General features: G+C 39.0%; 1 protein-coding gene across 1 annotated transcript; it reads right to left on the bottom strand.

Annotated features, from left to right (window-relative positions):
• Window positions 1-24,042: 24,042 nt before the first annotated feature.
• amacr (alpha-methylacyl-CoA racemase) lies at window positions 24,043-43,893 on the bottom strand. The gene is made up of 6 exons (XM_057818068.1): window positions 43,748-43,893; window positions 40,740-40,996; window positions 40,412-40,555; window positions 35,183-35,343; window positions 26,555-26,741; window positions 24,043-26,179 (listed from the first exon to the last, which is right to left on the bottom strand). The coding sequence occupies exons 2-6, from the start codon at window positions 40,984-40,986 to the stop codon at window positions 25,770-25,772; spliced, it is 1,149 nt and encodes a 382-aa protein (XP_057674051.1). The 5' UTR covers window positions 40,987-40,996; window positions 43,748-43,893; the 3' UTR covers window positions 24,043-25,769.
• Between the last annotated feature and the right edge of the window lie 21,800 nt (window positions 43,894-65,693).

Below are 65,693 nucleotides of genomic sequence, written 5' to 3' on the forward strand. Positions count from 1 at the left end.
GCTATGATCTTGCCAGAGAAGCTTACTAGCTGTACGATAAGGGCACAAATGTGTCAATCATCGTTAAACTTGCAGGCTAGTCATAAGTGTGCTTTGGCAACTCATTGTGTAAGTGAGAGGCTGTTCTCAGCCGCGTGAGCATCAAAGCGTGAGTGGATTTGAGTGGACTCATTCAATGAAGCATTTAACAAAGACAAGCATTTTTCTACGTTATTCTTGTTTCAAGTAATTCACATAATGAAGGCAGTATGTTAGGACAGTATCATGTTTGGAACTTTTGTCAAAATAAAAAAAACTTGGATAGGTATTGGATCGGGACTCAATAACGGCAGATTCTTAAAATCGGGTGACCGGAACTCGTGTGAAAATATGCGATCGGGACATCCCTAAAGTTAACTGTATCACACCCCGTTGTTTTACAGACCTAACAAAAGACACAATACAGGTAATCCCCGGGTTACAACAGACTCGACTTACGCGATTTCGACTTTACGATGCCTGCCTTTTATTGTTTTTTTTTCGGAAGTTACTGTTGTCCAGGCTAAGAGGATGTGGATTTTGCCACCTAAGCATCAACGTGGCTCTTGGAATCTTGTCAGTCGTGTTATCAGTTGGATATCGGGCGTTCTCCTGTGTTCCTTGTGTTAGGACAGACCGTCTCGCCATTTGTTGTGGACTGTCCTTGAGAACTGATTGCGAGACTTGGTGGTGCAGACGTGGGCTTATCAGTATCAATTTTGCTCAGTTAGTTGTATGACGCACCTGCTGGGCTTCCGTAGTAAGAAGGCGTTTATCTTTTATGCCCTATATTCTGCTTATTTTCATTAAACTATGGTATAAGTGCTATTTATTTTATATTGGGTGTGTTGGAGTAATACAAACAGTCATACAGTGAATACGAGAAACGGTAATATTTCCTGATTGATTATATTAAGTGTGTTAGAGTAATGCAAAGTTAGACGGTGCCTACGAGAAAAGGCACTATCTCCTTCACAATTGTGGTCGAATACTTGAGCGAGTTTATGTGATTGTTTTGATGGTGTGCGGACGCTAACTAATACATGCTAATCGTTTGTTATTGCTGTATCAATAGCTACAGTGGTTCACATCCTATTTACATGATAGGGATTTCTTTGTGTCAATCAGAAACCATCAGTCAGAATGAACCAAATTCAAGTGTGGAGTCCCTCAAGGGTCAATTCTTGGACCACTCTTATTTAACATCTATATGCCTCCCTTAGCTCAGATAATGGAACAGTATGACATCTCCTATCACGCCTATGCAGATGACACACAACTGTACATTTCTGTGTCCCCACATGATTATAGTCCCTTAGTCTCCCTGAGTAAATGCATTCATCAAATCAATGAATGGATGTGCCAGAATTCTCTCCAGTTAAATGTGGAGAAGACAGAGGTGATCATTTTTGGGCCAAAAAAGGAAAGGTCAAAGATTAGCAGGCGACTTAGCACAATGTCACTTACAGCTACAAATCAAGTCAGAACCCTTGGCGTAGTTATTGACTCAGACCTAAAATTTGATAGCCACATAAAGTCCGTCACTAAATCTGCTTATTACCACCTAAAAAATATAACCAGAATTAAGGGGCTTCTGACTCAACAAGACATGGAAAAACTTATGCATGCATTTTCAGCAGATTGGACTATTGCAACGGTATATTTACGGGTCTTGATAAAAAATCAGTCAGGTAGCTGCAGCTAGTACAGAATGCTGCAGCCAGAGTCCTTACAAATACAAGGAAGCTGGACCACATTACACCGGTTCTGAAATCGCTACACTGGCTTCCAGTGAGTCAAAGGATAGACTATAAAATACTATTGCTCGTCTACAAAACACTTAATGGCCTTGGACCAAAATACATGCTTGATTTGTTAGATTCCTATGAGACATCTAGACCCCTAAGGTCGTCTGGAACCGGTCTCCTGCATGTTCCAAGAACAAGAACCAAGCAGGGTGAGGCTGCATTTAGTTATTATGCTCCTCACCTCTGGAACAAGTTACCTGAACGTCTGAAGTATGCTCAAACTGTTAGCTCTTTTAAGTCAGGGCTAAAGACGCTTTTGTTTAGCACTGCATATCCATAACTGTCTATATATTTCAATCTACTTGCTTTCTATTCCTCTTGTGCTTATGTCCATTGCTGATTTCAATTATTATTAGTAGTAGTAGTAGTTTTTGTTTTATTTTTATTTATTTATTTTTATTCTATTTGTGATTAAATGCAATTTTTATGTATAATTTTATTTCCGATTTTGATTGTCTTGGTTTTTACGTTGTATTTATTTAAAAGTGATTTTTATGATCTTCATGTGATGTAAAAAACTTTGAATTGCCTTGTGTTGAATTGTGCTATATAAATAAATTAGCCTTGCCTTGCCTTATAAACGCAAATTTGAAATGTTATTGAAGATGAGACTGATTTAATTTCCTTTTAATTTAACTTTCATTCTGCAAGTGTTGATGTCATGAGCAGCTGAATAAAGTCAGCCAACCACACAAACGTCTGACATCGTCATTTCGGAGCTTAGTTCATTGTCTAGCTAGGACTCTAGGTAGCTCCAATGTCTTGTCGAGGACTGTACAATGATGTATCATACATGGTTTTGGATAGTTTTTTTTTTTTTTTGAGGGTGTTTTGAGGTATTTAAAGTGTTAATTCCGAGTTACAGTTACATCACCAACGCCGGAACTCGTTCATAAACCAGGGACTACCTGTATAACAATTCAACAACATGCATGACTTCAGGGTACTATAACTGAACTAAGGGTTTTGTGATTGACAGTTCAACCCTGAAGCGTCAATTTTTATTATTTTTCTACTACAGTCATTTGTGATAAGATTATCACGTAAATATATATTATAAAATCCTATCCGTTGTCATAATTATACCATTATCTGATCAGTGGTGCAATTTGAGGTGAATAACTCAATAATGCTATCAACAATTAGCGCTGGCATTTCAATCAATCCCCGCTCCCCCGCTGTCAAATATGTTGTTTACAATTAACTAGTAATGCTAGATAAAGCTTTCAAATTTGCAGTCAGCTCATGGCCATTGGGGCACAAAAGAAGCATTCAAACAAACCTTCTCAGCTAAACACTATACCTCAGCTTCATGCAGAGAATTTACTTTTCTTACCACAGATGCCTCTGGAATATAGAATAAGCTTATGATGGTAGGAAGAGGAAGAGGTCAAAAACTAAGCAAGGGAATGTTAAAAATCAACTAAATACATTTCCAAGAATATTTTGTATATATCGGCCTTCTGCTAGGTTGTGAAATGAGTGGCTTCTGTAAAAATTTGTTTTTACTACTAACTTTAACAACAAATACAAAATTATTACGTTCTCTAAATGTATGTAATAAAAACAATAGATAAAAAAATATCTTTTTTTTTTTTTTTTTTTTTTGGTATACAGTGCCTTGCAAAAGTATTCGGCCCCCTTGAATCTTGCAACCTTTCGCCACATTTCAGGCTTCAAACATAAAGATATGAAATTTAATTTTTTTTGTCAAGAATCAACAACAAGTGGGACACAATCGTGAAGTGGAACAACATTTATTGGATAATTTAAACTTTTTTAACAAATAAAAAACTGAAAAGTGGGGCGTGCAATATTATTCGGCCCCTTTACTTTCAGTGCAGCAAACTCACTCCAGAAGTTCAGTGAGGATCTCTGAATGATCCAATGTTGTCCTAAATGACCGATGATGATAAATAGAATCCACCTGTGTGTAATCAAGTCTCCGTATAAACGCACCTGCTCTGTGATAGTCTCAGGGTTCTGTTTAAAGTGCAGAGAGCATTATGAAAACCAAGGAACACACCAGGCAGGTCCGAGATACTGTTGTGGAAAAGTTTAAAACCGGATTTGGATACAAAAAGATTTCCCAAGCTTTAAACATCTCAAGGAGCACTGTGCAAGCCATCATATTGAAATGGAAGGAGCATCAGACCACTGCAAATCTACCAAGACCCGGCCGTCCTTCCAAACTTTCTTCTCAAACAAGGAGAAAACTGATCAGAGATGCAGCCAAGAGGCCCATGATCACTCTAGATGAACTGCAGAGATCTACAGCTGAGGTGGGAGAGTCTGTCCATAGGACAACAATCAGTCGTACACTGCACAAATCTGGCCTTTATGGAAGAGTGGCAAGAAGAAAGCCATTTCTCAAAGATATCCATAAAAAGTCTCGTTTAAAGTTTGCCACAAGCCACCTGGGAGACACACCAAACATGTGGAAGAAGGTGCTCTGGTCAGATGAAACCAAAATTGAACTTTTTAGCCACAATGCAAAACGATATGTTTGGCGTAAAAGCAACACAGCTCATCACCCTGAACACACCATCCCCACTGTCAAACATGGTGGTGGCAGCATCATGGTTTGGGCCTGCTTTTCTTCAGCAGGGACAGGGAAGATGGTTAAAATTGACGAGAAGATGGATGCAGCCAAATACAGGAACATTCTGGAAGAAAACCTGTTGGTATCTGCACAAGACCTGAGACTGGGACGGAGATTTATCTTCCAACAGGACAATGATCCAAAACATAAAGCCAAATCTACAATGGAATGGTTCAAAAATAAACGTATCCAGGTGTTAGAATGGCCAAGTCAAAGTCCAGACCTGAATCCAATCGAGAATCTGTGGAAAGAGCTGAAGACTGCTGTTCACAAACACTCTCCATCCAACCTCACTGAGCTCGAGCTGTTTTGCAAGGAAGAATGGGCAAGAATGTCAGTTTCTCGATGTGCAAAACTGATAGAAACATACCCCAAGCGACTTGCAGCTGTAATTGGAGCAAAAGGTGGCGCTACAAAGTATTAACGCAAGGGGGCCGAATAATATTGCACGCCCCACTTTTCAGTTTTTTATTTGTTAAAAAAGTTTAAATTATCCAATAAATTTTGTTCCACTTCACGATTGTGTGCCACTTGTTGTTGATTCTTGACAAAAAATTAAAATTTTATATCTTTATGTTTGAAGCCTGAAATGTGGCGAAAGGTTGCAAGGTTCAAGGGGGCCGAATACTTTTGCAAGGCACTGTAGCTATCACATTACCTTTGCAGATGAGCTTGAGCTTATCCCTGCTGAATTTTGAGTGAAGGCAATATACACTCTGTCCTACCAGACTAAATAGAATACATTATTCTAACAGAATTATTGGATCACAACAGCCATTGGGATATATAATCATATAAATTAACATAAACACTCAAACACAGGACATGCATGAGTGATAAAGCCAATTTAACATCACATATATTCAAACAGCCTTATTGGCCTGAATTTGCGACAAAGACATGAGCATGAAATAGATTTTCTGTTCAAAATGATTTGCTCTAATGACAAATTCGCCTAAATAAAGAAATCTCCATGGAAATACTACGATAAGATGACTAGACTGTTATCCTATCGCGCTTAAAAAGCGAAGGGCTTGAATGGAGACACCCTTGATACTGGGTGACATTAAAGCATCAAGCCTTTCTGTCATTTTTTCGGGTATGCTTATATTACTTTACTGATTTTACATCTCCACATCCAATTGAATTACCTTGCATGTGTGAAAACATGCTGCAGTAATGCATTGCCTTTTGAGAGCAAAATAATGTGAGGCGAATTCGGTGACGCGCATACTATACCGGCCTTAGTAAGGCGATATAGTGCTCAATCTCTAGATCACGGTGGCCTAATTAATGAGAGAGGAAAAGTGGCAAGTAAAGTAGCTCTCGGGTTTGTGACCAGTGGAACACATGAATAGAACAGCCAAGGCTTTAAAATTTTCTTATTTGAAGATTTTAAAAGCCCTGATGAAAAGGCTAACATTATTTCATAGAAACAAGCTGCCTATAGTATATACTGTATCTCAAAAGGGACAGACAACATCTGGTATACTGTACATGACCATGTGAAAGATGGTTGTATTTATGCATAGAAGTACATATGCCTAATGCTGTTATGTGTACGTCATTGGCTAAATATGCGCTACATCGAGCGCAACTTTTGTTCAGAATAAGCTTCTTATCACTGGGTAGGATGCGGCTTGCTTTTTATTCATTCGTGCGACTTTACAGTTCTTTAAACGGTGTGGAAGGCTGGGTTTATCCCGCCCATTGGACGCTTTAGGTCTCTGGGGGTCTTTGGGCAGTGGGCGAGGCTGTGCCAGGCCGCACTCTCTGGTTCTCTGCATGATTGGATGATCTGTTGTGAGGCTGAATGCCTTTTTGATTGACAGGGGAATGTGCGAATCAGTGACTTTGTTGTATTGAAGGATTTATAAATTTTCATTCCGATGTTCTGAGTTGAACCAGAGACTTTCATATTCATCCTAGCGACACTTGCTCTGTTAAAAACTGGTCTTTTTTTCTATTGTAGCTGCTTGTATTTGGAGACTTGACTTCTAGCACAGTAGTTTCTTTCCCTTCTGAGCAAAGGTTGCGTCTGAGGCCCTCCACGGGGACAACGCACTCATAGGCTGACACACCTTGAGCTTCCCCTCATTGAAAGCCCAGCATCCGCCACTGGTATGCAAAAGGAGAATTTCATAGAACCTGATAAAAAGACAAAGTGATGTAAAGACAGTGATATGAACAGTGTTGGGAATAACGCCGTTATAAATAACGCCGTTACATAACAGCGTTATTTTTTTCAGTTACGGGGTAATCTAACTAGTGTTGTTCTGATCATGTTTTTTTGCTCCCGATCCGATCCCGATCGTTTTAGTTTGAGTATCTGCCAATCTCGACATTTCCCGATCCGATTGCTTTTTTTTTTTTTGCTCCCGATTCAATTCCAATCATTCCTGATAATTTTTCCCGATCATATACATTTTGGCAATGCATTAAGAAAAAAATGAATAAAACTCGGACGAATATATACATTCAACATACAGTACATAAAACCCATTGGCAGTGTATCAAATACTTGTTCTCCCCACTGTACGTACTGTATTTGTTTATTATGACAATAAATCCTCAAGATGGCGTTTACATTATTAACATTCTTTCTGTGAAAGGGATCCACGGATAGAAAGACTTGTAATTCTTAAATGATGTGACTTTGTATATTGTGACTAAATATTGCCATCTAGTGTCTTTGCTGAGCTTTCAGTAAATGAAACTGTAGCCATTTAACTTCTGCCCAAATGCATGATGGGAAGTGCAACCATGACTGTGCATCATGGTACCAATTGATATATCTTCTCTGCGTTGGGAACTAACATAGGGTGTTAAGAAAAAGATCAACTACTACCTTGCTTCCTCACATTGCTTTCCACGATTATTCTTATCGTTGGGAGAGGGATTGTAATGCTTTAGCCATATAAAAAAAGGCTCCAAAGGCTGCCAAAATTCACTCTACTCATTTTACACTGCCTTTTTGCTCTATATACTATATGGGTAAAATGGCGCCATTATAGATTGAACGCGACAATGCGTGAGTGGGTCATGCAGCGCATGCGTTAATTGCGTTAAATATTGTAACGTGATAAATGTAAAAAATATTAAATCTCGCCCCTACCTTAAGCTTAAACTAAAGACTCTGGAAGAGTGTAACACATTATGTCTGTAGCGTTAAATACAATTAGAAAACGATTTAATTAAAAAAATATATATATATTAAAAAAAGGCATGTCCGATATTTTTTTGCCGATTCCGATACTTTGAAAATGACCTGATCGGACATGCCGATCGATCGGGACATCTCTAAATCTAACTAATTATTTTTTTCCGCCGTTACAACGCCGTTACCGTTACTGATGGTCAAAAGCGGTGCAATACTTACTTTGAATAAATTGAAGAAAGTACCAGCCGTAGCGAGTCTACTCTGCTCTGTTTATTTGTCATCCAAGACTTGGGGTGCGTTCAGGTTCATGGCAATGAAAATAGTAAACACACATAGCCTACCTTTGCAAGAACGATGGAGTTGCCGTTTGATACGGTCATAATGTGCAGGTCCTGCACCCATCCGCAGCAAAACTGTTCGTAGCTTTGTAGCGATTTGTAATTTCGGAATTGTTGATGAGTTTAGTAACATACACCAAACAATAAATACAGCAGAATGTCCATTTCGCGTAATTGTGGAAGCCCGTCGACATCTTTACTCCATTTGTCTTCGGCTTGCTCGAAATGGTCAACATTGTTCACATCCTTAAGTTTGATCACATATCTGTTCTTCGCCTTAGTAACGAGTTTGTCTCTTTATCGAACTGACAAGTTAAAGTTTAATGTCCCACGAGCCAGACCTGCTTCCAATATGGCTGCGTTGTTTTCAAATCTCACGTGATCCCCCATTCTATGACGTAAACGCTCGAGCCTAATAGCGTACGTACTTCAGAGCCGGTGTTTTCACACACAAACCGGAACAGCGCGTGCGGCAAACACACACACGCAAAACAGATGCAGGGGGATATGATGGCAGAGCATTCAGAGGAAAAGATGTCCTTTACGAGGTGGAGATATAAACACTATTTCAAGTTGGTCAAAATTAAAGGAAAGAACGTGCATGTAAAGTGTAATTTACAGTGCCTTGCAAAAGTATTCGGCCCCCTTGAACCTTGCAACCTTTCGCCACATTTCAGGCTTCAAACATAAAGATATAAAATTTTAATTTTTTGTCAAGAATCAACAACAAGTGGCACACAATCGTGAAGTGGAACAAAATTTATTGGATAATTTAAACTTTTTTAACAAATAAAAAACTGAAAAGTGGGGCGTGCAATATTATTCGGCCCCCTTGCGTTAATACTTTGTAGCGCCACCTTTTGCTCCAATTACAGCTGCAAGTCGCTTGGGGTATGTTTCTATCAGTTTTGCACATCGAGAGACTGACATTCTTGCCCATTCTTCCTTGCAAAACAGCTCGAGCTCAGTGAGGTTGGATGGAGAGTGTTTGTGAACAGCAGTCTTCAGCTCTTTCCACAGATTCTCGATTGGATTCAGGTCTGGACTTTGACTTGGCCATTCTAACACCTGGATACGCTTATTTTTGAACCATTCCATTGTAGATTTGGCTTTATGTTTTGGATCATTGTCCTGTTGGAAGATAAATCTCCGTCCCAGTCTCAGGTCTTGTGCAGATACCAACAGGTTTTCTTCCAGAATGTTCCTGTATTTGGCTGCATCCATCTTCCTGTCAATTTTAACCATCTTCCCTGTCCCTGCTGAAGAAAAGCAGGCCCAAACCATGATGCTGCCACCACCATGTTTGACAGTGGGGATGCTGTGTTCAGGGTGATGAGCTGTGTTGCTTTTACGCCAAACATATCGTTTTGCATTGTGGCCAAAAAGTTCAATTTTGGTTTCATCTGACCAGAGCACCTTCTTCCACATGTTTGGTGTGTCTCCCAGGTGGCTTGTGGCAAACTTTAAATGAGACTTTTTATGGATATCTTTGAGAAATGGCTTTCTTCTTGCCACTCTTCCATAAAGGCCAGATTTGTGCAGTGTACGACTGATTGTTGTCCTATGGACAGACTCTCCCACCTCAGCTGTAGATCTCTGCAGTTCATCCAGAGTGATCATGGGCTTCTTGGCTGCATCTCTGATCAGTTTTCTCCTTGTTTGAGAAGAAAGTTTGGAAGGACGGCCGGGTCTTGGTAGATTTGCAGTGGTCTGATGCTCCTTCCATTTCAATATGATGGCTTGCACAGTGCTCCTTGAGATGTTTAAAGCTTGGGAAATCTTTTTGTATCCAAATCTGGCTTTAAACTTCTCCACAACAGTATCTCGGACCTGCCTGGTGTGTTCCTTGGTTTTCATAATGCTCTCTGCACTTTAAACAGAACCCTGAGACTATCACAGAGCAGGTGCATTTATACGGAGACTTGATTACACACAGGTGGATTCTATTTATCATCATCGGTCATTTAGGACAACATTGGATCATTCAGAGATCCTCACTGAACTTCTAAACTGAGTTTGCTGCACTGAAAGTAAAGGGGCCGAATAATATTGCACGCCCCACTTTTCAGTTTTTTATTTGTTAAAAGAGTTTAAATTATCCAATAAATATTGTTCCACTTCACGATTGTGTCCCACATGTTGTTGATTCTTGACAAAAAAATTAAATTTCATATCTTTATGTTTGAAGCCTGAAATGTGGCGAAAGGTTGCAAGATTCAAGGGGGCCGAATACTTTTGCAAGGCACTGTATGTCCCTGGGCAAAGTTTTTGTCGACATTTGTGGTAAGCAATTCAAATCTGTTAATCAGGATAAATCTGTTGCTGGTGAGGTGCAATAAATATTACAAGGTTCTATAACACAACTACCTGTCTGTTCTTCTCTATTCAACTGACTCGAATACTGCTCAGAAAATTTCAAATTCTTTGACGTACAACGACTTATTTTTAAAGTAACGGAAATAGTTACTTTCCTTGGTAACCAGTTACTTTTACTATAGAGTAATTCAGTTACTATCTCAGTGACTTTTTGGAAAAAGTAGTGAGTAACTATAACTAATTACTTTTTTAAAGTAACGTGCCCAACACTGGACACAAAGGTGCATGGAAAAATGGGTATTACTGACATTACAAGGAAGGGGGGGCAAAGTGGGATACTCTCATTTGAGTGCTAAAATAGTACCGTCATATAGTATATCTGCCCACGTCTTTACCTGGAAATAGCCTTGTATGTACATTGGCATGAAGAAGCATTTGAACCTTTTGGAAATTCTCACATTTCTGCATAAAATCACCATCAAATGTTACCTGATCTTTGTCAAAATCACACAGATGTAAAAAGAGTGTCTGCTTTAACCAAAACCACCCAAACATTTATAGGTTTTAATATTTTAGCGAGGACAGCGTGCAAACAGTGACAGAAGGGGGGAAAATAAGTAAGTGAACCTTTTGCCTAAGAAGACTTAGAGAGTAATTGAAACCAATTTTTACCAGACAATTTAAGTCAGGTGTGTGCCCAATCACTGATGAGTGGTTTAAAGCTGCCCTGCCCACTATAAAACATACACCTAGTAAGAATCGTCTTGATGAGAAGCATTGTCTGATGTGCATCATGGCTCGGTCAAAAGAGCTGTCTGAAGACCTGTGATTAGGGATTGTTGATTTGTATAAAGCTGGGAAAGGATACAAACCCACCTCTAACAGTCAGAGAAGTTTGGCACTGTTGCTTCTCTCCCAAGGAGTGTCTGTCCACCAAAGATGCTCTCTGCCAGAAAATGATTGCAATTACAAATGCTTTGGTAGTAATATCTTCATTTATTTTGCTTCAAATGAAAAACACAAAAGAGAATGAAAAAAAAAAAAAATCATTATCATTTAACACAAAACTCCAAAAATGGGCCAGACAAAAGTATTGGCATCCTCAGCCTAATACTTGGTAGCACAACCTTTAGACAAAAATAACTGCCAACAACTGCTTCCTGTATCCATCAATGAGTTTGTTACAATGCTCTGCTGGAATTTTAGACCATTCTTCTTTGGCCAACTGCTCCAGGTCTCTGAGATTTGAAAGTTGCCTTCTCCAAACTGCCATTTTCAGATCTCCCCATGGGTGTTCTATGGGATTCAGGTCTGGACTCATTGCTGGCCACTTCAGAAGTCACCAGTGCTTTCTGTCAAACCATTTTCTAGTGCTTTTGAAGTGTGTTTTGGGTCATTGTCCAGCTGGAAGACCCATGACCTCTGAAGGAGGCCCAGCTTTCTCACACTTTGCCCTACATTATGCTGCAAAATTTGTTGGTAGTCTTCAGACTTCACAATGCCATGTACTCGGTCAAGCAGTCCAGTGCCAGAGGCAGCAAAGCAACCCCAAAACATCAGGAAACCTCTGTTCTTTTCTTTGAAGCCCCCCCCCCTGTAAACTCTCTGTTGATGCTTTTTTTCTAAAAAGCTGTACTTTTGTCTCATCCGACCAGAGAAGAACGTTTTTGGCTTTCTCAGCTAAGTTTTGGCAAACTCCAGCCTAGCTTGTTAATGTCTCTGGGTCAGAAGTGGGGTCTTTCCTGGGTATCCTACCATCGAGTCCCTTTGAATCAGATGCTGACGGATAGTACGGGTTGACACTGTTGTACCCTCGGACTGCAGGACAGCTTGAACTTGTTTAGATGTTAGTCGAGGTTCTTTATCCACCATCCGAACAATCTTTCGTTGAAATCTCTCGGCAACTTTTCTTTTCCGTCCACATCTAAGGAGGTTAGCCACAGTGCCATGGGCTTTACACTTATTGATGACATTGCACACGATAGACACAGGAACGTTCAAGTCTTTGGAGATGGACTTGCAGCCTTGAGATTGCCCATGCTTCCTCACAATTTTGCTTCTCAAGTCCTCAGACAGTTCTTTGGTTTTCTTTCTTTTCTCCATGCTCAATGTGGTACACATAAGGACACATAAGGACACAGGATAGAGACTGAGTCAACTTTAATCCATTTTAACTGGCTGCATGTGTGATTTGGTTATTACCACAGCCTGTTATGTTCCACAGGTAAGGAACAGGTGCTGTTAATTACTCAAATTAGAGAGGCATCACATCATCATGAGCATCATGACTTTTCAATTGGTGCCAATACTTTTGTCCGGCCCATTTTTGGCGTTTAATGATTTAATTTTTTTCCATTCTCTTTTGTTTTTTTTTTTTTCATTGCAAGCAAAATAAATGAAGATATTACTACCAAAGCATTTGTAATTGCAATCATTTTCTGGGAGAAAATGACCATTATCAATATACTCAATATACGCCAATACTTTTGGCTACTAATTTATGGGGAATTGCCATGGGTCCCTTTGCAGATTTGCCATTAGTTGAACCATTTTTTCCGTGCTTTGCAAAACATTTGACATTTATCACTGTCTGTTAATCGATTTGAATGATTGGCATGCCCATAGTACGTACCGTTTTCGCACTCTGTCATAAATAAAATTAGCAATTCATGTGTGTCCTTTGATTGTAGAGAGCATACAGAGAAGCTATTCCACTGCTTGGATGTGGTCAACATATATCGATAGATCACTTTGGGTATGTTATGTTCTATCTCTGTGGCGATCAATCATCGCATTTACAAAGAGGTGATATTGATTGAAGTTATTCACTTTAGAACATACAAGACAATTTAGCACCTGCATGTGTCAACTTTCAATGTCAACTTTGCGATGTAAAGTACTTTGAATTACCTTGTGTTAAACGGTGCTATATACAAAGAAATATGCCTTGCCTTATTGTTGCATCAAACATACTGTTTAAATTGTACATTTTTTCTGTTTTAAGGATGATTTTTGTGTTGGCATAGGCCTACTGGAGAAAATGGGACCCAAGTATCATATCATTTGTTAATGTAAAAAAAAAAAAAATCAACTTATGGTTGAGTGAATCAATTGCGATTCTACATTACTAATACTAATACTATCAGCGGTAAAAGTTTTAAGACTTTTTTTTCTCCTGCCGTATGCTTTCATTTAACAAGCTTGTTTTTTTTCCCTTTATTTGTTGCTCCCGAAAAAGAGGGGTGTCGCTGCAGATTGCTCTTGTCAGTCCTACAGAGAGACACTGGGAAGAACTACGTAGAATAAATAAATGAATAATAAGTATCGGTGGAAACTAGGAGTGTAACGGTACATGTATTTGTATTGAACCGTTTCGGTACAGGGTGCTCGGTTCGGAACGGAGGCGTACCGAATGACTTTCTGACGTAATCTAGTGCTGTCAAATTTAGCGCGTTAACAGGCGGTAATTAATTTTTTGAGTTAATCACGTTAAAATATTTGAAGCATTTAACGCAAGCGCGAAATGACCCGCTCATTCATCCCATAATCCCACTGTTACGTCCCACGGACGGCTCGCTAAGGGCGTAACATAAATCGAGCCACACACACACAACTTGCAAGTGGACACAAATATATTCACACAAGTCGAACTCGCAATGAACAAAATATACAAAATGTGGAAGAAGCTAGCTTCAGCGTAAGCCAAGGCCAAAACAACAAACAAAATGAAACTACACTTAAACCCCACTCGCTCAGTAAACCCTGATCGTAAAAAAGAAATAACAAAAAGACTGTTGTTTACGCCTACTGCTGCGGTGATCATATTTACAGAGGTGAACAAAAATGATCCAATAACGTATGAACACAAAAGACCTCACCGAAAAAGCGGAAGTGTAACAAAGTAGCGATCAAATGCACAGGTGAATGAATTGCGAGCAAACAGCTGGCGAGGAGAGGAGGTATGTACGCGGCACGTATGCTGTCAAATGCGAACTCTCAGAGTGTTGAAAGCGGTTAGTTTTTGAAGTTGGCACCCTTTCTCGGTTGGCCCATCAGCTGCGGCGACGTCGTCTTCCCGTCCGGTGTCAATCAGATTACGTCACATTGGGAGGGGAGGCAGCCAGCTGGCGGATGCGACGATCAGCTGACTGACAGTCTCAAAAAAGATAACAACTAAACGGCCAGGGCCGTCGCACCACTCAGAAGTGCGGTGAGCAGCGTGGGTAACGGTTAAATGTAAACATGGAAGAAAAGCAGGTTGGCCCACTGGGTGGGGAATTCAAATTAAAAAAATATATAGATGGAACAACTCTCTGAAAATCTAAATAAGTTGGTTTGCCTCAGCAACTGGCTAGAGCAGACATGTCCAAAGTCCGGCCCGGGGTCAAATTTCATCCGGCCCCCAGCCTCTGTCATAAAATCAATAACGTCTGGCCCGCACACAGACTTAATAAATTGGTCAGCAGTACTGCTACCAGCATATGAAGTAGCTGACACACTAAATGCTGCTCCTCATTTACCCACTAAAAGACAGCAGCACTCTAAGCAACATTACCTTGTGTGAACCTTTACTCCCAATTTTCTAAAATGGCGACAATCAACAACAACAAAAGAAAGTTGACTGCGACGGCCGACGCTTCAAGGATAGGTGGAATTGGACTATTTCTACACTAAGGGACCGTTTACATGGTGACTCTCCGAGAATACGAAAAATTTCAAATTTTCATCGATATAGGCCCGCTCCATTCGAACAATGTCGAAATTCCGTATGAAAACGATGTAGTATTCATGCCAGGCCCTAGGGGGCAGTGCAGATTTACAAGGCGACAGTGAATGATGCACTTTGACCCCAACAAGCTCCTCAGCCCGGAAAAAAATATATCCGCCCACTTGAAGAAATGGCATTTTTCTTTTGTTCAAAAAGGCACAAAAATGGAAACAATCAACATATTTAATTTAAAAATATTATTAAAACAGTATATTAAAGCAGACATTCCACCATATTTGCTGTTTTTAATGTTTAGTAGCACCGCTGCGCACGCCCAATGCGACGTGTACGAGTGTTGACATTATTGGCGCGGTCTCGCACCGCACGAGCTTTTGATATTCATGCGGAGCAAGCCCCCCTCAATCCCCTGCAATTGAATTCTTCCACTTTGGAGGCAGGATTCAGAATTTTTCGTCTTCACCTTACATCTTCGTCGACACCATATGCACGCGAGGTGATTCCGCTACTCAGTCATTGCGTCTTTGTGTCGCAGAGTCGTCATGTAAACTGCCCCTAAAATACACAACAACTGTGTCTGCCTAATTTGCAAAGAGAAAGTCGCTGTTTTTAAAGAGTTCAATCTGAGGGGATATTATCAAACAAGACACGCTGACAAGATTACAGGGAAGATACGTAGCGAGAAATTGAACCAACTTGAAGCTAGCTTAATTTTACAGCAGTAGTATTTCCAAGAGCCCAAGAGTCGAAAGAGAACGCCACAAAGGGTAGTCGCGAGATTGTTGAAATTATTAATAAAAAAAATAATAATAAAGCAAATGTAACACACAGAATGGCTTGCTAAAATTTGCTTAAATATATTGTTCTACGTAAAGGACGTCAGCCAAGGTCGGCCCCCCACATTTTGACCACACCAAATCAGGCCCCCTTTGCAAAACGTTTGGAAACCCCTGAGCTAGAAGATGAGTAGAGAAGAGGGCCACATTTATGTGTACACTACACACACTTTGCACACATTATAAATAATACTTTTTTTGTTACTGTTCTAAGGCTCTGTTGTGTGTTTGTTTTTCCAGAGAAAAAGAAAATGTCTTCAACAGAAGGAATGTTAATGTCATCTTGTGAATTTATTGTTATAATCAACAAATACGGTACTTATGTAGAGTATGTCGAATGTATATATCCGTCTTGTGTCTTATCTTTCCATTCCAAAAATAATTTACAGTAAAATATGGCATATTTTAGAGATGGTTTGAATTGCGATTAATTCATTTTTAAGCTGTGATTAACTCGATTAAAAATTGTAATCGTTTGACAGCCCTAAATGTAACCCTTACTTTTCGAGGCTGTGGTCATGAAGTAAATATGAGAAACTTCCCATCAAAATCTCTTTATTTTCCAAAATTTCACACTAGTTGTGCATGGATTTCCAGTTCAAAAAGGAAAAGACAAAATGTGATGAAAAGCGGGACTGACATCCAACACCCACACAAATAAATAAAAGAATAATCATAATAATAAAATAAAATGAAAACAAAACAAAAACAAACAAAAAAACCCCCAAGAAACAAAAAGAAAACCAACAAAAATAAACCATTAAATTAATCCCCGTCACTGCCAGTGAACTTCGTGACCATTGAACATTGAGTTTTACTAATAGTTTTGGATAATAAATATCAATACACTAAAGAAAAGAGTTGCCAGATTGTGGAATGCCAAGGGCTTAAGAGGCCTGACAAATGTTTAAAAATGGTCCCCAGGCACGTAAGAATCTACCATTAGAATAATGGAGAGAATATCTGATCTTTTCAATTTTCAAGCATGTCATTAAGGCCGTCAGCCATTCGGTATGTGTGGGAGGGAGGGGGTCCACCCACCTTAGAAGGACCGACCTACGAGCTAGGAGGGAGGCAAACGCTAGAGTGCGGCGCTGTTCAGAAGATAGTCTTGAGTCCTCTGTAACTCCAAATAAGCCAATAAGGGGGTTCGGTTCCACCCTCACTGTTAAAATCTGTGAGAGGGAATGAAAAATCTCTGTCCAGAATTTGCCAAGTTTAGGACAAGTCCAAAACATATGAAAGAGTGAGCCGTCTGAGATATTGCATTTGGTACAAAGTGGGCTAATGTCAGGATAAAAAGTGGCCAGTTTGGTTTTGGAGATGTGAGCTCTGTGGACCACTTTGAATTGGATTAAATTATGACGAGCACACAGAGATGAGGAGTTGACTCGTTTTAAGATGGATAACCATGTTTCCTCAGAAAAGGGGGTACCAAGGTCTTCCTCCCATTCTGCCCTGACTCTATCCATAGATGCAGTCTTCAGGGCCAACATCATGCTACAAAAAACAGAGACATACCTCCTCTGGTTTGGATTTGTGGAAAGAACTATGTCAACAATAGTCTTGTCAGAGCTTAGCGTGGTGGGTAAGTTAGAAAGTATAAAATGTCGAATTTGTAGATAACGGAAAAAATTTGACTGTGGAAGTGCAAATTTGTTGCGTAATTGTTGAAATGTTGCCAAATTATTACCAATAAATAAATCTTTAAAGTGTTCTATTCCCCTCTGACTCCACTCTTTGAAGGCGGGGTCATTGAGTGAAGGTTTGAAAAAATGATTATGTAATATTGGGCTTGATGGTGAGAAGTCATGTAAAGCGAAAAACTTTCGGAACTGAGACCAGATCCTCACTGAGTGTTTGACTACTGGATTCTTTAAAGATCTGGTTGAGAGTGGAAGAGAGGAGCCAATCAGTGCAGCCAGGGATACATTGTCCGCTGATCTCATCTCCATTGCCACCCAGTCAGGAGGATCTGGGCGATTATGAAAGTGAGACCAGAATGTGAGACACCGCAGGTTGGCCGCCCAATAATAAAAACGGAAATTAGGCAAAGCGAGACCACCGGCAGCCCTCGTCTTTTGTAGGTGAGTTTTATTAAGACGAGCCCTTTTTCCTTTCCAGATATAAGAAGAGATAATCGAATCCAGATGATCGAAAAAGGTTTTGGGAATAAAAATTGGTAATGCCTGAAATAAGTACAAGAATTTTGGTAAAATGGTCATTTTAATGGAATTTATTCGCCCAATGAGGGACATAGAGAGTGGTGACCATTGTGTAAGTGTTTGTTTGATTTGAGTTACCAAATTTAAAAAGTTCTCTTTAAAAAGGTCTTTGTGCTTCCGGGTCATCGTGATGCCTAAGTAGGAAACTTTGAGAGTTTCAATTTTAAATGGAAAATTAGTGAAGCCTGAAGCAGATATAATATTGCCAATTGGAAACAGTTCACTTTTTTCAAAGTTTATTTTATACCCAGATAGTTGACTGAAGTTATTAAGTAGTGATAGAGCCGAATGGAGAGAAGTGATCGGGTTTGAGACAAGGAGCATAAGGTCGTCTGCATACATCGAGACCTTATGTTCAATGCCGCCTCTCCATATACCCGTGATGTCATCGCGGCTACGGATGGCGATGGCGAGAGGTTCAATAACCAGGTCAAATAGCATGGGGCTGAGAGGACACCCCTGGCGGGTACCACGCTGCAGTCTGAATGGATTAGACAACTGGGAGTTGGTTCGGATAGAGGCTGTAGGATGAGAATATAGCAGTTTAATCCACGCTATGAAATTTGGCCCAAAACCGAATTTCTCCAGCACTGCCCACAGGTAGACCCACTCCACGCGATCAAATGCCTTTTCAGCATCAATAGAGACTATACATTCAGGCGTGTCATCAGGAGTAGAATAGATAATATTTAATAGTCGACGTATATTGGAGAATGAGTGCCTACCCTTTATAAAACCAGTTTGGTCCTCAGATATGATAGTCGGAAGGATGTTTTCTAGTCTGCGAGCGAGAACTTTAGCTAGAATTTTTGCATCAGTGTTAATAAGCGAAATGGGCCTATAGGAGGCGCAATGTGTGTGATCTTTGCCTGTTTTGGCGATTAGGGTAATACAGGCTTCAGAAAATGTTTTAGGAAGGGAGCCTTGCCTAAATGATTCGCAGAGCACAGAACAAAGTTGTGGAGACAAAAGTAAAGAGAACTTTTTAAAGAACTCAGATGGGAAACCATCGGGGCCTGGACTGCTGCCTGACTGCATTGAAGAGATAGCTGAAGCTATTTCAGCCTGTGTTATGGGCTCATCAAGTCTCTTACCATGGTCTGGTTGGAGTTTGGGAACATTGAGACTGTTTAGAAAGCTGTATATGGCATTCGGATCGGGAGGAGATTCTGAGGAATAGAGATTTGAATAGAAGTCCCTGAAAGCATCATTAATTTGAGTACGGTCCCTGGTGATTTCACCATTTTGTGTATGAATTTTAATTATGTCTTGTTTCGCAGAGGAACCCCTCAGCTGGTTTGCAAGCAGTTTGTCGGCTTTGTCTCCGTGGGCATAAAATGTGGCTTTATTTTTTAGGAGCAAATATTCTACTGAATGGGTGGTAAGTAGGTCAAATTTAGTTTGGAGCTGTAAACGTTCTTTATAAAGATTTTGATTTTTAGTTAGCGCATATTGTTTGTCAATTTCCCCAATTTGATGAGCTAGATCTGAACGCTCTTTGTTAGCTTTACTTTTCATTTGAGCCGTGTAAGATATAATTTGTCCCCTGAGGTAGGCCTTAAGGGCATCCCATACAATCAAACTGGAGATCTCGGGGGATATGTTAGTGGATAAGAAAAAGGTTATTTCATTTTTTATAAACTCTACAAATTTGTCATCCGACAGAAGAGTGGAATTAAAGCGCCACTGTCTGCTCCTTCGGGGGAGATTTGGGAGGGAGATGGCCATGGAGACAGGCGCGTGGTCTGAAATGACAATACTATGGTAATCACAGGAGCGGATAAGGGGCAGGAGTCTATGGTCAAGTAAAAAATAGTCTATGCGTGAATATGTATGGTGGACATGTGAAAAAAAGGAATATTCCTTTTCCTGAGGATGTAGAGAGCGCCACACATCACAAACACCATACTGTATGAGGAAGGCCTGAATGAGATTGGCTGATTTACTCAGCATGCCGGGGTTGGTGGAGGACCGGTCTAAGAGTGGATCCAGCCAGCAGTTCAAATCACCTCCGAAGACGAGAGAGTGTGTATTTAAGTCTGGAAGTAATGAAAATAGGCGCTCAAAAAAGGTTGGTTCGTCCACATTGGGGGCATAAACATTAACGAGGACCACCATTGTGTTGTATAATTTCCCAGTCACAATAACGTACCGGCCAAATTTATCAGAAGTCACATTATGAGGCTCAAAGGTGATATTTGGAGAGATTAAAATTGAAACTCCTCTGGCCTTGGCCTGAAAGGAGAAGTGGAATGCCCCTCCCCCCCAACCCGTCAGGAGACGCCTGCTGTCTGAGCTGCGAATGTGTGTTTCTTGCAGAAAAGCAATATCTGCTTTGAGCTGTTTTAAATGTGAAAAAATCTTTCTCCTCTTCACTGGGTGGTTCAGGCCCCTGACATTCCAACTGACAAAGTTCACACAACTATCCACAAGCAATAGAAAAAGTGAAGAATGTGAAATTAACTAAATGGCAGGTCAAAGAAAAATAGATATATGTATGTACATTTGATTCCCCAGCTGGTGGCAGTGACCACCTCCCCATCCCTCCCAAGAAAGCTGCCAAAAAAAAGAGCAGCAAGCTCTTAAACCCAAACATAACTTTAAATCTTCCTGTCTCAACAAAGTTAATCCTCCGGTATTGAACATTGGAATAGTAAAAATAAAACATCCCTTTAGACAACATTGGAATGTCAATCAGTCCTGAAAGACTTGTCAGATTATATTTAAATTAAATTGAATTAAATACGGAACCAATTTAAAAAAGAACAACTGAGTGTAAATCAGTGCACACTGACATGTCTACAGTCTTAAAGTTTCAAATGAGCTGGCTCCACGATAGCTGTCACTCCGAATGCAAACGTAAAAAGAAAAAAAACGGATATATGTATGGCGCACGCACCCACACACATACAGGATTATTATTATTATTTATTTATTATTTTATTATTGTTATATATATTTTTTATAAAATAAGAAGAGTTACGGTAAGCGCGCTCCAAGCGTGTTCTGCATGGCTCAGCCGCGGTGCTGTAATAAAGTGGCTCTCATCCAGACATGTTGAAGAAGGTGTTTATGAATTCTCACGTAATTTGGGAAGGCCGTCGATGTACTTCTGTGCCTCCTCCACTGAGCTGATCCATTTCCTGGCTCCCCCAGCCAGCGTGAGCCGTAGTCGGGCTGGGTACAGCAGCGCGGGCTTCAGACCCCGCTTGTACAACTCCGCCATGACGTCTCGATACTCCGTGCGCTTGTTGGCCACATCGGGACTGTAATCCTCCACCACTCGGATCTTGTGGCCGCGGTAGTTGAGCATCCCTCTCCGACGCGACTCCCTGATGAGCAGGTCCTTGGTCTGGTAGCGGTGGAGACGGACGATCACCGGCCGCGGTCGCTGTCCGGGAGCCGGTTTAGCCGCTAGAGTTCGGTGGGCTCTGTCGATGTCGGGCTTGGAAGGCAGCGTCTCAGAGCCGAAAACCTCCAGCAGCAGGTCCGCAAAAAACTCGGAGGGGCGGCCGCTCTCGATGGACTCAGGGATCCCCAGGATACGGATGTTTTGCCGGCGGCTTCGTCCCTCCAAGTCAGTTACTTTTGCCTTCAACTTGGCGTTGTCGATGCTCAGCGCGGCACACCTATCCTCAAGGTCGTTAACTCGCTGGCTCAGGTCGTCCGCGGCGAGTTCCAGTGAGGACACACGTTGGTCGTGGTCATCCACAGTCTGTCTCAGCGTGTCGAGCTTTGAGTCCAGTTGGTTGAAAGAGCTTTTGAACTCAGCCGCGATTTCCTCGCGGTGTTGTTCAAGTAGCGTCGAGATCGCGTCAAATGTTAAGCTAGGGTTAGCTTCTTCTCTCCTGCTCGATTTACTGCCTTTGGAAGACATTGGAAAGTTGATTTTGCCGTTTAGAGCGATGTCAAGCAAAATAAACGAATGACTTAAGTTCGAATGAGCAGAGTCGAGGGCGATGTTGTTAATGAAAGGGTAAATTAACCGGAGAGCACGTGCTGCGCAGCTACTCCATCTATCTCCGGAACCCGGAACTCCGGAAATATGAGAAACTTGAATCTGTGTAGTGTTGCAACTGTTCAATTTTGCACATCAGATATTTGTTTAAAGAAAAAGTCTGAGCCAATGTTATTCATTTTTATTTTGTTTTTCAAAATATCTACATATCAGAATATTGTGTTTTCTATTTTTGAGCAGAATTCTAGCTTTGTATAGGCTAATGTTCCTATTGTTGAAAGCACAAAATTGTGTAATAAACAACTAGCACATTTATATTTTGCATTGTTTTCTTACTGTACCGAAAATGAACCGAACTGTGACCTCAAAACCGAGGTACGTACCGAACCGAGATTTTTGTGTACCGTTACACCCCTAGAAACGCTACACAAGCTCTTTATTAGGCTTGTTAACACTTGTGTATGTAAATCTTATGTTAGTAGATTGTTCTTATTTTTTTATTATTTTATATTACATATACACATATATATATATATATATATATAAATATTATAATGTATTTATTTTGTATATTTTATATATTATTATTATTATATTATTATATATATATATATATTTTTTTTTTTTTTTTTTTAAACACGGGGTTTTGATAGTTGCCGTCATATTTTCGGGATCAAAGCACCGTATGCCGGAACGCCATTGCAGCCCCAAATGTCATGCCAGAACACCGTTCCGGCCCACTTTCACCCCTAACTATTCAGGGGCGCCTCCAGAAATTTTTCATAGGGGTGGCCAGATGGGGCCACTTAAAATCTTGGGGTGGCCAAAACTAAAAGCCATAATTTCAGGTTTTCATTATTTTATCGCAGTAAAAAGGTCAGGGGAAAACTATCAGAAAGCCTTAAGGACACGGCTACTGATATACTTTGTTGTATTGTGTAATATTTGATGTTACTAATGATTTAATTTGCATAGTCCATAACTGTCCAGTCAACATTTTGAGTTCCACAACAATTTTGTTTTATTGTGTTATGTATATATTAGGCATAAGGTGTACATTTAACTAGGGCTGTCAAACGATTAAAATTTTTAATCGAGTTAATCACAGCTTAAAAATTAATCGTAATTAATCGCAATTCAAACCATCTCTAAAATATGCCATATTTTTCTGTAAATTATTGTTGGAATGGAAAGATAAGACGGATATATAAATTCAACATACTGTACATTCGTATTGTATTTGTTTATTATAACAATAAATCCACAAGATGGCATTAACATTATTAACATTCTTTCTGTGAAAGGGATCCACGGATAGAAAAACTTGTAATTCCTAAAGGATAAATGTGAGTTTGTATATTGTGACTAAATATTGCCATCTAGTGTATTTGTTGAGATTTCAGTAAATGATACTGTAGCCACTTAACTGTTCTGCCCAAATGCATGATGGGAAGTAGTGCAACCATGATGGGTGTGTGGTGGCTGCAAATGCTTTATCTTCTCTACGCTGGGTACACTACAGGGTGATAAAACAAAGATAAACTCCTGTCATTCTTCCCCACATTGCTTCCTACAATATTTATAGTTACTGTGGGAGAGATGACAAAGCTTTTGCCAATTAAAAGCATGGCCCCAATGAATGGTTGATTCTACTCCATTCTGCCTCATATCTCTATATATATAAGTAAAACGGCGCCATTATAGGCTGTTTGCGGCAATGCGTGAATGAGTCGTACCGCAAATGCGTTAATTGCGATAAATATTTTCACGAGATTAATTTTTAAAAAATAATTACTGCCCGTTAACACGATAAATTTGACATCCCTACATTTAACAAAAAAATAAATGCATTCATTTGGGATGAAATGTATAACTGGTGCTACAACAATCTAACGATATATTGGCAAGCGGGGTGGCCAGTGGGGTGGCCAACCAATTTATAGGGGTGGCCGTGCCCACCCCTGGCCATCCCCTGGTGGCACTACTGTAACTATTACTTCAAATTGGAAGGTAATCAACAATCCACTCAACATAGTTGAAAGACTTCACATTAGGTTTGTTTAAAATAGACCTTTATTAAAACGTTACATTTTACTTCTAAAACATTTAACTTTGTTAATGCTATTTTTTATTTATTTACCGTATTGGCCTGAATATAAGACGGTGTTTTTTGCATTGAAATAAGATTGAAAAAGAGGGGGTCGTTTTATATTCGCAGTCTAGACATTATACCCATTCACGACGCTAGATATCATCGAAGCGACGTTCTGTTATGACAGATCTCAGCTACTCTCCCCGTTCACGTCGCTAGATGGCACCAGATATCATTGAAGCGATGTTTTGTCACGACAGATCTCAGCTACTAGTTTGCATTATTTTATTGCAATGTTTTACCTTATTCAGATTTGTTTCAAGACTACAGTTACAGTTCGACTTCACTTTAATGGTTAATGCAGCTATTGCAATTTTGTTTTATCACAATAGATTGGTTTATTTACACTTCAAAAACCAGAGGCCATTCATTTACGAATGTGATTGCAGTTTAGTTTACATATATAAATGTTCAGATATTAAGATTTGAATGAGGCAAAATAAAATGTTTTTTCTCTGAAATATATTGTCATAACCATTTGTTTCAAATGTACTGTAATTATTTTCTGTATAAAAATTAATTTACTGTTCAAAAAGTCTTTTTTCAAACTTGAGTCTTGAAAAAGAGGGGGTCGTCTTATAATCAGGGCCGTCTTATATTCGGGCCAATACGGTATTTATGGATCATTGTCTTGCTGGAAAAAATCTTCTCCCAAGCTGTATTTCTGTTAGACATTCTTTACAGGCCTTCCAGGTCCAGCTACTGAGAAACATCCCCACAGCATGAGGCTTCCACCATGCTTCAAAATGTTTGTTTGGCTAAAACCAAACACTGCACATCACTGAAAACGCACCATCCCCACTGTGAAGCATGGTGATACCTACAAGAATGACTTTTGAGTACGAGCTATTGAGTAGTAGGAAGTTTGAAAATAACTACGAGTTATTGTGTTATGAGCAGAGGGTGAGAGAGGTGGGTGGAAGGGAGGAGGTTGGTTTTGAGGAAAGCAGAGTTTGGTGCTATTCACATAGCAGTGAAAGTGGATGTTGTATTTATGGAATCAAGGGGAGAATGTAGATGATAAAGAGGAGTGGCCCGAACAGGGAACGATTTGGATTGGTGTGGGCCAAATTTAACAAATTGTATGCGGCCTGACAAGTAGGGCGGTAAACCAAGCGTGGGGTGTGTGGGTGCAACCAATTGGAGAAAGTTGGCCAAGAACAAGAGTGTGAGAAAGGTAGCTGTAAGGTCTAAAAGAACAAGAATTGAGAGTAAACCAGAATCAGAAGCTACAAGGAGGTCGTTAGTAAGTTTAAGTAATGCAAAGGGGGCGGAAATCTGATTGAAACTGCTTGTAAATAATATTGGTGATAAGGTGGTTTATGGAGTTGAGAAACAACTGACTTTTCAAGAATTTTGGAAATTAAGGATAGATTGGAGGTGAGCTGGAGATTATTGAAGTTGGTGGGATCAAAGCCAGGTTTCCTGAGAATGGGTGTGATGATAGCAGTTTTTACATTGGTGCATTCAATTTTGCCTTAAATTGCTTTATTACGTGATGAAAAATCCAGTGCACACAGTCTTCATCATTGCATTATGACATTATTAATTATTATGTCTGGTCCTCATTATGAGGTTAGAGTTCAACTGTATTGACTATTCCTTTCACCAAATAAAAGAAAAGTATCCCTTACAGTTTTGCCTTTGTGGTGTTACACTCCACAACACCCGCAGTGAGCATCTTTTCAATTTCTGAAGATTTGTACCCATACTCTTTCAGGATCTCCACAGTGTGTTCTCCGATAAGCGGACCAGGGTCAACGCAAGCCTCTGCGGGGGTCCGGGAGAGGAGTGGAGCAGGCCGTGGGCTTTCCTCCCCATTGGAGTCCTTCACGAAAGATGCCCTCTCGTTGTTGTGCGGATGGGAACTCACTTGGTCGAATGACAACACAGGCGTCACGCAGGCGTCCGTCCCGTCGAAAATCTGAGACCAGTCCGCCTGTGTCTTTGAAGCAAAGCGTTCAGAGAAGAGCCGCCGGAGTTCTGGCCAGTCTGAAAAGCTCATCTGAGGTGGTAACTGGTTCTCATCCAATTCTAAACCTAAAGGGATTAAAATATTTTTGTAAATTATGGTTAAAAATAGTATAATACAACTGGTAAAATACGCTTTTGAAAGGAGATGTGTAAAATACATTACTGCAGTAAATATTAAAGAGGGATACTGAGCACAAAACAAATTTGGAAAAAAACAAAAAAAGGGTGGAATTTTACAGTAATTAAAAAAAAAAAATCATTACAGGATAACCTTTCTGGAAAAGTTGGATTGTAGACCTTTTCAATGTTTAGTTGTAGTGTGCCGAAGTGTAGCTGAACAGGAAAGTTCAGCACAATAAAAGTTCCCCCATGAAGGTCATTCTCTTAAGTGCCTTTCTGTAAGAGCACAGCTAATAGAATTATAAAAAAAAAAAAAACAACCTCTCAACAGTTGCTTGTAGAATTGCGGCTCAATGGCGCCCACGGCCACGTGTCTGTCGTCGGCTGTCCGGTACGTGTTGTAGAAAGGAGCCCCACTGTCCAACATGTTCTCCCCACGTGGACGATCCCATAAGCCGATGCTGCGAGATTTCCACACAAACGAGCCCACATAGGCAGCTCCTTCCACCTGGATGCAGCAATTGTAAAGGCACGTGTTATGTTTCAAGGCTAATTTGACACGTGCTCGCTCCACAATGCACTGGGCAGTCCAAATATTTTGTTCCTGGGATTCCAGTCGGGTTAATTAAAGACTGGGACATCGGTGGAATGCTCATCTTTCTGGCTTGAAGCACTGCCGCAATGGCTATATGGATTTAGATGTAAAATTCAGTGAGCAAGCTGTGCTGTAATTTCAGACTTTCAGTTCTATGAAGATCCAAGTCATGTAAATGGTGCAAGATTAAAAAAAAAAAACAAGAATATTCATGTACAGTGGGGAGAAGAAGTATTTGATACACCTCCGATTTTGCTGGTTTTCCCACTTGCAAAGCATGTAGAGGTCTGTAATTAGTATCATAAGTTCTCTCCAACTGTGAGGGACGGAATCTAATACAAAAAAACAGAAAATCACGTTGTATGATTTTTAAATAATAAATTTGCATTTAATTGGATGAAATAAGTATTTCATACATCACAAAAATCGAACTTAATATTTGGTACAGAAACCTTTGTTTGCTATTACAGATACCAAACATTTCCTGTAGTCCTTGACAAGGTTTGCATACACTGCAGCAGGGATTTTGGCCCACTCCTCCATGCAGATCTTCTCCAAAGCCTTCAGGTTGGGCAACACGGACTTTCAGCTCCCTCCATAGATTTTCTATCGGGTTCAGATCTGGTGACTGGCTAGGCCACTCCAGGACCTTAAGCTGCTTCTTACGGAACCACTCTTTAGTTGCCTTGGCTGTGTGCTTTGGATCGTTGTCATGCTGGAAGACTCAGCCACAACCCATCTTCAGGGCTCTCACTGAAGGAAGGAGGTTGTCAGCCAAGATCTGGTGATACATTGCCCCATCCATCCTCCCCTCAAAACGGTGCAGTTGTCCTGTACCCTTGGCAGAGAAGCAGCCCCAAAAAATGATGTTTCCTCCTCCATGTTTCACGGTTGGGATGGTGTTCTTGGGGTTATACTCATCCTTCTTTTTCCTCCAAACACGACGAGCCGAGTTTAGACCAAAAAGTTCAATTTTGGTCTCATCCGACCACATGACCTTCTCCCATTGCTCCTCTGGATCATCCAGATGGTCAGTGGCAAACTTCAGATGTGTCTGGACATGCACTGGCTTCAGCAGCGGGACCTTGCGTGCGCTGTAGGATTTTAATCCATGAATGCGTAATGTGTTTCCGATGGTTTTCTTCGAGACTGTGGTTCCAGCTCTCTTCAGGTCATTGACCAGGTCCTGCCGTGTAGTTCTGGGCTGATCCCTCACCTTCCTCATGATCAGTGATGCCCCACGAGGTGAGATCTTGCATGGAGCCCCAAAACGAGGCGGATTGACCGTCAACTTGGGCTTCTTCCATTTTCTAATAATCCCTCCAACAGTTGTTACCTTCTCACCAAGCTGCTTGCTTATTTTCCTGTAGCCCATCCCAGCCTTGTGCAGGTCTATTATTTTATCCCTGATGTCCTTACACAGCTCTTTGGTCTTGGCCAATGTGGAGAGGTTGGAGTTTGTTTGTTTGAGCATGTGAACAGGTGTATTTTATACAGGTAACAAGTTCAAACAGGTGCAGTTACTTCCGGTAATGAGTGGAGAAAAGGAGGGGTTCTTAAAAAAGAACTAAGAGCCGAAATATTTACTAGTTGGTAATGTATCAAATACTTATTTCATGCAGTTAAATACAAATTTATTATTTAAAAATTATACAATGTGATTTTCTGGATTTTTGTATTAGATTCCGTCCCTCACAGTTGAAGAGAACTTATGATACAAATTACAGACATCTACATGGCTTGCAAGTGGGAAAACCAGCAAAATCGTCAGTGTATCAAATACTTGTTATCCCCACTGTATATGTGTCTCCCAAATCTTAAGCCATCATAAGTAATGAAACAATTGCCTGCCATTAGAGCTAGTTGTCTTGTAATAATTGACACAACTTTTTATTTCCCCCTTAAACTGTACTTTTATACTAGGGCTGGGCATTGAGGCAAAAAAAAAAAAAAAAAATCGTTTTTTTTTTTTTTTTTTTCTTGTATTATCTGATCTTTATTCTTTTCACAATGTTTTACAGAGAAGTTTCCTGAGTGAAACATGGGCGGCGCCACCTTTGACATTTTCTGCCACGGACGTCCGGTTTAGACAGAACAACATGGAGTGCGGCTGAAGTAAGCAGAGTGTAAACAAAGTTAAACTGAAAAATCAAACCAGAAGAACCCACGAAATCTCCAAAAGTGGATTCAGCACGACACAGTTGAGGCTCCCGGACGTTATGTGCTGCGCGTGGTTGTGTGAACTCCTGGAAGCGCCTATATACAGTATATGGTTGGAAGTGGAATATTTTGATCACCGACCAGCTACAGAGCGCCAGTGTGGGCGTACCCCGCCATACGCCTTAAATCGAAACTAACAGCAGACAACAAATTAAGGATGTGGCTCGCTTCTTTAAACTTAAAAGATCCAACCAAAAGATGTTTGTTCTTATCACTTCGTTGATCATTTGAGGACAAAATTCTAACAATCTGTACAGCCTGTGTTAACATGAGGTGTAGAATGGATACCACCTAAGTGACCAAAAATGAGGCAAAATTACAAATAATATGAAAGTTGCCGAATGCAGAAGTGCTGCAACGGATTTTGTTGTTAAAATACAGTGTCACAACCCCTGAAGGGAAAAGCCGAAAGAATAAAAGCGTTATTACTGCAAATATTTTAGTATTTACATTCTGAATGTGTGCTAATTGTGTTATGGCCTAAAATGCAACAAGATACCACCAAAGACCTGGATAATATTAAAGAACTACTGATGTCCAGGAAGTATTGCTGAATGGCGTACCGCACACATGCTATTTTTAGACCGTGACGTCGCTTCGTAAAGCGGAAGTAAAGCAGAAGTGGGACATTATCGACCCGCCCTCGCATAGAAACCATGTTAATTCTGCTACTTTTCTCCGGTAATCTTTCAAAAACGAAAATGCCGATCACACATTGCTTTTTTGGAACTTGTAGAAATGACTCTAGATATTACGACTTATGAAGGATGTTTTCTTCATACGTTTCCCGAAACCAAAAACTCGGAGGAAAAAATCTGAAGAATGAATCAACTTGCGCGGACTTTTAACGGCAGCTGGTGAATCCATTCACATTTCATATGCAGTAAAAGTTTTGTTGGGTTGGCATGGTCTTAACTTATTTTTTAGCGTGACGTTGTGCCGCGCTTCTTCTGTCTGACAATGAATGACCTGAAAAGAATTAAAACGGTATCGGACTGCCAGTTACCTTTACTGTTGTAAAAAAAAAAAAACAAAAAAAACTTTAGTAAGGGGGAAGTGTAAATAAATTATAGAATTAAGATCAATGAAAAAATTAAAACTGTTCATTGGCTGTGACTGAGTAGCATTTGCGATCGCTCCACAAAACTAACAATATAAATTAGCCCCAAGAACGGTAGGAGACGTAGGACAACCAGAGGATACAATATATAAGAAAGACACGGCTGGCGGTAAAGGATAGCTTGTTGAATCAAGAGAATGTCATTGTCAGTCGCATAAGAAAAAGGTGCCGATAAAAAAAGCTAAGCCTTTGCTTGGGTCGGCTCGTTTATTTCGTCTTTTTCAGCCCTCAACACTCAAGCCATCTCTTTAACTGAATATTTTTATGTTCTTCCACATCTTTGCCAGTGAATTTGGCACCAGGCACATCATTTTCGGAGAGAATTGGTAGGTTTAGCTCTGTAAACATCTCCTCCGTACACGATTTCCATTCATTCACTATTGGGAACAAGCTCCCGTTTGTCCCCCACTTAGCAACAGTTGCTAATGTCATCGATATTAATGAGCAGAAGTGACGTGTTGCTTGCAGTTCGCCATTGACAGAGTATATCAGGGAGGAGTTAAAATTTAGCTGTAGTGCATGATGGTGTGTATCTGTGAATGTGCATGTGAAAGTTTGTTTTTTTTTGTTTTTTTTTAATATTATTTTGTGCCTGGCGATTGGATGGCAACCACTTCAGGTCGTACAAGCCCCGCCCCCCCCCCCCCCCCCCCCCATACACACTCATGAACATAAGCAGTGCAGACAGGAAATAAAAATTATTCATATTTTTGAGTCATGTGAGTCACACTTTTGGACAAAGTTTAGACAGATGTAATTGTGTATGAAGGTAAGGTGAACACAGACAGTTGGTGCCGTAAAGCCTGCTTTGTTGCCAGTCGTTCGCAAACAGCTAATGAATGAATAAATTTTGTAGGATGAATTTCAAATGATTTTGGGATCATAGTTTCGCTACTTCAGGTTTCAAACTTCACACAATCAGTCCATCGCAGGATTTATTTCTAATAAAAAAAGAAAAATACAGATGAGCTGTCATGAGCCGATAGCGTAGTCTCCCTCCCGCCCTCTCCCTGCTCTTTGTTCATCAGGCAGTACACTGGAGTTGCTTATTAAAGTTAACAATGATTGACAGATATTTAGGTTTGACCTTGCCGGACACAGAAACTTCAAAGTGCCGCATGCGTCAATCATTGTTTAACTTGTTAAACAGTTGCTGTGGCAACTCATTATGTGTCAGTGAGCGGATTTGAGTGGACTCACTCAATGAAGCATTTAATAAAGCCAAACATTTTTGTACTTCATTCTTGTGTAAAAATAATTCAGTGGGTGGTTTTATATGTAACCCTTTCCAATGCTAAATATGAATAAATACATTGAACACACAAAAAAAAAAAAAAAAAAAAAAAAAAAAAAAAAAAAACAATTGGGGGGTGGAGAGTGCGCTACTTCGCAGTTTTTCACTTATCGCGGCGGGTTCTGGTCCCCATTAACTGCGAAAAACAAGAGATCACTGTATTGACATTAAGATGTTTGAGTGTTGATCATTAAGCTTTATTATTACCTATTGTTTTTGTTTTTAATCCGTTGCAAGGATCCATTGTTATCTGTTAACTGCATAGGATTTATTTGTGGTCATGGATGAAAAAGAAACCACACAGCAAACAACATTAGATTAATTCAATTAAAAGGACCTTTGTAAAAGGGGGAAGAATTAAAAAAAAAAAATCAATTTAGTGAAAAAGGCTACATTAAATTTTAATTTGTGATGTCACTCGCTTTTTGGCTTGTTTATTGAAAAATGTTGAAATGCCTCTAGTCTACTGATCGCAGTCTGATGGGCAAAAATAGGCAAAGCTCCTAAAGAAATAAGTCAAGTAGAAGAGATGTGGAGCACTCACTTGTTTGACACTTGACAGGGCTGATGTATGCTCCTTAAGTGCAGTGACAACGGCTGAATTGAATGCGATGTTAGGGCTTTTAAATTACTAGGTGCAATGACAAAGGTAGCCACTCAGGCAGAACTATTTTTTTTCTTTCAACAAACACTTTGCTGCTTTCCTTTCAGGGAGTAAAATTGGCATGCCATAGAAAAACAACATTACACTATATGACTAACCTGTCTCACTAACAAAAAAAAAAAAAAAAAGAAATGTAATACAAAACCAAATAATTTCAACCAGTGCCCTGTAGAAAAACAATGCCCTCTCGAAAGGCTTATGTGGTGTGTCGAGGTAAATATTCCATTTGTGACATTTGAAAGTGTGCTGTTGGGAAACGACTCGAATGTGCTTGCATTTCTGTGAATGGTGAATCAGTTTTAGGGCCCGACTATTCACATGATCTAAAATGCCACCATACAGGCAAAAATAAAGCACAATTATTTGCTACGCACTGTCGCAGGTATTCACCCCCTAATTTGATACCTGTTGTAGTACTATGACCGACCAATGAAATGTAAACTGACACTAGGCTGAAAAAAATAAGTTTTCAGGAAACTGAACAATTTTTAGCAAGCTTTCTGAATGACCATTGTTTCATTTTTTATCACATGTAAAGTCCACAGCCTAGTTCAACTTTGTGTTAACCACACACACATGCATTTGCCTTTGAACATGACTAGTGAACAGGTTGCACATTTAGGATAATGATTAAGTCATTTGCAATACTGTGGCCTTTGAAAATGAAACTGTGGATGTGCTCATTGCAAAAGGTATATATAGAAAAATTGATTTACACTAGGGCTGTCAAACGATTAAAATTTTTGATCGAGTTAATTACAGCTTGAAAATTAATTAATCGCAATTAATCGCAATTCAAACCATCTATAAAATATGCCATATTTTTCTGTAAACTATAGTTGGAATGGAAAGATAAGACACAAGACGGATATATACATTCAACATACGGTACATAAGTACTGTATTTGTTTATTATAACAATAAATCAACAAGATGGCATTAACATTATTAACATTCTCTTAAAGCGATCCATGGATAGAAAGACTTGTAGTTCTTAAAAGATAAATGTTAGTACAAGTTATACAAATTTTATATTAAAACCGCTCTTAATGTTTTCATTTTATTAAAATTTGTAAAATTTTCAATCAAAAAATAAACTAGTAGCTCGCCATTGTTGATGTCAATAATTACACCATGCTCACTCATTGCGCTTAAACCCATAAAATCATTTGGACCCTATCGCCAGCAGAGGGCGCCAAACACCAAAAAACAAGTAAGAAGCGGACATTACACTGCTGCAATTTTAATCTGTTTGAGCGGGGCACGTGCGTTAATTGAGTCAAATATTTTAACGTGAATAATTTTAAAAAATAATTAACGCCCGTTAACGCGATAATTTTGACAGCCCTTAATTTACACATTTGTAAATAAATCCAAACAATCTCAAATAACAAACAATAATTTTACCCAACAACCCCATTTTAACGTTAGCCAGGATGAACTGCAAATTCTTACAATTTGGAGCTCACTTTTGCACGAAAACAAAAGTAAGACAAAGTAGCTTTTAGTCCATCACAAATCAATAGTTTTCATGCAGCTGCACTTTTATTTTTGTCCAGATTAAAGCTTAGATGTTGCACAAGGTTGTTTTGCCGTTTGAAGTGAACTACCATCCAATCCATCACTATTTTTGAAATAGGTTGGTGACTTTCTGATTAACTCATTTGCTCCCTAAAACGTATAAATACGTTCTATTTTTAATTGCTTCAGTGTCCCAAAAACGTATTTATACGTCTTTTGCGTTTTTTTTTTTTCACAATCGGCATCTATAGGTTCCCATGGATCTCAGATAGAATGCACAAAGCTCAAAACCCATTTTAAAGCAATAAAACAGTAGCGCATTTGGTAAGACCCGCAACCCTATTCAACGGCAACCAATGGCCAAGCCGCAAAGCTGGGGAGAGGGCTGAAGACGACCGAATGGATGACAGGCAGCGGACGACCGAGCAGAACAACCGGGACCACTAGATGCCGTACAGTCCGTGCTGCTCGCGAGCAGAGCCCGCAGAGACTCAAAAAAATTCATCTTTTTTAAACAGGCGGCGATGAGGGAAAAGTTTAACCCGCTTTCGCGGGCAACACAACTTCTTCTTTCAGTTAGTTATGTCTAAATAAATTGTTACTTTGCTATCAAAATCTCTATTCGTCTTGTTTCTGTTTTTTTGTAAAAGGAAAACATTATTCAGATGTTTGGGATGTAACTAAAGCAAAAAATAGCTGTGTTAAAGTCCAAGTTATGTTTGAAATGTATGCGTTCACAAAAAGCTCAATTTCTCAGTTTTTTTCATCAGAAATTGGAAAAATGCTCAAACTAAGCTATTTTCTAATGCTGATTTCTAAAGAATGGAAAAAGATATGAACTTACTTTTTTTCTGCTGAAAGAAGAGAGTCTACTCTTTCTTTTGGTGGGTTCCATGTTTATATAGCAAAGAACAGAATTTTCTGTGGGCCTTGCAAAATCAGTCAAAATCCAGTAAAACGGCCGGGAGCAAAGGGCCTTGCTCCAGTGAAAATGGTTGGAAGTGAATGAGTTAAGGATGTCCAGGACATTCTAAATCTTTTAGTTAGAAAAAGTTTTCATTTGCTTTTAAGAAAGCTGCTGTCAGGCCCCTCCTGAAGTGAAATAATTATGATGCCACAAGAGCTGCCTTTGCCTTTTTAAATGAAATTAAAGAGACCTGTTGGTTTGGACCTGTTAGAAATGACTTTCTGAATAATAATTTGCTAAAAACACTTCAAATGAGCGAGCTTCTCCATCGCTAGATGGTGGCAAAGGACATCCCTTATCCCACTCTCAATTTTAGGCATGAGTAAATTGGGCAACAAGCTCAGTAACAGACGAAATTGGATATATACATTACGGTACACATAAAAATTATTTTAAAGATATTAGATTAAACCCTTGACAAAATACTGCAGTCTCATTTGCTAAATTATCCACTGCACACAGAGAGTGCAGCCCTACTCCCAGTGTTGCACAAATTATAGTTTTTAAATAGTACATTCCAACAGATGAATTTGGAGCCCCAAACGGACTACGAGTCACTCTTGCTCACCATGCTAGTGTCGATGATCTGTCCCTTCCCAGATTTTGTCCGCTCCAGCAACGCCAGCACAATACCAAGGGCGCAGGTGAGCCCGCCGCCCGCAAAGTCTGCTAAGAGATTCAGCGGCGCGTATGGCTTCTCTCCGCTGCGACCCAGACGGGATAAAAGCCCTGTGAGCAGCCAAAAAACACACACAATGGGAATGCAAAAATAAATACTGTGTGAAGCAAGGTGTCACACACAAGAGATTTCTGATCACAAATACCCCCAACCCCAAAATCCCTCCAAACAGGGCTTATTTCTACATCTCAGGGCACTAATGTAGCTGCCAATAAAACACAATAAAATATTTTACTTACAATGAAAACTGTACGAAATGATAAAACAATATATTCGATGAAGATCTAAATAAACTATAATCCCTTTTTACCAACAATGACGACAGCGAAGTGTCACCATGCAGTGTTTTCACGATAAGTGAAATGTCATGGAGGGATTTAAAAAAAAAAATTTTTTAACGCACATAGTTAATTATGTTGTATGGGTAACATAACCTCATATGTTGCTCACACAACAAAATTAACTATTTATATTTAAAAAAAAAAAAAACAACAATGCTGCGAGCTACCCACACTAGCGTTGCGATCAACGTAATGGCCAAACTGCATTTGGCTGGCTTGCGTTTGATACTTAGAGTTAACAATGATTGACAGGTTTGTAGCTTTGATATTGCCAGAGAATCTTTGGGGCTCAACGATCAACGTCCAGCTTGTTACACACTAGCTGTAGTGTGCTGTGGCAACTCATTGTGTAAGTGAGAGGCTGTTCTTAGCAGCATAAGCGTCAAAGCGTGAGTGGATTTGAGTGGACTCCCTCAATGAAGAATTTAATAAAGACAAACATTTCTCTACATTAATCTTGTTTTAAAATAATTCACACATAGACTTCATAATGATATTGACGTGTCAGATTCCACCTTCACTGCGCCACGCCTTCAGGTAGGGAGCCATCCCACAATCCTTTTCAGTTGTTCGCAGTCTGTCGCAGCGACACATGCAGCGATCAAACACCGGATTTAGGTTGAAAAAGTACGAAAGCTCTACCGGGTACAAACAGGAAGGATTGTCTCAGGAGTGATTTGTTCGAGGATTCAAGGTAATTATTATATTTTCCGTTTTTCACAAGAATTTTCAACGTAAAAAGCTCTTTGTTGTAAGGCTGCCGCCACATTGTCTAACAGACCAGCATCGTACTTCGACATATTTACGTAAAATGAATGCCAACTCCACGTTTTTTTTTTATGCTCTTAACCAAGAATCGAAATTGTTTTAGTCCATATATATTTAAGAATTCAGGGATTTAAGCATTGATACACACGAATTTTCACCGGAAAAGCTCTGTTTACATAAGGCAGCCGCGACATTCACTAACAGACCAGCAACGTATTTCGACATATTTACGCAAAATAAATGCTAACTGCACGTTTTGTTTTTTGTTTTGTTTTTGTGCTTCTAACCAAGAATTGAGACGGTTTTGCATCCATATCTATAAAGAACTCCGGTATTTAAGCATTTATTCACAAGAATTTTCAACGAAAATATCTCTGTGTCTGTGATTCCACTCGGTCAGCTTTGACGGCCACGCCAACAATGCAGGCCCACTACTAATTGGCCCCACGCCTCGTCAAAATCATTAGGAAGTCTATGAATTCACGTTAGTAAGGTGTATGGTGGGGCAGTAACATCTTTGGAACCTTTGTTCAAACAATCGGATCGGGACTCTGTTTCGGAAGATTCTTAAGGTGACTATTCAGGTGCAAAAAGTTGCGATCGGGACATCCCTCTGTTTTCTATAATAAAAGTAGCTCATTATAATCCCTCAAAATATAATTTAATTTACACAACGTCTCCCACCTTCAGTCACCAGCTTGCATCTTAAGCAATCTCTCTAAACTCAACCTTTGTCTCACACTCCGATTTTAGAACCCAAAGCCTTGCAGATAAGCTACAACCTCAGAGCAAGAAAAAAACAAATGAGACACGTGTTGATACGACTGCAACTATAGTAAACCCACCCTTGTTACGTAGTTTGAAATAACAAGTCCAATTGCATCCTTGCTCAGCGCCTCTTTGTCCTTCTCCTCAGGAGTCTCACTGAATACAGTATTAGCAAAGAGTCTTGAAAGAAGTTGAATATAACCACACGGTTCCCGATCAATATACCATTGTTCACTTCTGATGCACTGTAAGAGACCAATTTTTTTCATTGAAATGAATGGAAATTCTTTTCATCAATGCAAGCCCCTAAAGCACAAAACCATTGTTACAGTTTGAAGGCCTGTCAAGTCGCCACTCAAGTAGTTTTTGTTTATCTTCCTCTTGTGGAGGCAAACTTTGAAGTCCTAATTTTCCCCACATTCATGAACCAATCGTCTTGAAACATGTTAGTAATAGCTATATGTGAATTTATTTGTATCTTGCTGATTATTTAATTGCAAACTTGTTGCAGAACGTTAAAAGTTAGCCTGTAGAGGGCATACATGCTCTTCATCAAGACCTTCAGCCTGTAGTGTGCTATTGCACACTCATGCTTGTTTACTTATGTGTACAATGAACAAAACTAGCACTTATTGTTTTGTATAAAAACTGAACAAAACACAAGAATGTGACTACAGAAAACCGTGCAAATTTGTGGACAGTAATGTAAACTGTTGTGTGTACTTATCAGGCATGAAAATGGGTCAGGGGTTAAAAAGGTGAGAAGGATGTGGAGGAGATATGTTCCTGTAGGGCTGTCCCAAACGACTAATTTTCTCCCGATTAGTCAGCCGACTCTTTTAACAATTACAGGGATTCCCCTATATTCAACAGATTGTGGCGCACCGCCACACTAAAATGAAAGCCGCCACGCCTGGCAAATGAGATGTATTTTATTTATTTATTTAAATTAAAAAAATTTTTTTAAGGCCGCTTCAAACTAGCGGCAGCCGAGTGGGAGGAGTTCAGCGGACACCTATTCATTGTGTATTGTAGCCTAATGTTCAAAACTATGCAGGCCCCCCCTTAAGAGACGCAAGGGGAACGAGTAGGAAGAATGGGAGAACGAGCGAGATAGCGAGAGATAGCGGTCGCATGTTGTAGCAGCCCGCTGTTATTTTGTTATTGTTTTTCTTTATTATTGTTACCACAATAAAGTGGGTAAGCAAATACAGACTTCTCTCCTTCTTGCCCATATCCGGGGCATTACAATAATTTGGATCGGACTTTTCGGCGAAAGTGAGCGGTGGACGGCCGTCTAGGACGGAAAGCAAACTTTGACTAACTTGCGCTGAGAGACTGCGGAGAGGCGGGGCCCAAAATAAAGCCTTGCTCTATTTTCAGAGCGTTGGTCACAGTAAACGATTTATCAGTTCAAGCAGAGTAAAATGATACATATTCACGGTACAAGAACGTCGTTTCTGTGTCCATCGATTGGTAAGAAAAGGCTGTTTGTACGAGTGACGTGTGGGCGCTCCCGTCAGGGGGGACATTTCACGTGGAGTGGCTATTTTTCGGCACAACACCGGCGCGTCAACTTCAGACAATTACGGCTGACGAAACTTTGATAAATGCGCCCCCCCCCCACCCAAATTTCGCGAGCTCTGGGACACTCGAAAAATGACTCTCATACTTCTCCTTGCTAAGTTAATGGTACCTCGACGTGCCTTTGTGTGGAAATTTAGTTTACGAACAACGGGGGAAAAACTATTCACCTTCTCACCGAATCAAGTAAAACTCTTTACACGGCTATTAGAATTCCCCCAGTGCTCTAAATGGGTCAGTTGACAGAAGGACTGTTATTGTTGTGGTAATGTAGTACTTATGAGGGTCAAATAAAAGGAAAAAGGAAGACTACGACGGTGGTCTGCAACCCGCGGCTCTCGGGCCGCATGCGGCTCTTTAGCGATGCTTCGGAGCTTTTTTTTTTTTTTTTTAAATGGAAAAAGATGGGGGAGGGAAATATATTTTTTTGTTTTAATAGGATTTCTAGGAGGACAAACATGACACAAACATTCTTTCAATTCATTAATATTGTAATGAAGTTAAACTTGTGGTGGCATAGTACAACAGAGTAGTCACGTGGTGCGTCATTCTCTATAGGATCCACTGCAGGGATAACAAACATTTAATCATGAAGGCTAATTACGTATTTCTATAGTAGGCTAATATAGCTAGTATCGATAATTATAAGGCTTGTAAAAGGCTTTTAATTTTTTGTGGCTCCAGACATACTGTATCAGTTTTTTTTGTGTTTTTTTGGGGGTCAAATATGGCTCTTTCAACAGTTTGGGTTGCCAACCCTGAGTCACTACGAGATGTAAGTCGTACTATTGCCACGAGAAAAAAAGTCGCATTAGTACATCGGGTAACGTAGCTGTAATCAGCTACGCATTTTACATACATGTACTGTAGCTGAGAGGTACAACATTAGCCTGGCTAATGAAATATTTCAAATATATCTTTGTTATGGTTCTTCTTGGGGGAAAAAATGAAGGAAAAAAAATTCGCTGTGGCACGACATGGTGAGGCTGTCCGACTCCGATGCAGCCCACCACCACAGCTTCAAAAAATCCTAGGGGAAACACTGAATTAGTCGACTTTTTACTAATTTAGCAATGAAATTTTTGTTGATGCTTATTCATTCACAAAAACAGTTACATTCTTTATTAAAGTACAAATAAACATGTAAATATCAATAATTAATCACACATAAACAATGAGGTCTAACGTTGATAGCATTTACTAGTGCAAACGAATGCAATGTAAACAGATTCAGAACACTGACTTCGCCTTTCTAACATTATTTTTACATTTAACATTTAAAACAATTAAAAAACATATATATAGCATTATTATTATAGTATACTACGATATAAAATAGTATTGTAAGAATTATAATATTCATTGCCAATCGTATTTTTCAAAAAGGGTGTCATTTTAAAGCTATTTAAAATCTGAATTCTGTAGTATTATAGTATTTACATATCATAGTATTAATTCTGAATAATGGGGGATTAACTCCAGAAATCATTATTTATATGAATGTGACCTCCTTTTATTTTGAAATTTTCACCGGAAGTATGTTCGCTAAATTTTCCTCCTCGGATCTACACAATTCACGTAGGTCACCCCTTTTGACTTAAAAACGGCGAATTTCGCCGAAAGGTGAGTGATTTTCATGCCTGACTTATGTTTATACCTGACATAGCCAGGTAGTTGATGTCATGTCCGGCTGCCGTGGAGTACATTCCGCTTTGTCCGTATCCTGTCAGGCGTGCGTACACTAGACCAGGATTTTCCTTTAACAGCTCCTCAGGACCAAGACCGAATTTTTCCATCACACCTGAGAGACCAAGAAAGTTGTTTTTTACTTTTACTTCAATCACAGTCTTTCATCACTAAATTGTCACAATTAGTTGTGCCAATGAATGTGTGTGTGAATGTAAAAACAAATGTAAAGTGCTTTGTGACACCTATCTGAGCAAGGCGTTACTCCACGTCATTAGTATATATTTCCTAGGCCACACCTTTGCGGTAGGGCTCCAGGACAACATCCGACTGGACGCAGAGGTTCCGAAGTACGGCGACGCCCTCAGAAGTCTTTAGGTTGATTGCCACTGAGCGTTTGCCACGGGCCTGCGTGTCCATAGAGACTCCGGCCTTGGTGCGGTCTACACGGATCACCTTTGCGCCAAAGTCAGCCAGGATCATCCCGCAAAATGGCGCCGGCGCCAAGCCCGCCAGTTCCACCACTCGTATGCCGTTCAATGCCATAATGAAAACACTAAAAAATAAAAATGCATTATTCTGTTAAACTTTTAATGATAATTCTGAGTGGTCTGTAAAAGCAAAAAAAAAAAAAAAATTAACTGGGGAGTCTCAATGTAATCTTGTGATGCAGCGATGTTATTGCTAGCCAGTTGACAAGATGCACTGCACCATGATGCCTAATAGGTTCTGTAAGAAAATTATTAATGGTCCAAACGTTCCATAGTTGCAAGTGCATTTGGTATTAGCCTCAAGTTTGAACCCCCATTACTCAGGGTTCTCAAATTTTGAGGGTGGAGGGGAATATTTTTTATTTCTAAGGACCCCTTCACAAATTAATACCAATTAAAATGATCTTGTAATAAAAAAATAATTATTTGTTCTTCCAATATACATATAGTAGCAATTATGTGCACCCATACCTGTCAAGTTGTACGGTTTCGGCGTAATTTGTACAAGTGAGCACTGATTTTTAAATGTGTACGCCGTACATTCAAAATAGGGCTGCAGCTATCGATTATTTTAGTAGTTGATTAATCGATGAACTAGTTAGTTCAAATAATCGAGTAATCGGATAAGGAACATAAAAAAATTAAAATACCTGTGCAGAGTCTCAAACGGTATAAAAAATAAATAAGGATCTAAGAGCAATTGGCGAACTTACATAGCAAAAGTCAGCTAGCTCAAATGCTATAAAATGCCAACGTTATTATTATTATTATTTTTTACAATGCTCTTAACAAATGGTTCAGACACATATTCCCACAAAAAAACGGCTAAATATACCTGTAAACTACATTACGAAAAAACATTAGTTCAAACAAAAACTTACTGTAGGTTATGTTGTTCTTAATAGGGAGCATCTGGATTCGGCCATGTGAAATGAGGCAGACTAGAGTGTGGTGTATCCACCCAAATCAATAAAACAAATGCAAACACTTTCAAAACAAACCATTACAACACCACTTTAATTAAACGAATCGTCGAAGGAGCAAAGTTTAATTCAAATCTTTTTTTCTAATCGAATATTGGAGTTAATCGATTAATCATTGCAGCACTAGTTCAAAATCTTTACGTTTTTCGTGCATTACGTTTTTTTTTTCTCGTTTTTTTGCCACGGTTTCGGCAACGAGACAATGTGCGTTACGACGCTGGTTGAATGACGCGAGAAAAGTCAGAGACATGGAGAGTGAAGAGTGTTTGTTGTGACACTGTAGCAAACGCAATCTTATGCTAGGTGGCTCCAATATTTCCTGACTGAAGCCGACAGCCTACAATCTACGCCAAGATATGACATGCATATAGAACTACATGCGAAATGACAGACTCGGCGGCGTTAGTAAACAGCCGCCATTTTAAAGCAGTAGACTTCTCAGAAAGGCTCTGTTGTAGTTAACCTTCCTAGCTAACCCAAGTAACTTTTTATCTAAAATACTCCTAAATCGGCAAAATCTTGACTTGAATCTATCTTTAAATGATGAAACAGTTTTAAAACTTTCACATGTCAAAAGTAGACAGAAGGGAACGAATGCAAAAACGGGATCAATTTGAACAACTTTAACAATTGATTCTCAACATTAAATGACTTCCAAACATAGCAAAGGTTACCGTGTTTTTTTTTTGTTTTTTTTTTGAAAAAATGAAAGAAAAAAAAAAACATGAAAAGTAACACCAGTGACTTTGCCAAGTAACTAATTGCTCTTACATTCAGGTAACTGAGTTACTAAGTCAATCACTTTTGGGGAGAAGTAATTTATAACTGTAATTAATTACTTATTAAAAGAAAGATTAACACTGGTCATAAAGAGGAAGTCTGCAGAATGAAAAGTGACGAAAGCGGAGATTTTATTCAGCCAATTTGCTGCTGAACAAAATTTGCCTGCAACTATTGCTGATCACTTCTCAGGATTAGCAAAAGAAATGTTCCCTGACTCAACTAATTTTATCAATTGACCTTTTTAATTTATAATTGGACACACTAACGAACTACCTTCAAGTCAAACTGAATTGCGAGCTGAAGTGCAGCCATCAAAAGACTTGATAGAAATTTCCAAAAGTGCTACATACACTAAGTTATAACAAAAGTCAAATTTTAGTAATCATGATGAAGCTGAAAATATTGATTGTTCTTTGATTGCACCAGGTTACATGTTACAATATTACCAATAAATTCATATTATTTTAAAAAATTGAGTTTTATTTTTGTTTTACATTGCACTCTATACACATTGTTGTAAGATTAGTCACCATTTGTAAGAGAATACGTCACTATTTGTAAGATCGCCAACGGCCTCGGGTTGACAGGTATGTGCAACCTTAAATGGCGTGGAATTTATTATTATTATTTTAAATTTAAATACAATTGACGTTATCAGACTTACCTAAATTCGACAGCTGATTACTCAAGTTTTAGAAAGGGTAGAAAGTAAACAAACTTTTCCTTGTAACTCGAATTACCACTATATCCTCTGAAAGAGAAGGTGTCCGGGTTACCTTGAACGCACCACAACTAAAAACAAAGCTACAGTACTGTAGCTTGTTTCACCATGCACCCCCCGAGTAAATAAGTAGACTATTGCAACAAAGTTAGTAGTTGGAAACATATGCAAAAAAGTAGAACAAAGTCCATTGTAACGCGCTAAGTTTATCTACAACAGGCAACTTTAACCGACATTCAACTAAGTCGACAAACAACTCTATCGCTTATCCGACATTTCGTGGCTTTTATTATATGAAAAATAAAAGTGAAGTGTTTAGTTAAGCTCACCTCTACTTTTTTTGCCAGGTGATCTTAGCTGTCAAGAGCAGTAGCAGAATGTGTGGCTGCCTATTGAGATGCGCACGCAGTTGGTATGGATCACGTGACTTGAAATCACATCATCATTGACCGAGCAGTCAGTCACATGATCAAATCAGGTCTCAAAACATACACGCGAAAGTTATTGTATTGTTGTCCAAACCAACAATAAACTTTCATATTTGGTGATTAATTGTGAAAGTTTAATAAATAAACAAACTGAATGACAGTCTCCCCCTCGCTGTGCAACAACGGCCTACGCTGCAAATAAAATAAACACATAACCATTGCACATTGCCATTTTCTGCCTCAAAGCCTTCTGGGAATTAGAGTCTTAGACTGCGGTGACAGTTGCGTTTCCTTTTCAGATTTTCCCCTTTCCCTTTCAGACATGTGAGTTGTGACTGCTTTATTAAGAAACCCGTCAGAGTTATTTGTCCATTTTCTGGCTTTTTTTGTTTTTCTTTCCTGTGTATCATCAAAGACAAAGCATTGGAAAACTTACACTAGGGAGCTAATATTTCCCTAGGATAGTAAAAAACATGTAAAGATCAAAATGGCACCATGCAGCAAGTTCTAACTTATTGCAAACAGGTTGGGGAGATTCGCACTAAATTCTTGTAATAATGCCATGTTCTGGCTCATTGACTCCCATTATAAATAATAATTTTTAATATGCTGTAAACCTGATGTGTTATTATGCATTTTCCGTAATTACTCATGTAATCGTTTCTTTGGCGAGTCAAAAACATGGAAATAGAGGAATTTGTGTGTTGAGAGGATTAACACCCAAAGACCAATACATGAATTAAATAAATGAATTTGCTTGCAAAGAAAGCTTGTTGTTATGACCTATGAACTTAATTGGGACTCTAACTATGTCATATGAAATATTCAAATGAGACTTATATAGATGGATAGATAGATAGATAGATAGATAGATAGATAGATAGATAGATAGATAGATAGATAGATAGATAGATAGATAGATAGATAGATAGATAGATAGATAGATAGATAGATAGATAGATAGATAGATAGATAGATAGATAGATAGATAGATAGATAGATAGATAGATAGATAGATATATATACATATATGTACATATATATATACATATATATACACACACACATATATATATATATATATAATAGGGCTGTCAAAATTATCGGATTAACGGGCGTTAATTAATTTTTTAAATTAATCACGTTAAAATATTTGACGCAATTAACGTAGATGCCCCGTTCAGACAGATTTTGTGGAGTTTTGCTGCCCTCTGCTGGCGCTTGGGTGCGACTGATTTTATAGGCTTCAGCACCCATGAGCATTATGTAAGTAATTATTGACATCAACAATGGCGGGCTACTAGTTTATTTTTTGATTGAAAATTTTACAAATTTTATTAAAATGAAAACATTAAGAGGAGTTTTAATATAAAATTTCTATAACTTGTACTAACATTTTTCTTTTAAGAACTACAAGTCTTTCTATCCATGGATCGCTTTAACAGAATGTTAATAATGTTAATGCCATCTTGTTGATTTATTGTTATAATAAACAAATACAGTCCCTATGCACCGTATGTTGAATGTATATATCCATCCTGTGTCTTATATTTCCATTCCAACAATAATTTACAGAAAAATATGGCATATTTTATAGATGGTTTGAATTGCGATTAATTGCGATTAATTACGATTAATTAAATTTTAAGTAATTAATTTAATTAATTTAATTTAATTAATTTTTTTATTCTTAAAAATTTCAATCGTTTAAAAGCACTAATATATATATACATATATATACATATATATGTATATATAAAACACTGAAAAGGTTTTGGGTCAAAAGGTCAAATGACCTCAGAGCTATTGAAGTTTGAAGTTAGTCATTAAAATTAAAAAAACATCATTAAAAAAGATAAAATGGAAAACTCATAGGTGTGCCTTGATCTCCAAGTACAGTACTTTGACTGCGCACTGGTTTAGGGACAAAAGGTCAAATGACCTTAGAGCTATTTAAGTTTAAAAACTAGTAAATAAATTAAAAATATATATATATATTTTTTTAAATCATAAAAAAAAATTATGGAGAGATAAATTGGAAAACTAAGAAGTGTGCCTCAATCTACAAGAAGAGTACTACGACTCTGCACAGGTTAAGGGTCAAGAAGTCAAACGCCCACAGAGCTTTTGAAGTTGAACAAGACTGGACCCAAGATCAGACAACAGAGGGGAAGCGTTCGGAGATTTATTAATCACAAACAAAACAAGACACACGAACGCAGAAAAAAAGGGAATAACAAAAGGGGTCCGTGACAATGAGGCCGACGGGGATCACTAACACGAAATACTGAGCGGTGAGCAGAGAGCCGAAAAGACAAACAAAAATAGACTGAATACCTGCACAAGGTAGAGGATCACAAAACCAAAACGTCTGACGAACTTGATGACATATACAAAGTGACTTGTAAGTAGTATGTGTGGAATGGCGACCAGTAAACTAATCTCTCGGCACCGTTCTTTTGGTTCACCATCGCTTATATATCACTGTTGATTAGCTTGAACTCGCTGCCGGTATGATGTTGAGAATGCTCCCACAGCTGGTTTTAAACAAAAATCTAACCAGCAGCAAATCGTGACATTTCAATCTGATCACCCATTGGCTTGAGTGCCTCCAAATCGATGAATGGACTTTACTTTGTATAATACTTTTCCTCATAATATCGTTTACTTTTCGAAAATTTCCTACTTTAGTACCCGATGATTTAAAAAAAAAAAAAATAACATCTACTATTAAAGAGGGCGGTCTCGCCTATTTTTCAGGCATATGGTGTCATTCTGCAGCACATTTTATTTTGTGTTGATTTGTGATTGTGAGCTCAATAATAATAATAATAATGATAATAATAATAATAATAAGAAGAAGAATACACTAAAGTAATAGCCGCTCGTTGGCTGATATCAGCCAGCCGTTAGCACACCCTGACAATGACAGGCTTTTAGTGTGACGCTGTTGGTGTAGACACTTGTCGCTCAAAAATGGCTGACCAATGGGGAAGCGCAATATTTGTGTCAAAATGATTCAATTGAAAAAAAACAATTTTAAACTTTTGTCACTTCAATAAAAAAATAAAATAAAATTGAAAAATAAAGAAATCTTCAATTTAAAACAACAACTCTTCAAATGTTTTTTTTTCTGGGGGTGTGAATTTTATTTTTGCAATAGAGTTTATTTTATTTGATTAAAATACTTCAATAAAAAAAACACTTCTATCAAAGAAAGAAAGAAAGAAAAACAGTGTTCAAATGCATTTTTTTGAGTCTCATCTATATATACAGTGGGCAAATAAATATTTAATCAACCACCAATTGTGCAAGTTCTTCTACTTGTAAAAGATTAGAGAGGCCTGTAATTGTCAACATGGGGAAACCTCCACCTTGAGAGACAGAATGTGGAAAAAAAAAAAACACAGAAAATCACATTGTTTGACTTTTACAGAATTTATTTCCAAATTAAAGTGGAAAATAAGTATTTGGTCACCTACAAACAAGCAAGATTTCTGGCTGTCAAAGAGGTCTAACTTCTTCTAACGAGGTCTAACGAGGCCTAACGAGGCTCCACTTGTTTCATGTATTAATGGTACCTGTTTGAACTCTTTATTGGTATAAAAGACACCTGTCCACAGCTTCAGTCTGTCACACTCCACTATGGCCAAGACCAAAGAGCTGTCGAAGGACACCAGAAACAAAATTGTAGACCTGCACCAGGCTGGGAAGACTGAATCTGCAATAGGTAAAACACTTGGTGTAAAGAAATCAACTGCGGGACAAATTTTTAGAAAATGAAAGACATACAAGACCACTGATAATCTCCCGCGAACTGGGACTCCATGCAAGATCTCACCCCGTGGCGTCAAAATGATAACAAGAACGGTGAGCAAAAATCGCAGAACCACATGGGGGGGACGTAGTGAATGACCTACAGAGAGCTGGGACTACAGTAACAAAGGCTACTATCAGTAACACAATGCGCCGCCAGGGACTCAAATCCTGCACTGCCAGACGTGTCCCCCTGCTGAAGAAAGTACACGTCCAGGCCCGTCTGCTGTTCGCTAGAGAGCATTTGGATGATCCAGAAGAGGACTGGGAGAATGTGTTATGGTCAGATGAAGCCAAAATAGAACTTTTTGGTAGAAACACAGGTTCTCGTGTTTGGAGGAGAAAGAATACTGAATTGCATCCGAAGAACACCATACCCACTGTGAAGCAGGGCAGTGGAAACATCATGCTTTGGGGCTGTTTTTCTGCAAAGGGACCAGGACGACTGATCCGTGAAAAGGAAAGAATGAATGGGGCCATATATCGAGAGATTTTGAGTGAAAATCTCCTTCCATCAGCAAGGGCATTGAAGATGAGACGTGGCTGGGTCTTTCAGCATGACAATGATCCCAAACACACAGCCAGGGCAACAAAGGAGTGGCTTCGTAAGAAGCATTTCAAGGTCCTGGAGTGGCCTAGCCAGTCTTCAGATCTCATCCCCACAGAAAATCTGTGGTGGGGTTTGAAGGTCCGTGTTGCCCAACGACAGCCCCAAAACATCACTGCTCTAGAGGAGATCTGCATGTAGGAATGTGCCAAAATACCAGCAACAGTGAGTGAAAAGCTTGTGAAGAATCCTCCGTTATTGCCAACAAAGGGTACATAACAAAGTATTGAGATGAACTTTTGGTGTTGACCAAATACTTATTTGCCACCCTAATTTGGAAATAAATTCTTTAAAAATCAAACGTGATTTTCTGTTTTTTCTTTCCACATTCTGTCTCTCATGGTTGAGGTTTACTCATGATGACAATTACAGGCCTCTCTAATATTTTCAAGTGGGAGAACTTGCACAATTAGTGGTTGACTAAATACTTATTTGCCCCACTGAAGTTTTTTTGAATCAAGTTTTTTTAAATTAAAATATACATTTTGATTGAAGCAACTTCTTTTTTTTTTAATTGAATAATAAAGACACAAATCTAGATTCATACCCACTGCCTTATACACCAGAAAAAGGATGGAGGGATTCGCAGGCAATAAAAATTTTGAATGAAAAAAATTTTTAAAGATGATAATTTGTAGCGAGGTAGAATTCAAATTCCTCAGTCATAAGCGAGAGTCATACTCACTATGCTGTTATCCTCACTTGTTGAAATCGCTTCTTGTTTTGCAATAAATGTTTGCAAACAAAATCAGGAAATATATGTAAATTTATTCAAGCTAATGCATTCTTATCGACTCAGGTAATTTTCTTTCAATAAAGTTTGTGTGGTAAGAATAAGCACACAACACAAGGCATCATGTGAGGAGCCACTCACGGAACATTCCTCAAAATGTCAAGGCACAAAAGAAAAATGACGGATAAAATGTCTCAAAGCCAGTCAGAAAACCTGTGCAGTTTCACCGTGACCTTTTCTTATATTGACGTGCATTCAAACTCATTTATGTCTGTCTGTTCTTTCACTGGAGGAGCCGGGGTTTATTGTGTGATTAATTTTTGAACTATAAAAATGTTCATCGTTTCAATGAAAATTAACACTCATCAATTTCATTAATGGATGATTGTAATAGTAATAATTTAAGAGACAAAGTAAGACTCATTTGTTTATTGGCACCATGTGTAAGATTCACCCTTTGTGAGTGGACGATATCCCAAACCAGTTCAAGGTGGACGCCACAAGGAGGCGCTAAATCCCCTATAAAACGCCTTCACCATTACCAGCAATTTTGAGAATGAAGCAGCATTATTCAAGAATAAACGTTTGCTATTTTGAGAATGAAGTATTAAAGTTACGTCAACAAAGTAATGAAAAAAATAGTATTTGTAAATAGAAAAGGGTCGCATTTTTTAAGTTAAGTTAGAAGAAAAAAGTATTTCTAGAAAAAGTGATAATATTGGGTATTGGGTTACAAACAGGGGTGAAATTGGCCAGAATTTCTTGCTGGAACTCCCTCACATGAAGGTCGCCACGGAGCCAGAATGTTTTATTTATTTATTTTAGGGGGTGTGGGGAGTAATTCCTCCTAAAACCACTGAAATGCAAAGAAAACTGCTTTTGGTACAGTTACCAGTAATCCTAAACACATAAAAACTGATTTTCATTCAAAATTGTATTTTTTTCAATGATTTGCAAAATAAAAGTGAACAAAAACAGCAGTAACCTCAACTTCCATCTCGTAATTTTTATTTTTCCTCATTTCTTCACATCAAAATGTAAAATCTCAATTTTAATTACTTAAGAACATAGGATGCACATTCAAATTAAAGTTGTAAACATTTACTTTTTTGTTTTTTTTGTTTTTCAAATAATAAAGATATAAGTAACATACATTCACAAAAATAAGTACAAACGACTTATATTATGCACAGTGAAATGGAATAATTTTTGAAGATCGCGCAAACATTGATTTTTTTTTTTTTTAATTATAAGGAAATGAATAAGTAGCCTAACATAAATGAAAAAAAAGTACAAAATGCATATTGACAGGTAAGATGTTCTGAACCTCTCCATCAATGCATATCAAATAAAATATAATAAATAAGCCCCCCCAACTCTTTCCTTGCTCTTAAAGATTTGATCAATTTTCCGTTGCATTGCCCTCTGTTGCGTTGCCATTTTTTAATCGCATCAATTCAACAAGCTTGTTCTTTTTTTGTTGTCTTTTTTTTTTTTTTTTCCAGAAAACATGGGCATTTGAACCAATCAGAGCTAACTATCTCTGCTGATCACAAGTCAGTACAGCCCTTTTCACACACATATCCACTTATCCAGGGAAATTCCCGCGTAAGGTAACTCGGGATTTATTGCTTTATTTTGTATTGTATTATTTCATATTCATTGCTTTCATGGATGTAGAGATGTCCGAGAATGATGCGGGCAGGACACTTTCACAGACTTGTCCCGTGTTGCCCACTGGCGCTCTCTGTGCAGCGCTGCTGGCGCGATTTTATAACCGGGTTATAAAATCGCGCCATTACGTCATTTTTGGTCCGCATCGGCTGTCACAATGTTGGTCAAATCGTGTTTTCTTCCATAGTGTGTTAGGTTTTGTGTTGGTTCCCTCCTAGTGTGTCCCTGTGATTGCCCATTGATTTCACCTGTTGTACCTGCTCCTAATGTATCCGCCAATCTGCATCCTTCTGTGTCACCCATCTGTTCCTCGTTGTCTTGTTACCCCTTGTCTCTGTGTATACATAAGCTCCCAGTTTCTTTTCACTCCTTGTTGCGTCATTGTCAATGTCAAAGTCGATGTCCTGTCCAAGCCCTCGTGTACTCGTCCCTCAGATAAAGTAAGTTTTGTTTGAACATTGCCTATTTGATCCCCAGTGCTTTTGGTTGCACTTTTTTTTGTTGTTGTTGTTAGTTATTATTAAAACAATTTTTGAGTTCACTGCCACCTGCCTTGCCGCGTTTTGTTTCCCTGCATTTGGGTCCACACCACCAGCCTGCCCGCTTTTCCTGACATAGTGAGCGTTCTCGACGTCGTAACTGCAGCCAATTCAAGCTCATCAATCGCAAAACTTTTGTTTGCGGGCCTCAGGCCAGGAAGGCCACCGTGGTGCGCACGGAAGCCTCGGGCGCGGGCCCGGGTGGAGCCATCGCGGGTGCAGATCTTGGTAATAGCAAATATTTATTTAATAAACCCTTGAACCTCTTCCTCGGTGCTATGATCCCGTAACAGTTTAATTTTGTTATGTCTTCAGCAGAGGTTGCGCTAGACATTTTCGTTGTCTGTCATTTTGACTGACAGGGTCATAAAAATCCGGTCATAATCTATTTTTACCAGTCACTGAAATTTTTAAAATGATAATGATGACATATTCAATAGTATTTAGTTTTCATTCATTTTTAATTTTGTAACGCTTGCTTGGCGGCGAAAAATTAGACACTGAAGTTGTATTTTTCTCCCTCTTTTTACTCTGCTTACCGCCAACAACACCAACAAAACAACTCCACTCCCAAAGAAAAAGAGGCAACCATATAGACCCCAATCACCAGCGTCACACAATGATCTTAATTGTGGTTGTCAGCCCAAAATCTTCTAAATATATATTAAATGCATCTTACCAGATATAAAATGACTACTACATAGTCTGTGGTGATCGTTTGGTGCCCCGATTTCTTATCGAATTACAGCAGTCCATCTCGCTCTCCTCTTCGGTAATTCCAGCTCCAATAGCATATATTTAAAAATGCTACCGTTCACAAGTTCGTAGTTGGATCACGGCGATCTCGGCGAACCACCGTCTGTCACAATTCCTGCCTCTCTCAGCCTCTCCCGGGAGTCGAGCTGTCATCATCATTGTGGAACGCAAACTATATATGTTCGATATATGTCCATCAACGTACAAGTCAAGTTGTCTTCTCTTTTATAACAGCATTTCCCAGCTGTAAACAAACGAATAAAAACTTGTAACACTTGGATATATGCGGTGCATTCAAACACGATTAGCAACAGGCGGCTAGCAGCAGTAGCAGAAGCTAGTTGTTGTAAAAATGATTAAACTTCGTAATTACAATCATCATCGTAATATCAATAGCAAAGGCAACAAGTCGTTTCATGCGCCAGATTTTAGGTTTCGTATTTTTAGAGCACATTACCTTCCATAACAGCGGGGGCATGACTGCAGGAGCTGTCAGTTTTGTCCATCTCCTTATGACGAGTACGAGCACCCATGGTTTGGAAATCGACATGGTACGAAGCATGGAGGCCTTGGCTTGGTTCTCCACCCGCCTACATCAAAATAACATTCCCGGGATCTTGTATAAAGACCTTCCAACTTCGATTCCACCGCCATTGACTTCAATGGTAAACAGGCGGAAACGGAAGGGGAAGGAAGACATAAGGAAGTAAACCGGTACCTCGAAAACTTGTCTATACACAGGCGGCAATCTAGTCCACCAATTGGATCACGCGCTGGCACACCGGGTGCACCAATAAGAACCTCGCGTTGATGTGTCAATCACGATGCCGCCGCCAGACCCCGGTTACGCTACAATATTCTGACAGAATAGCCAACGACGTCATGCATTAAGAGAGACAATAGCTAATTAATGTGCCACCCTGTGGTCTGGGGTGTGAATTGCAACCTGTCAAAATGACTGACGGACTTCAGTTTTTTCCGTCACCGTTTTAAAAAACCGGTCAACGACGGAAAATTTCCGGTTAACGCGACCCCTGGTCTTCAGTTTAATTTAGCTATTTCCAGCTTGCTATGCTGATGTATGTTTACGGCTTTTCATCTTACTGCGAAGAGAGGAAGTGACGAATTTTTACGCCTGTTTGCATGCACACCGCTTCCCGGGAAAGTCCCAAACATGATATTAAGACCTATGAAATATCCGTGTAATGTCCGTGTCAGTCGACCCAGGAAATTGTTTTCACATACAACTGCTGCACGGTTAAATCCCGCGATATTCCCAGTGTTTCGCAGTGTGAAATGTCGGCCAATTGACCAGCAACTGAGACCAGGGCGGTTTGCTTCGCTGCATGCATGCGCACATTGACTTGACTCATCAATGGCAGATTCAGATCACTGCAGCAGTTGGGGAAACCTCCGCGTCGTCCGTGGAATAAATAAACGGACGGCGCTACACAAGTACTTTATTATGCCTGTTGTTAACACTTGTGTATGTAAATCTGATATTGGTAAATTGTTTTCTTCTGTATGGCAGCCTTGCAGTTTGTTTTTGTTTTGTTTTTTTACATAGCATTTTGACAGTTGCCGTCATATTTTCGGGATTAAAGCATCGTATACCAGAACGGCGTTCCGGCCCCGTATCTTATACCGGAACAGCGTTCCAGACCGTTCCGGCCCACTTTTATCTCTGATCACGAAGAAGAGGTTTTATCACTTTGTATTTCTTTTGAAAGGTTTAAGGTACTATGTTTCAATATTGGCGGAAAAATTTTAACATTTTGAGAAAAAGATTTTTACTGATAACAAGGAAATATGTACATATATGGGGGGGGGGGGTGTAAATTACTTTTTTTTTTTTTTTTTTAAAGTAATGAGTAATATTACCGATTAATTTATTTTTTAAAAAATCATTATATGGGTTTATAGTCATATTCCTCAATAAAGAAAATAAATAGATGTAATATTTTTGTTTAAATTTAGGAAAAAGAAATCGCAACATGCCCTGTCTAAAGGGGTCAAAGAGCAAAAAGCCATAGATAAATAAAATACAATGTTCACATCGAAGTTGCTAAGGAAGTAAATGGGAATGACTCCCAGGGGAGGGATCCGAACAATGTCATGGATTTCTGCCGCAAGAATTTCCCTGCTGTATCACAGCCAGGAAGTCAAGTTTCCATGTAAACACAAGGTCCTGAGAAGACCTACGGACGAGACACCATGCTGTGAATGTACATACACTGTGACTACACAATAAAAACATACCCTCAGTCTAATACTCACACATGTAGAATCATGGAAATGAGCTACAATAAAAATTAAAATGGTTAAAAGAGAGGTGGCGAAAAAGCCTACACAACCATGTCCAAATGCCATGTTTTTGTGATACAAAACACTTGAGTCAGAATTATTTCAAAGGTTCTTCCACCAGCATTGTGACCTATAACCTGTACAACAACAAAAATGTTGTGGCAGCATCATGCGTTGCTGATCACATGCAGCAGTTGACACAAAACATTCAAACTTCTGGAGAAAAGAAAAAGGGAACAAAACACGTCAGGAAAAGCCAAATAGAATGCCTGAACATGTCTTATTCACATTTAGCACAACTTTCAAGGTGATTAGTTGTACAATATTCAAACATTGCCACATCCCTGTTTGAAAGAAGGTGTCTAAAATGTGTGTGTGGGGTGGGGGCATTGTATATTTTATATTTTATGTTTTTTTTTTTTTTTTTTTTTTTGAGTAGCCAACCCTCACCTACATCATGGACTGTTTACCCTGCTGGCCTCTGGTAAGAGGTTCTGCAGCGTGCGGTGCAGGACCAGCAGGTTCACAAATAGTTTGGTCCCTGTGGCCATTAGACTATTAAACGGCAAATCCCTCAAATAACCTGGCTTGCACATTGCACATCTCTTTTTCTTTGTTCTCCTGTACAGCATTAAGACAGTTTACATTATTTGCCTATCACTGCATATTGAAATACGGTATTGTGTCTTGTTGTGAACCTCTTTCTGGCTCGCTCGTTTTGAACATTCCGACTGCACTGTTACTGTACTGTAGTCCAATTCCCTGATTTTTTTGTTATTACTTTATTCATATTTCTATTTTACTTCATTACATTTTATTTCCAATCTACTCCCTCTATCCATCCGTCTGTCTGTCTGTCTGTCTGTCTGTCTGTCTAACTATCTATTTACAGTGCTATGAAAAAATATCTGAACCTTTTGGAATTTCTCACATTTCTGAAAAAAAAACCCATCAATTGTGAGCTGATCTTTGTCAGAATCACACAGATGAAAAAACAGTGTCTGCTTTAACGAAAACCACCCAACATTGATAGGTTTCATATTTTAATAAGGATAGTATACAAACAATGACAGAAGGGGGAAAAATAAGTAAGTGAACCATCACATTTATTAATCTACTCTGTCTATCTATCCATCCGTCCGTCCGTCTATCTAACTATCTATCTTCTGTGCTATGAAAAAATATCTGAACCTTTTAATAATTTCTCACATTTCCGAAAAAAATTACCATCAAATGTGATCTGATCTTTGTCAGAATCACACAGATGAAAAAACAGTGTGTTTTAGACAGTTGACATCATTTACCTATCGCTGCATATTGAAATACAGTATTGTGTCTTGTTGTGAACCTCCTGCTGGCTCTCTCGTTTTGCACAATCCCACTGTACTGTTACCACACAATAGTCCAATTCCCAGATTTTTTTGTTATTACTTTCTTCATATTTCTATTTTACTTCATTACTTCATTTTATTTTATTTCCAATCTACTCTGTCTATCAATCTATCCGTCCATCCGTCTAACTATCTATCTACAGGCCATTAAAAAATATCGGAACCATTTGGAATTTCTCACATTTCTGAAAAAATCACCATCAAATGTGATCTGATTTTTGTCGGAATCACACAGATGCAAAAACTGTCAGCTTAAACGAAAACCACCAATCATTCATAGGTTTTCATATTTTAATAAGGATAGTATGCAAACAATGACAGAAGGGGGAAAAATAAGTAAGTGAACCATCACATTTAATATTTTGTGGACCCCACTTTGGCAGTAATAACTTCAACCAGACACAGGATTCTTGGCCCATTCCTCTATACAAAACTTCTGTAGTTCAGTCAGATTCCTGGGATGTCTGGCATGAATCGCTGTCTTTTGGTAATGCCACAGCATCTCAATAGGTTTCAAGTCTGGATTTGACTTGGCCACTCCAGAATGTGTATTTTGTTCTTCTGAAACCATTCTGAAGTTGATTTACTTCTGTGCTTTGGATCATTGTCTTGTTGCAGCATCTATCCTCTTTTTAGCTTCAGTTGTCTGATGGACGGCTTCGGGTTTTCCTGCAAAACATCCTGATAAACTTTTGAATTAATTCTTCTATTAATAATTGCAAGTTGTCCAGGCCCTGAGGCAGTAAAACTGCCCCAAATCATGATGCACCATGCTGCACAGTGGGGGTGAGGTTTTGATGTTGGTGAGGGGTTCCATATTTCCTCCGCACATGACGTTGTGTGTTACTTCCAAACAATTCAACTTTGGTTCCACAAAATATTTTGCCAAAACCTCTGCGGAGTGTCCAAGTGCCTTTGTGAACATTAAACGAGCAACAACGATTTTTTTTTTTTAGACAGCAGTGGCTTCCTTCGCGGAGTCCTCCCGTGAACACCATTCTTGGCCATAGTTTTACATATAGTTGATGTGTGCACAGAGATATTGGGCCGTGCCAGTGACTTCTGTAAGTCCTTAACAGACACTCTAGGGTTCTTTTTTACCTCTCTGAGTATTCTGTGCTGAACTCTTGGCGTCATCTTTGGTGGACGGCCACTTCTTGGGAGAGAAACAACAGTGCCAAACTCTTTCCATTTGTAAACAACTTCTCTGACTGTCGATTGTTGAACATCCAGACTTTTAGAGATGGTTTTGTATCCTTTCCCAGCTTTATACAAATCAACAATCCTTGATCGTAGGTCTTCAGGCAGGTCTTTTGACCAAGCCATGATGCACATCAGACAATGCCTCATTAAGACAATTCTTACAAGGTGTGTGTTTTATAGTGGGCGGGGCAGCTTTAAACCACTCATCAATGATTGGGCACACACCTGACTTAAATTGTTTGGTAAAAACTAGTTTCAACTGCTCTTTAAGCCTCCCTAGGCAGAGGGTTCACTTACTTATTTTTCTCTCTGCTGTCATTGTCTGGATGTTATCCGCATTAAAATACGAAAACCTATAAATGTATGGGTGGTTTTAGTGAAAGCAGACACTGTTTTTACATCTGTGTGGTTTTGACAAAGATCAGATCACATTTGATGGTGATTTTATTCTGAAATGTGAGAAATTCCAAAAGGTTCAGATACTTTTTCATACCACTGTATCTATCTATCTACCCATCTATCTGGCTATGGGTGTGTAGCCATATTATGTCCTCTTCGACTTGTGTATGATGTCAGCTTTTGTCTGCAGCTATTTTTGCACTTCTTATCTGTGCTGAAGTCACGACTTCTCCAGATGCAAACTTTGACACACTTATACGTTATTGTTCCCAGACTGAAGTGAACAATTGGTCATATATGAAGTGGCTGCACCTAATTGGAAAAGCAGACAGCTTGTGAACAATGGGGATGAGACCAGCTGTTTGAGACGTCATGTGGACAAAATGTCCTGAAGGGAGAAAGTATTGGCGTAGAAATATGATGCAAAGATTATAGGTTAGGCCTTTATGATAAAACGGTTTTTAAATAAAATTATTTATTTATTCATTCGGCCTTTTTTAATGCGATGATTTTTTTTTCTGCTTTATAATCCCATAAGACCTCACTTAATCAAGAATTTACCACAGTTCATGTTACCTTTCTAGTCTGCGCCTTTTTTCTAACCTTGTGCTATCACCTGCAGAGGTAAAACAGAAAAAAAGTAACACACTCAAGGTATTATATACTTTGTATACTTTACAATACTTAAGTATTTAAGTAATGTATTGTTTTAAAACATAAGGTGTTGAAGTAAAACACTATCAGAAAAATAAATTCTTCAGGAAAATCAATGTGTTAAAGGACAAGTTCCCATCACCGGTGTTTATACGCAACAAAAACCTTCGAAAAGCATTCAAGGGTCCGGTGTGTGTTAGCAAGAGCCTTCGCTACAATTGCGGAATGTCCTGGTGTTTTCCACGCTGAGGCTTCCGAAGTTACATCCTGAAACTGTGTGGAGAAAAAAAACAATTGGAAGTGAGAAAGCAGCCAAGAAACCGATACATCCGATTCCTGTACTGTGAAGGCTGATCGCAGACAAAAGGAGAAGTGTTAGTAAACAGCTACAAAACAAACAACTGGGCCAAACGGGCAATGAAAGGCAGCAAAGGTTGTCAGATTTATTTAAAGATGATCTTGAGCGATTATATGGTAGCGGTGGTGATGTTGAGTTGTTGAGTGATGTTTTCCTACACGTTCACATAGCAATAAACAGGTTAAATTTGAGCAGCCCCTCACTCTTAGCTTTTCATCAAATTCAAGTCAAACTGTCAAATATTGCTAAAAGATTACTTACAAGTAAAGTGCAAAATTTCACAGAACAGCAGCCCATTTAATGCTGTTATATCATCTCTACCAGTGTTGAGACCAAACCTACTCCCTTGTTTCCAGGTAAAGCGATTACAACCGTACATGGAGTATTCGACCTTTAAATTGACCGTTTGTGAAAGAAAAAGATGTGCGCTTTATGCTAACTTTGTTTCAAAAGAAAAAACATTTCAAGGCAATTCTGAAAAACTGTCTGAAAATGAGCCTTGAACTTTAGGTCTTTTCAGCTTTGGCCTGTAATACAATATTTCGTTTTTTTTACTGTTTTGTATTTAAATGCAATTAGAAGTATTTTTCCAGAGTTATTAACCAATATTCATGACTATTATTATTTTCAACTTTAGTCATTCGCAAATCCTTTGAAAAGGTAAAAGTGTTTCAGGAGAAAGATTGTTAAATGATTCAATTGCTATTACTCAAGATTATTCACAGTAAAAACTTCTAATGATTACATTTTTAACCTTTAACATATAATATATGCATTTGCTGTGTACACTGCTGGCCAAAAGTATTGGAACCCCTGCAATTCTCTCAGATAATGCTCAATTTCTCCCAGGAAATGATTGCAGTTACAAATGCTTTGGTAGTACTATACTGATTTTGCTTGCAATGAAAAAACACAAAAGACAATGGGAAAAAAATTGCAATCATTATGATTTTACGCAAAACTCCAAAACTGGGCCAGACAAAAGTATTGTCACTAGGGTTGTTCCTATCATGTTTTTTTGCTCCCGATCCGATCCCGATCGTTTTAGTTTGAGTATCTGCCGATCCCGATATTTCCCGATTTTCCCAATTGCTTTTTTTTGCTCCCGATTCAATTCCAATCACTCCCGATAATTTTTCCCGATCATATACATTTTGGCGATGCATTAAGAAAAAAATGAATAAAACTCGGACGAATATATACATTCAACATACAGTACATAAGTACTGTATTTGTTTATTATGACAATAAATCCTCAAGATGGCATTTACATTATTAACATTCTTTTTGTGAGAGGGATCCACGGATAGAAAGACTTGTGACTTTGTATATTGTGACTAAATATTGCCATCTAGTGTATTTGTTGAGCTTTCAGTAAATTATACTGAAGGCCATGCCCAAATGCATGATGGGAAGTGGAACCATGACTGTGCGTAGTGCTACCAATTGATATATCTTCTCTGCGTTGGGGAAAAACATAAGGTGTTAAGAAAAAGATCAATTGCTACCTTGCTTTCCCACATTGCTACCCATGATATTTCTAATCAAAGGGGGAGGGATTGTAAGGCTTTAGCCAATTACAATAAGGCTCCAAAGGCTGCCAAAATTCACTTTACTCATTTAATGCTGCCATTTAGCTCTCTATATAGGCAAAACGGCGCCATTACAGATGGAGGGCGACAATGCATGAGTGGGTCATGCAGCGCATGCATTAATTGCGTTAAATATTTTAACGTGATACATTTTTTTTTTAAATTAATTACCGCATTTATTGGGATAAATTTGATAAACCTACCTTAAGCCTAAACTAAAGACTCTGGATAAGTGTAACATATTATGTCTGTACCGTTAAATACAATTTCAAAACGGTTTAATTAAAAAAAAAAAAAAATATATATATATATATATATATATATATATTAAAAAAAGGCATGGCCGATATTTTTTTTGCCGATTCTGATACTTTGAAAATGACGTGATTGGGACATCTCTAATTGTCACCCTTTGAAAAATCATGTGATGCTTCTCTAATATGTATAATTAACAGCACTTGTTACTTACCTGTGGCACATAACTGGTGGCAATAACTAAATCACACTTGCAGCCAGTTAAAATGGATTAAAGTCGACTCAATCTCTGTCCTATGTCCTTGTGTGTACCACAATGAGCATGGAGAAAAGAAAAAAGACCAAAGAACTGGCTGAGGACTTGAGAAGCAACATTTTGAGGAAGCATGGGCAATCTCAACGCTACAAGTCAATCTGCAAAGACCTGAATGTTCCTGGATCTACCGTGCGCAGTGTCATCAATAAGTGTAAAACCCGTGGCACTGTGGCTAAGCTCCCTAGATGTGGTCGGAAAAGAAAAATTGACGAGAGATTTCAACGACAGATTGTGCAGATGGTGGAGAAGGAACCTCGACTAACATCGAAACAAGTTCAAGCTTTCCTACGGTCCGAGAGTACAACAGTGTCAACCCATACTATCAATCGGCGTCTAAATGAAAAGGGACTCAATGGTAGGATAACTAGGAAGACCCCCACATTTAACCCAGAGACATAAAAAAGCCAGGCTGGAGTTTGCCAAAACTTACCTGAAAAAGCCAAAAATGTTTTGGAAGAATGTTCTCTGGTCAGATGAGACAAAAATACAGCTTTTTGGGAAAAGGCCTAAACATATGAGTTTACAGGGGGGAAAATAGAACACGGTCCCCCAGTCAAACATGGTGGAGGTTCCCTGATGTTTTGGGGTTGCTTTGCTACCTCTAGCAATGGACTGCTTGACCGTATGTACAGCATTGTGAAGTCTGAAGACTACCAACCAATTTTGCAGCATAATGTAGGGCCCAGCGTGAGAAAGCTGGGTCTCCCTCAGAGGTCATGGGTCTTCCTTTGAGAGAAAGCACTAGAGGCTTTTAAAGTGGCCAACAATGAGTCCAGACCTGAATACCATAGAACACCTGTGGAGAGATCTGAAAATGGCAGTTTTGAGAAGCACCCAATTCTCAGAGACATGGAGCAGTTGGCCTTAAAAAGAATGGTCTAAAATTCCAGCAGAGCATTGTAATAAATTCATTAATGGATACCGGAAGCGGTTATTTGCAGTTATTTTGTCTAAAGGTATTACGATGAGGGCGCCAATACTTTTGTCCTGCCAATTTTTGGAGTTTTGTGTAAAATGATAATGATTTTTTTTTTCATTCTCTTTTGTATTTTTTCATTGCAAGCAAAATAAATGAAGATATTACTACCAAAGCATTTGTAATTGCAATTATTTTCTGGGAGAAATTGAGCATTATCTGACAGAATCGCAGGGGTGCCAAATTGCCAATACTTTTGGCCATCGGTGTATATACTGCTAAAAAAATAATAATAACAGGAAATTTGACAACCTTAGTGTTCCCTTTATTTATTATTTATTTTTTAGCAATTTATATATATACTGTGACTAGAACAGTTATCCATCAATTGCTCATATGAGGCCTGACTATCCTCATATGTGTACCCACAAAAAAAAGACAATTGTCATTTGACACCCTTGGGAGGCATTTCCACTGTTGGACTGATAACCCAAAAAATGTCTTTAAGTTCTTTCTAAGGAAGATATAAACTTGGTAAAAAGGATGTTTTGACTGGCAGCTACGATTGTGTCCTCTCACACAAAAAAAAACACTCATGAGTTTCCCACGTTGTGAATGACTTTTACAATGGAGTAAGAATTAGGGCCACGATAAAAAGAAACAATAACACGAAGGGAAGACCTAAGCATGTGAATAAAATCTGATTTTTTTTTTTTAACTACAGTACTATCCCAAGTCCTTCTAAAACATAGTATCCAGACTAGCTCTCTTGAAATGATAGTGACTGGATATGCAGTATGATGGGTTTGTTCCAGTAATAATAAGCAGTGGAGCAAAGGAGGCAGGGTAGCTTTGATTTGATGATTCTCTAAGCAGCAGTTAAACTTTTTGGCAGGTCAGTGTCATTGCATGCATTCAAGAATCTCACAATCCCTTACTTTCTCCCTATAGTTGGTCACTCCAAACTTTGAGCTCAAATCATAGCTAAATATACCCTGGCAGAAGCATTGTTTATCGTCCAACACATTTTTTTTTTTTTTAAATAGGCACGTTTTTCCCCCCCAGGAAACAAATATGCCTTGAGTATTGTCTCTGTATTTGATTATGACTTCCTTCAAATGTGACATTTGAAATTTTCAAGATTTCAATTCATTTAATTACGACTTTTTCATCATAATACAAACTGCCTACACAAGAACATTAGTCTCTGTGCATCAGTCACTGGACAGTAAAATGGCTGCTTGACAGCGCATTCGAATGATTTATGTGAACTCTGCCGTCCAGTTTTAACACTTGCAGTGGAATGTGCAGAGGCAGTGAACATGTTTCAGCTATCAATATAATGTTACTCATATAAAGTAGTAATAGATAATGAAGTACAAATACTTTAATAATTGATACTGTAATTAAGTACTGTAGTTATCTGTGTTAATTTAAATATCCAATATATATTTTTTATCACTTTTTCTTTCAACATTTGAAAACTGTAGGGAAAATTCTGGATTAGTTTTTTTGCTTGTCGTTTGTCTGGTTTTTTTTTAACATTGCTGAGTATGCTAAACTCAAGGGCGTAGGCTTGGTCTCCACATTGGTAGGGATGATATAACAGCATAACCTGCCTGTACACTTTTTGTTGGGAACGGGACATTAATAAGACCAAACAGATTGGGTGAACGGGGGTCAGGGCTACATTTCTCACGAATATGAACCTAATTAATTGATAGGCTAAATGATCAATGCAAAATACAGTGGGGCAAATAAGTATTTAGTCAACCACCAATTGTGCAAGTTCTCCTACTTGAAAAGGTTAGAGAGGCCTGTAATTGTCAACATGGGTAAACCTCAACCATGAGAGACAGAATGTGGAAAAAAACAGAAAATTACATTGTTTGATTTTTAAAGAATTTGTATCCAAATTAGAGTGCAAAATAGGATTTCTGGTTGTCAACGAGGTCTAACTTCTTCTAACAAGGTCTAACGAGGCTCCACTCGTTACCTGTATTAATTGCACCTGTTTTAATTTATTATCGGTATAAAAGACACCTGTCCATAACCTCAGTCAGTCACACTCCAAACGCCACTATAGCCAAGACCAAAGAGCTGTCGAAAGACACCAGAGACAAAATTGTAGACCTGCACCAGGCTGGGAAGACTGAATCTGCAATAGGTAAAACGCTTCGTGTAAAGAAATCAACTGTGGGAGCAATTATTAGAAAATGGAAGACATACAAGACCACTGATAATCTCCCTCAATCTGGGGCTCCATGCAAGATCTCACCCCATGGCGTCAAAATGATAACAAGAACGGTGAGTAAAAATCCCAGAACCACACGGAAGGACCTAGTGAATGACTTACAGAGAGCTGGGAGCACAGTAATAAAGGCTACTATCAGTAACACAATGCGCCGCCAGGGACTCAAATCCTGCACTGCCAGACGTGTCCCCCTGCTGAACCCAGTACACGTCCAGGCCCGTCTGCGGTTCGCTAGAGAGCATTTGGATGATCCAGAAGAGGACTGGGAGAATGTGTTATGGTCAGATGAAACCAAAATAGAACTTTTTGGTAGAAACACAGGTTCTCGTGTTTGGAGGAGAAAGAATACTGAATTGCATCGGAAGAACACCATACCCACTGTGAAGCATGGGGGTGGAAACATCATGCTTTGGGGCTGTTTTTCTGCAAAGGGACCAAGACGACTGTTCTCTGTAAAGGAAAGAATGAATGGGGCCATGTTGAGAGATTTTGAGTGAAAATCTCCTTCTCACCGTTCTTGTTATCATTTTGACGCCACGGGGTGAGATCTTGCACGGAGCCCCAGATCGAGGGAGATTATCTGTGGTCTTGTATGTCTTCCATTTTCTAATAATTGCTCCCACAGTTGATTTCTTTACACGAAGCGTTTTACCTATTGCAGATTCAGTCTTCCCAGCCTGATGCAGGTCTACAATTTTGTCTCTGGTGTCTTTCGACAGCTCTTTGGTCTTGGCCATAGTGGCGTTTGGAGTGTGACTGACTGAGATTGTGGACAGGTGTCTTTTATACCGATAATGAGTTAAAACAGGTGCAATTAATACAGGTAACGAGTGAAGCCTCGTTAGACCTCGTTAGAAGAAGTTAGACCTCTTTGACAGCCAGAAATACCCATGTTGACAGTTACAGGCCTCTCATGTGTATATGTAAAGACAATCTAAGTTACCTATGTAACTGAACTCATTATATAATGCAAATAAGGTTGCTTACAAGTTGGTGGGGACAGTTTCAGCATCCTGAAACCGTCCTAATGCAAACCTATCCCCTTGGCTAAACTGTTCCGAGAACAGATTAAAAATATGCACTCAAATCTCCCTAATTAATAATTACACTTTATTATGTACTAAAAATATGAATAAAAACTATCTGTAGATGCCTTAAGTACAAAATTATGCCTCCCAAAGAATGTTGACAAGTGAAAAATGTATGGATAAAATGCAGGATTAGCTTGCAAAAAATTCAAGTAAAGACTCTATCACATACTGTATGTGTATATGTATACTGTATATAGCTGTTTCTTGCGTTATGTACAACACAACGTGCGCTCTTTCACTGAGGACTATCCTTGCATGTACAATAAACCAGCATGACACAAAGGCGATACTTCCCATAGGCTATTTTTAAAATTAAGGCAACAGTGAAAACACGCCAGCTGAAGCTCTTATGTTTGCTTTTGTTCTTGTTAGTATTCAACATTATTTGCATTGTCAAAACCACCAAAGTCTGATGAATATATCACCCTTTTACTCAAATCATATGACCTTTGTAGGCTTCAAGTTGTTCTGTCTATTTCTGTTTGTGACTGCTACTGTAGTGTGACGTGAAGCGTGACTCCCAGTGCCGTCAAAGTTCAAAGAGCGTATGACACCAAAAAGCCTTTTTATTTCATATTTCACACAGTTTTTTATGCTTCTGAATGAAATGGACCTCTTGGATGTGAGTGGAAGCGGTCGTTTTATATATTCAATTTTTGAGTCCCGCGCCATGAAAATGAGTTACTTCCGGCTCCAGTCTCGGGTTGTGGACGAATGCGAATGTAACGTCACCCGGGTCAGCATCTCACAATACAGCCTTGCTTTGTAGCATGCAGATGGACTGCGGATTCAGCTTCGCTTCACGCCAGCCAAACGGCTGCAGACTTTTGTAGCTACACCAGGGAGAGGCGTGTGAGCCTTTTTGGGTTTCAGAAAATTCCCGTTCACCCCGAGATCGGCCAAAGCAAGTGTGCGACAGTTGTGGGACAGTTGGACTTACGAGGAAGTAAGTAAACATCGTGCTTTGTATGATGTCGAATACACTACTG

This window comes from Corythoichthys intestinalis, chromosome 17 (assembly GCF_030265065.1).
Source record: "Corythoichthys intestinalis isolate RoL2023-P3 chromosome 17, ASM3026506v1, whole genome shotgun sequence".
In the NCBI taxonomy this organism is placed as follows: Eukaryota; Metazoa; Chordata; class Actinopteri; order Syngnathiformes; family Syngnathidae; genus Corythoichthys; species Corythoichthys intestinalis.

Coding starts and splice junctions, on each gene's coding strand:
- amacr (XM_057818068.1), bottom strand. CDS start 40,986: ATGGCATTGAACGGCATACGAGTGGTGGAACTGGCGGGCTTGGCGCCG. Junction 35,344..40,411: donor CAACTACCTGGCTATGTCAG/GTATAAACATAA, acceptor GGCTGCTCACAG/GGCTTTTATCCCGTCTGGGT. Junction 26,180..26,554: donor CTACAAGCAACTGTTGAGAG/GTTGTTTTTTTT, acceptor TAATCCCTTTAG/GTTTAGAATTGGATGAGAAC.